Raw genomic sequence first — 60,988 nt, 5'->3', positions numbered from 1 at the left:
TGAGCATTTGCCTAGTGGCAGGTAACTTAAGCTCTATGTACCTTTTCAGAGTAGCAGAGAGCAATACAGGGTTTACCTGGTGACCTGAGATAATCTGTCTTGTAGACTGGAGTCTAATAGGGCATACAGCCTGGAACTGAGAGTCAAGAAGACCTGAATTCAAATCCCACCTCAGATACCATGTGACCCTGGACAAGTCACTTAATTTTTGTCTGACTCATTTTCCTCATGGGTCAAATGAGGATCATTATACTACCTACCTACCTACCAGATTGTGAGGATAAAGTGAAAGATTTTTAAAGTACTTTGTAAACCTTAAAGTGATAGATAAAATTTAGCTACTATTACTCATTATTATACTGGAGACTCTAGCAAATTTGTTGATCCTCAAAGGAGTCTGCATGAAATATTCTTTCAAGGCTGTTCAACCTCATCTGTACACCTTGTCAGAGTCATAATTGAATAACCCAAAGGTTCCTACAGCTTCAGGTCTGAGCAAAATCCTTCAGTATCCTTACACAGTGAAGGAAAACCACAGTCCCTCCATATCTAATTGAACCACACAGACAGAATGAAACATGCCTTAAGGCATGATGGGGCAAGGCCACCCAGGCAGGGCATCTCAGAAGGACCCCCACAGCCTAAACACTTCACTCACACAACTCTATGTGGAGCCAAAGCTACACTTTTAGACTGAGAGAACATAAGGTTTCCCTGTCTTCCAACAACAGCCCATTGAGCAGCCAGACCCCCTACACCTGCTGGACTTTCTCTCCTCCTGTCAGAGTCCTGAAAAAAGGGAAGAGTGGCAAGGATTCTTGGGATGTTCCATCTCTCCTTCTCAGTCAGGTGAGCTCTCACAAAGCTGTTTTTTTCATGGCTTCAGTTTCATCAATTTGATTTCTGAGTAAGATGGGAAAAGCTGAACAGTTTATCAATTGCTGCTTGGCATGTCTGCAGGACCAATGGAGAGTGCTGAGATGACATCATTATTGTTATTGTGAATGAAAGAATGAAAAAGCATCTGCTGAAGACTTACTGGACTCCTCTCAGATCACTCTCTTGAGTGCTTTCCCCTCAAAAGTCTAGGATGCTGACTTGCATTTAGCATATGTTCCTCTCTGAACCTAAGGTCTTTTTCCACCCATAATTAAATTCAACCCAAATTCTTACCATCTTAAATGTGTACTTTTTTCTCTTCTGAAGTATCTTATACAGTCTGTAATCTTTCTTCATTGATCTGACCACTTCTTTAATTTAGTCTCTGACACTGAATTTTACTCATGTCAAAAAAACTAGATACCCCATTGAGCTGATTGACCCCAACCTTAACTTAAGGATTAGACATAAGTTCTACCATCTGGATCATTTATAAAGTCATTAACCAATAATATTGCTTTAGTCAATCCTTTCTAATTAGTACTTATAGCATCTGAAACTGATATTGGAACAAAAAAGCTTGAACTGTTATTCCCTTGGTACTATTCAACTCTTCAATAACTTGACCATTATTTCCCCTAATATGATGACTGTTCGTTTTTATGTACTGCTTTTAGACTTCTAGCTATTGGAAACTATACGCATATTATATGATCATCAAATATAATCTATGTCAAATACACAGCATCACCTTCAAACATATATTAATAAAAAGAAAATACCATTCTCATTTGCCCAAATTTGTTCTTCCTATAGTTTTATATATGATTTATATAGAATGGTGTTTTTCACATTTAAAATTCTTAAAGCATCATTATTACATTTGAGACTCAAGTAGTAATAATTGTCAGACAGACAAATTACAGAACACATTCCCTCCGAAGTCTTTCATAAATATTCTGTGACATATCAGATTTGGAGAGAGATATGAATTTGTAGGATCAAAAGAAGATTCCTAGAACAAGAGAAAATATGAGGAAAGATATGTAACATCTTGAGAAAAATAAAGGAAGAAAAATGTTTGAAAATACACTTCTTATAAGGAAAAAAAACAAAGCAAAAAAAGTGAACCCATTTTGCTCAGGAATTTAGGTCCTTGTAAATAAGGGTAGTGGTAGTGACTGGTAGTGACAGGGTTTTGGCTATGAAATTTTCATTCTTCAGTCAAACTATTATAATCAGTTTTGATGTTGCTCCTCTTGACAATCCCAGCCAACAATGAAATTCTAACACCAAGAGTCACAAGGATCCCAATTCAGGAAAATGTGTGTACATGCCACAAATTTGATGAAGGATGTAGAAGATAGGAAAGGTGAAAGGTGAGGTGGAAGATACTGCTACACTTAAAAATAATGGAATCCTTCAACTTAAAAAGTTTCGTTCATCTTCTGTTCCCTTCACTTCTACTCCAAATGTGATCCCAGAGACTCATAGCCTCTGTTGATGCCCTGTTTCTCTGGCCCCAACATGAAACATGGGGAATATTACCACTATCACTGAGGTCATTCTTCAGGGACTCACAGATGTCTGTGAATTACAGATACTGATCTTTGTGGGACTCCTTCTGACCCACCTTATCACACTACTAGGGAACCTCCTCATCATTGTTGTGACCCTGATGGATCATTGCCTTCATACCCCCACGTACTGCTTCCTCAGAAACTTTGCTGTGCTGGAGATCTGGTTCACTTCTGTCATCTTTCCTAAGATGCTGGACAACATCCTAACAGGGAACAAGACCATCTCCTTTCTGGGATGTTTCCTGCAGTTCTTCTTCTACTTCTTCCTAGGAACAACAGAATTCCTCCTCCTGGCTGTGATGTCCTTTGATCGCTATGTGGCAATCTGTAACCCCTTGCGTTATAGCCACCATCATGAGCAAAGGGCTGTGTGTGCAGCTGGTGCTGTCCTCCTGGATGGGAGGGTTCCTTCTCATCATTGTACCCAGTGGCATCACATTTCAGCAGGCTTTGTGTGGCTCCAATGTCATCAATCACTTTTTTTTGTAACTATTTCCCATTGTTAGAACTCGTGTGTGCAGACACAAGCCTGGTGGAACTGATAGGCTTTGTCATAGCCAATATCAATCTTCTGGGCACCTTATCTGTCACTGCTCCCTGTTATGGCCACATCTTCTACACAATCCTACACATCCCTTCAGCCAAGGAGAGGCAGAAAGCCTTTTCCACTTGTTCCTCCCACATCATTGTGGTATCACTTTTTTATGGCAGCTGTATCTTTATGTATGTCAGGGCAGGTAAGGGCAGTGAGGGAGAGAACATGAACAAGATGGTGGCCCTCCTCAACACTATGGTGATCCCAGTGCTCAACCCTTTCATCTCCACCCTGAGAAACAAACAGGTGAAAGTGGTGATTAGGGAAAAGGTGGGCAAGTGGATCTCCCAGGTCTGAGCTGGAGCTGCATAGTAGCAAGAGTTCCCCACAAGTGGCAAAAAGCTCCTGGAGTTCCTTGAAAAGACTGTTCTTGACATCATCTTGGTTATTCACCCAGATGTTTTTGTTTTGGTATCTTCACCTGGGCCAGCTGCCAGAGTGAGCTATTCTGAATGCAAAACCCCCACCTTTCTCATACAGACCAAACCTCAAAATTCTACTGACCTTCTTACCCTCTGGGAACCTTGTGATTTGTTAGATTAATGTAGGTAAGGAGCTAAAGAGTATGGCAAAGTCAACACCACTACTGTGTCTGGTTCTTCCTGATGCGCAGTTCCCCCATGCCTGCAACCTGATTCAACCTGATTGAATGTTTTTTCCTCATGATTCATTAAAACTGGATTTAAAACTTTTGAAACGGATGTATATCATCACCAAAAGCACCTTTGCTGTAGCTTTCTTAAAAACCTCATCTAAAGCAAGTCAAACTGTTTTTGCCTCCTGTGAGTTTATAACTTAAGATGTACAAAATTGATATAGATTAACATGTAAAGGTCAAATGGACAAAATAAACAAATATTTGAACAAATGTTCTGTTTAAATAATTTATCCACATAAATTAGGCTCAAGAGGGAAATACATTATGGGACAGGTTAGTGATGCTGTCAATTACAGAAAAATTTTCAATGGAAAGGTTCATTGATTTTTAAGATTGATATAAATAAATGTAATTAGTAATGATTCCCCAAACTGTCTTAATTTCCAATGATTCCATCTCTTGCCTCCTTGTACTCACTCAAGGTATCTCCCCCCATACCTGAAACACAGTGATTCCTTCTCTCCTCAAATCCACTGCTTTGAATCTGTAACATCCTTCACATCTCAAAGAATGAAATAGGCTATTACTCAGAACATAAAAAATATAAAATCTGTAGTTCTGTTACATCCATTCCCACCCTTTGCGTTTGGCTCCAGGGTCATGCTTACACACATTCACAGATCTTAGATACTTCACTTACCATGGCCATATTACTTGTCCAACAAAAGTAAGAAGGAGGGAAATTTAAGCACTCCTCCACAGAGCCTTCAGCCTTCAGCCATGACCCAAAGCCTCTTCCTACATACCTAGTTCTTTAGGTGTGGCAGGGAAACTACTAAATCATATGTTTTCAGATGATTTAAAAGGAATAAGGGAGAAATATTTGTTTGGAAACTCAACTCCAGGCTATAATCCATAACAGGGGAGACCAGAAAAGATTTGCAAGAGGAGCCATCTTCCCCACAAGGTGCCAGGTCTTAGGACCGAGGATCTATCTAGATCACCTCTGCAGCACAAGTCTCCAACAAGATTAGTAGATCAAAGCTACCCCATCACCTTGGAGAAGCCTGGAAGATCTTTGGCTGTGGCTTCTCACTTCCCACAGCCCACATGGTTGGCAGTCCAGGGTTTGAATATCAAAGTCAGTTGCTGTTTAGGTACATGACAATCAGCTAGCGCAGCTTCAAGGGAAGTTATTGATCTCCATCATCCTCCTTGGATCTTTGGCTATTAAAAAGTTCAGATCTCATGGGTGAGAGAAGAAAGACACAGGCAGCTTATATTGGATACCAACATCCAGTCAGTAAATCAGGCAATAAGCATTTATTAAGGATCTACTATATGTCAGGCACTGTGTGAAGCATGGGAGATACTAAAAAAAAAAAAGACAATGAACTTGTGATCTCATTGATGTGGGCATGCCCTGTAACCAAATTATATCACATTTTATCCATTTCCATCCATCTAGTGCATTCTTATTGATATCGTCCCATAATTTGAACACAGGAGGTCCCCAACTACCATGCTTGGGGTCTTTGCTGTCCTTGCTTTGTCCTGATGTCATAAGGATATAAATAGCACATACAGACTGTCCAATAGTTGTCCCTTGTTCTTGCCACATGATCCACCTGTCTTTTTTTTTTACTCCTTTTACTGCTTCTTTTCATTTGTGAAATGTTGCAGCCTGATCACATCTACCATATCCCTCTTTTGTGGTCTTTTTGTGATTCTCAGTTTCATTGTGTGGCACATAGTAAGCTCTTTTAAAAAAAAAAGCGGGGGGGATTTTTAATTCACTCATTCATTCATTCCTCAATTTTAATTCTTCAGAGATTGTAGTGTACTGTGACTCACAGGCACACAACCACAATGGCATTACATTGTATTAAAAAGACGGGCCACTGTTTTAGAGAGAAGTTTGGGGACACTAAAAGAACTTCACAAAAGGTAATCCAACCTACTTGTTTTCTCCTCTCTTTACAATGTTTTTCTAACACACTCACACAAACACACACACACGCATGCACAAACACACACTCACAGTCTATGGTCCTACTTTGCCGCATGTTCTGGATGATGGGCATTCTTTATCCTCTTGGTTTTTCCCGTACAGACAATTAGAACAAGCCCTTTTGAGTTATTATAGATCCTATCTAGGAGGGTAGGCAACATTCAAGGACCTCATGTAAATTCAAATGAAAGAATATTTGTAAAGCATTTACCACAGTGCCTAGGACAAGAGTAGGAGGTATATAAATGCTTATTCCCTGTCTTTTGTTTCCTTTTTATTTCTTTCCTGCGCCTTCCCTTCCTCAAACAGCACAATCTCATCTACAAAAAAGGAGCATCTGGAGGACGTCACACATGAAATCCTTCTTTAACTTGGAGTCTGTGCTGGATCTCCTTATTGACAATGCAAACACCTTTGGCAAGGGAAAGGAAGAGAATAAGCATTTATAGAGTGCTTACTACATTTATATAAGCTCCTACTATGTGCCAGGCACTGTGCTAAGTGCTTTACAAATATTATACCATTTGATTTTCTCCCTGTTTTATGCGTCAGCAAACAGATATTAATGATCAGAAGCTCATCATTGATGAGTAACATTAGTAATTACACAAATAACTAACATTATGTTATAATATAATGCACAACATATTATAAATTAATTATAAATATTACAAATTAATATAATATATTATAAATTATATATGTAAATAATAATAATTGCTATCATTCATATAGCATTTTAAGGTTTGAGAAATGCGTTACAAATATTATCTCATTTGATCCTCACAACTCCGTGAGGTAGCTACTATTATCATCCCCATTTTACAGATGAGAAAACCAAGTCTGAGAGAGGTCAGTTATGAAGATGATGTTCATCAAACAAGGCTATTTCTGTTGTATATTTTTCAAGGAATTTTATACATTTTTGATACATACCTCAAGGAGACCTTGTAGGAGAAAAGCATTGTAAGTGGCATTCTGTTCTACTGAATCAACAAAGCAGGGTGGATGAGGTATTTTCTACACCTTTTTCATTAATCGTTTCTTGGTAAAGATGTAACCTGCTATAGAACCGTCGCTTCTGAAAGTCTATGTGTTTCCATCTAATAACTCAATAAGGATGCCCTTGATTCATGTGCTGACTATCCTCATCAGAGTTTTATATAGAGGAGAAAGTGGACATACGGATTATGATCACTGAGCTTCCCTCCCTTGCCTCTCTTGGAATAATAATTGGGGCTGAGATTTTCTTCTCACCTTTGGCATCTTCTACTCCTTGAAAATCAAACATGCTCAAAACTATGTCACCTCCAACATGGAGCTTCCCTGTCTCCCTTTGGGTCTATCCACCTGCTTTGCTCATTTTTGTCCTCTTCAGGGCTATTTCTACCTCCTTTAGAAAGATAACTGAAAAAAAAAAGCACCAAAATAAATAAAAATTGATAAGGATTGGAAGAAAGAAAAAAGGAAAAGAAAGAAAGATACCTGAGGTGATGATATTGGAATCTAAATGTGGTGACTTAACAGTCTTTAATGATGAAAAGATTTTTTAAAAAAATAATATTTTCAGAACTTTTCCATCTTTGTTTTTTAGTTGTTTTTGTTTCCGTTTCATCCTTTGATACCATCATGATGATCTTGCTTAGCTCTGTCTTCTACCAAGCTTTCTTTAAAATGATTTGGCCCTCTATTGCTTCTTTCTGTTTTATGAAATAATTCTGTTCATAACATTCCTTCATCCTTGAAAATTCAACATTTTGCCAAAAAAAAAAAATGTATATTCTAAATTCGTGTTGCCCAGAGGCTGCCATATCTACTTCTCTAGTGAGTAAAATGTTTGCTGGCAAAGGAGGTTTCGTTAGACTCCTTCAATTTCTTCATTATAGAAATTGATTTCTACAGGTTAAACTCCTGTATAAAATTATTACAGTCAGTGTCAATGGTCTCTCTTCTAATCCATTAAAACATGAGCCCCTTAAGCACAAAGACTGTTTTTGCTTTGCTTTGCATCCCTGGCACATAGGACAGTGGCTGGCACATAGTAAGTCCTTAACAAATGCCTTGCATTTATATGGAGCTTTAAGGTTTGCAAAGATATTCGCAAGTGCTTTCCTCTTTTATCCTCCCAACTACCCCAGGAAGTCAAGGCTGTTATTATTCCCTTTTTACAGATAAACTGAAGCAGACAAAGGTTACATGACTTGCCTAGGACCACATAGCAAGTAAATGTAGATTTGAACTCAGGCCTTCTTGGTTCCACATTCAGCTTTCTTGTTTAAATATGTCTGGTTGGAGTTGTTTTCCTCTCATCCCACATCTTTTTTTTTTTGCTTGTTTTTATTCTTTCTTTTACAATAATTCTTTGTATTAATTTCGACCTTTGCTCTGAGAAGTCAATGGTCTGAAAATACACAGAGAGCTAATTCAGGAATGATTGTCACATCAGTAAACAGTTGCTTCCTGTCTGTTTAAATACAATCAGTTTCATTTTTTAAAAATGTTACTCAGCGTTCTCAATACCTTTTGATTCTTTTGTATTCATCGTGCTTAAGCAAGAGGCTTCAGTGCAATCGATGAGTCTTTGGCTCCTCCCATTCCTAACTCCTGAATCATGTTTTCTGATCTATTTCTTGCCATCTTTATCTATTCTCACCTTTGCATTGAAGTTACCGAATATCAACAAATACATTAAAATAATGATGGTCTTATTAAAGAATCTCTCTCACTTGTTCATTAGGGGCAGCTAGGTGTCCTGCTAGATAGAGTGCCAGGCCTGGAGTTCATGAGACTGGCTCTTCCTTAGTTCAAATATAGCCTCCCACACTTATACTAGCTGTGCAACCCTTGGCAAGTCACGTCACCCTATTTGCCTCAGTTTCCTCATCTGTAAAATGAGCTGGAGAAGGAAATGACAAACCACTTCAGTATGTCAGTCAAGAAAATCCCAAATGGGCTTACCACTCATCAGCAACAAACCTGTTCATCCACTGCACATAAACTATATTGACTGTCATCATGCTTTTGTTTTGATTTTGCAAATATTCATCACGAGCAGTGAAATCCAAGTTAACCAGGTTCTGGATGAAACGATGCTTCCTGATACCTTTGGGCATAAGATAAGACCAGACCTGCCAGCTCCTTTCTTGTCCTCTCTAAGGAAAACTTGTGAGCTCTACTTCAATTTAGCTCCAGATTCCTTCTGTCTTGTATATTCCTTTACAGCAAATGTCAGAAGTGATACAATTCAGCTCCTCCTGTAATATATATACTGACTGGCCGATGGACGAAGATTTTACATTTTCTATAAGGAAAAGTGATAAAAGCTCATGTTGACATTTTAAAACTGTGGGGCTCTTCTGTCTCCTGTCCCCTTTCATACTGCTGTCCCTTCAACACTGCAGAATATCTGAGGCATTGGAGGAATTCCTGTCTTTTCTTGCTACTTGTGCCTTAGTCCCCTCCATGTAGATTTGGCATATATACAAGTTTGTTCACTCCCCCTCCTTTTTCACCTTAAAGTTTACAGGACATTTGCACCCATAATTGTCTCTCCTCTCATACCATAAACCACCTAAATTCCAGCCCTGGAAGGTGACCACCCAGGGCCATTTTTTTTCTTTGTTTTATTGGTTACTATGGTCAAAACATTCTTTGCTAAGTGATCAGCCTATTGCTGAGGAGTATTCATACTTGGTCCTCAGAAAACAGATAGAATCCATTGTTGGGACCAAGGTTGAAAGTTTTTTTTGAATGATGAGGATACTTTCCAGAGTTTACGCTCCACTAATACAGCTGTTGAGAAACCAGGGTCCACTCCACACCACAAATGAAAACCCTCCTTTTTAGTTTCTCTGTAAATATTAAATTAAGAAATAAAATTTTTACTAAAGCTCTTTCCAGACTTAGGAAAAGCCCCCTGGAAAGGTTGGGATAAAAGTCAACCAACACACCTTTGTTAAATGCCTGCTACAGGCCAGGCACTAAACCCTAAGGACAGAACGACAGAAAACTGGCCCTGTTTTCTAAGAGTTCAGAGTCTATGGGGGAGACAACATCAGAAGAAACATGGACAAACAAGCTATATACAAGATAAACTGGAAATAATCAACAAAGGGAAGGCAATAGAATTGCGAGAGATCAGAAAGGCCTTCTGTAGAAAAAGATTTTTCTAAGGAAAATGGGTTAAGGGTGATAAACCCAAATTGAACTCCAGTCTTATTTACTTCCCCACCCCAGAAGAGATTAGATTATTGACTCCGCCTAAGAGCCTTTCCTCCTCACTTGTCTCTATGAAGAGATTGGTCCCACCTTTTCCAAAGAGAAAGAATTAAGATTAGCAGTGGAAGGCAGGAAGTGGGGGAGAGGTCCAGGAAAATGGAATAATGGCTCAAATGCTCAGTTCTGGAACGTATTTTTTAAGATATCTTTTCCTTGTTCAAGATTCCTATAAATGTTACCTGAAAATGCCTTGGGGAAGAGTCATGTCAGAGGACATAGGAAAATAGGGCAGTGTGGATATTTCTTTGAACCAGAAATGACTGGGTTATAGATTAATATTAGATTAAATCAAATTGTTTCTGGGAGACTTGAAGCTAAATCACGGAGCACAATATTAATACTTTTTTTCTTCAACAAGGAAGACTCTTGTGTAGATCTCCCCACTTATTACACAGAATTTGCGCATTTGTGAATAAATGTCTGAGATGCTGGTTTTTTTTTTGTTGTTGTTGTTGGCATCTAGGATTTTCTATCTGATCAATTACTAGTCACTCCCCTTCCAGTTTTTTCTGCTGAAGTCCCTTCTCTCAATGGTATCTGGTTTAGCATATAGACAAGTTTTCCCACCACCCCTCCCTTTTCAACTTAAAGCCGGGACAAGATTTGCAGTCATAATCTATTATCCTCTCCTACTACACCCACCCTAGTTCTAGCTCCCCTCACCTCAGGCCTGAATTATTGCAATTCCTTCTAGTTTTGTTTGAAGTCTCTCCCCTCTCCAATCCATTCTAAATATACCTGCCAAGTTAATTAATATTACCGTTCTTAATCAATAGATCTCACCAAGTCATTTTCCTACTCCGGTGGTTCCCAATTGCCTCCAAGGAAAAAAAATAAACTAGTTGGCTTGGCATTAAACGGCCATCATAGTCTGACTCCAGACTTCTGTCCCAGCTTGTTCCACTTAACTTTCCTTTACATGTGCTAAAATCCAAACATCTTGGCCACTTTGTTATTCACATCACACAACATTCCATCTCCCATGCCTGGAATGCCCTCCTCGGCTTCCTCAAACTTAGACCATCCTTCAAGGTTCAGCTTAAGTGCTCCCTCCTACATAAAGTTTATCCTGATGTCCCAGATGGTAATAATAATGCCAATAGCTAACATTTATATAGCGCTTAATATGTGCCAGGAACTGTGCTAAGCCTTTTATAATGACTATTTCATTTGATCCTCACAACAACCCAAGGTAGGTGCCATTGGTATCTCCATTTTACAGTTGAGGAAACTGAGGAAGCAGAGGCAAAATGACTTGCCCAGGGTCACAGTGGCCTCTTACTCTGAATTTATTTATGCATGTACATGTCAATTGTCCTCCCTCCCCCATTGAACACAATAGAATGCAAGCTCCTCAAGGTCCAGGAATGTTTAATTTTTGTTGAGTTTTTTTTTCTGACACCTAGCATAATATCCAACATATAGTACATGCATAGAATACTTATTGAATGAATGAATTAATTAAACTACCTCCACTCCCATGGCATTTGTTGTCTCTGCCATACAGTCTTGTGTTAAACCTGTTTTTTTAAATGTCTTCACTTCCAAACTAGACTGTAAGCTACTTACAGATAAAATACAATAAATGTTTTATGCACGTTGGTATTCCCACTTCATTTGTTACAATATTTTATGGTGTGTGTTTGCATGTGTGCATGCACATATTTCTATATATACATGCATACATATGTGTATGTGTATATATGTGTGTACATATGTGTGGGCACACACACATCCATACACGCATATGCAGTGGATAGAGTTCCAAGTATAGAGCCAGGAATATTCATCTTCCTGAGTTCAAATCTGGCCACAGATACATACTAGCTGTGTGACCCTGGAAAGTCACTTAACCCTATTTGCCTCAATTTTCTCATCTATAAAATGAGCTGGAGAAGGAAATGGCAAATCACTTTTTGCCAAGAAAACCCCAAATGGGATCACAGAGAGTCAGACATGACTGATAAATGACTGATTAACAGAAGCAATCAATACACGTCTGTCAGATGAAAAAATAGCAAAATTCAATCCTTTTAAGTCAAGTGGTGGATGGTCCACTGGAGCAAGGACGATAATGGCAAGGACCAAGCTGTCTGTGTGTGGACAGAGCTGTTGATTGTTGCTCACAGTAGATCATCCTGAGCTGAACGCTGAGTTAGCAAATGGAACTGTTGTACAAAAGGCAAGTGAGGGAGTGGGACCTATCCCAACCAGAATATGCATCATGCTTATGTAACAATAACAACCATGGACAGCTAGGTAGCACAGTGGGTTATTCCCAGAGACATGGTCTTAGGGCTGGGGTCCGAGCCCAAGCACCCCATCAGATGGAGTGCCAGACCTGGAGTCAGAAAGACTCATCTTCCTGAGTTCAAATCTGGCCTCAGGCATTTACTAGCTGTGAAACCCTGGGCAAGTCACTTAACCCTGTTTACCTCAATTTCCTCATTTATAAAATGAACTGGAGAAGGAAATGGAAAATCACTGCAGTATCTTTGCCAAGAAAACCCTAAATGGGGTCATGAAGAGTTGGACCTATCTAAACAACAGCAATGCTGCTTTGTGCCAGTGGGGCTGAGCGTTCCCCTTCTCTTTCTCCATTAAGGAATTGTTCTCATGCACTTCAGTCTTTGGGGAGACTATCACCTTAAAGAGAAAAGTAATCCTCTTTTGCCTCATGTTCTCTTTCTGCCTCCATTTCAAAACCAGGGGGAAATTACTTAAAGCTTAGGTTTGGCTTATGTCTAGGTTCTTACCCCCCAAAAAGGGAGGAGTAGAAAGCTAAGTAAATTTTGTATGAACATCTATTTATTTCCTCCATACAAAAGAAATGCTGAACATACACAAGACCCATAAGCACATGTTGACAGAGAAATTTAAACATCAGTAATTGACCTTGACTATAATAATTGTATGCAGGAATTGTTGCAGACATGTTCTCATAGGATCTCCCCTATTAGACTATGAGCTCCTTGAGACTAGAGATGTCTTTTTTTTTCTATCTCCAGTGTTTAACTCAGTGCCTGACACATAGTAGGCACTTAAAAATGCTCCTTGACTGACATATCATTTGACTATCATTTGGGGAAATACAAGATCCATGCTGTCACAATAGAGGAAGTGTAGTTCCCTCCACTAGCCTCTTATTGGAAGTCCAGGGAAAGAAATTTATTTGCTGCTTTAAGAGCTGAAAAACCAGAAATTCTCTCCTTTTTAACTAATTCAGCACCTCACTCTACCAGTGGTACTGGAACCACCAAACTCTGTTCTCACAGCAACGTGCCAAGTGGCCAGTTCAGAACTCCATGGGGTGACAGAGCAGTCTGGGGAGTCTGCTGTTTACTCTCTAGTATATATAACAATGCCACCAATGTTGCCACTGAATGAGTTAGTGTTGAAGATTGGTTCAGTTTTTACTGATGTCAACCTGAAAGTTTGGTTAGAAAAGGCAAACAGGCTAAATTCATATTGTTTATTCTCTTAAAGCTAGCACATACATGATCATGGAGCCAGAAGGAAACTTCTGACTGTTTGATACAAGAATGACCAGGCTTAAATCTGTTTTAGAAGAATCCAAGGATGTCTGTGTCCCTCAGATTTATGGTCTCTATGTGTTTAACTATACCATGAGCAAAGAATTTTCTTAATTGACTAGGTTGTAAATACAACAAGATAAGAGAGTTGACAAAGTTTCAACTGAAATTATGACCCAGGATATCTGTTTTCTTTACCATTAAAGTGCCATAACATAGTATATGTCCACAAAATATTAAGATACAGGAAAAGTCCCATTATTCAGGATAGTGTCTTGGGTTAAGGGTCTCAAAAAGTATGCCAAGTCATCTGACCTTGTTGACATGTTTTCTCTGAGTTTACTTCAGAGAAGAGACTGTTACATCCAGACTCTTCTGATTGATTGATTGAAGCTCTGGCCCTTATTAAAGTCCAAAAATGATATTAAATGATTATCACATATTAAATGATTATAACCAATGAGCTCTCTTCTATAAAACTGCTCATGTCCTTTGACCCAGTGAGCCCAGTCTTGGGATTGTATTCATAGAATGCTATCAATGGAGGCAGTGGAGGAGAGAATATTTGCATATGAATATTTTACAAACATTATTCCTAATAAAAACTAGGACATAACAAGGAGTTCAGAGATTAGCAATAGGTAAAACAAAGTATAATGTACTATTATTAATTGCTACATTCAAGGTGCTGGAGATAAAAAGGCAAAAATTAAATTATTCCTGCCCTTAAGCATCTTACCTTCTATGTGAGAGGAATAAAATAAATACACGGATAGCTGAGTACAAAGTATATACAAAGTTAAATAGTAATTTCAATAGAAAGAGAATACTAACAAGTGGGAGGCATGAGAAAAGTCCTCCCATATGTGATATCACATGAGCCATGATGATAACATAATGCAATATTATCGTGCCATAAGAAATACTAAAATACTAAATATTTAGTATATTTGGTATTTTGTGAATAATGTAGAGAATGTGGAAATATTTACATAACATGATTTAGAGTTTTAAAAAAGTAAAATTTAAAGAACACTATGCTCATAGGTGACAAATTTAAATAATAACTACAATAAAATCCCAAAAATGTAGTGATGATGCTGAGGTGGCGCTAGGCGGTGCAGTGGATAGAGTTCTAGATAGAGGGCCAGGAATATTCATCTTCCTGAGCTCAAATCTGGCCACAGATACATATTAACTGTGTGACCCTGGACAAGTCACTTAATTCTGTTTACCTCAGTCTTCTCATCTGTAAAATGAGCTCGAGAAGGAAACGGCAAACCACTCTAGTATCTTTGCCAAGAAAACCCCAAATGGGGTCACAAAGAGTCAGACATGAATGAACAATGAGATTGAATGCAGAGAAAAGGGAGGGCATAAACAAATAAGACACATTTAACTGTTACTTTGCTAAAACTAAGCATTTTTATTAATCTGATATAAATTTTTATTTCATGTACGATTTTCTGGGGTCGTTTTGTGACTTGAAAGCTTTTTTTTTTTTAAAGGAAAAACAAGTACAGGAATTAGCTTTTCAATTTTACACGGTTGAAATTGTTTTTATTCTTTTAGGATGACCTAAGTTTCTTGCTTGGTTAAGTCTTCTCTCCCCATTCCCCAACAGACATGAGTGAAAAGTTAATTCTCCAATTATTTTATAAGGCAAACTTTTTGTGTACATTTGGAGCTAATTATAGTGTATATACAGCCATATTTTTGACTCTTTGAAGACTGGGATTGTTCCTTGTATTTTTCAGTAGATTGGTACAGTAGATATAATGCTGGACCCTGCATGAAAGCTTGTTAAATGAATGATAAGTACCAGGTGATTTGCTGGAGGCCACCATTAATGTGGTCAGAGATATTAGGCAGAAATTCAAGAATTTAAAGTTCAAATGATAACTTTGCTATATGTCCTCTGTAAAAATTTTGGCAAGTGACTTATTTTCTTTGACCCTTATTTTTAACATCTACAAAATGAACATAGTAAATCAACACAGGCATGACATGAATACATTCACCATAAAATGCTGCTAATCCTCTTCAATTTCCCTCCAAGCCCATCTCTGTCATGGGGGAACTTGTGCCCCACAGTTGGGAGGATCAGGTTGTGTGTAATTGGAGCTCTGAATGACTCCCTCCATCCCTCCCCTTGCATCCCCACCACACACAACCCAGAGATAGGGTGGAATATCAGTCATATATGCATTACTATAATCCAAAACAACGTCTGGAAGATCTGTGTGTCATGCTGATACTTGGAATAAATGTGTCCATTTACCAAAAGCTTGACTGGAGAGTCAATGGCTTCCAGAAAAACAAACAATGCTACATTTTGTTGAATCTCATCACACTCTACTACCCAGGGCTTAAAGGTTGCAACTACATGAATCCACTTAATGGTAGTGTCTGTGAGAGGCCTTGTAAGTACACAGTTCATCAGTTTGTTCATTCATTCAGTGACTCCTCCCTACCTTCAGCAAACAATTATTAAGTGCCTATCCTACGAAGGTACAGTTTAAGGCATTGGGGATACAGAGATAAGACATAATCTTTTCCCTTAAATAGTTTTCTTTCTCTGGGAGAGAATATACAAACAACTATACAGATAGATGCATACATACATACACATGTGTATATGAGTATGCATATACATATACATGTAAACATCTATCTACATACAAAACCTACATATAGTACCTAACACGAGTGCTTGTTGATTGACATATGTGTGCATGTGTATATGCACATGGATGTATATGAGTATGTATGAGTATACACACATATACAAATAAATGTAAGGAGTGGTATATGTGGTAGTCATGCAGGTTGTATGTGTCCAGATGGATATGTCTAGATGTGACTTGAAAGAACATATGAGTAGAGATATCTCTGGTCTCCTCTGCCCATCCTTCTCCAAGGGAAACCTTTATTTCTGTCAGGAGAGAAAGTAAGAGGTTGAGGCTAGAGGCTGGTTAATCTACTCTCCAGGGAGTACTGGATTTTAATTATATCTACCTGTCCCCCATAAATATTGTTAGTCTAGGGGAAATAATGTCTAGGTTCAGACTGGCCTCCTAATTGTTACTGCTTGGTTGGTTGGTTGGTTGGTTGGTTGGTTGGTTGGTTGGTTGGCTGGCTGTTGTCTTTTGTTCTTGAAGAAGACCAAAATGACACCATGATGCTAGAGTCAAGTTTCAATGTCCTTAACAGTGAAGGAGTATCTCCCAGCTACAAATCTAAGGCTTGACTCCCTTTTCACCAAATGCACAAACATGATGAACAGCAAACAAATCCATTTATCCAAGCCAAGAGCAAACAGACATCAGAGCCGATAGACAGATGAGAATAAACTAGACCATACACAGCGTAAATGAACTTTCATTTTATGTGTCAGATCGACCAAGAGAGAAGTTCCCAGATCTCACCAAGGGGAAATTCCCAGAAATCTATAGTGTAGTAAACTAGGGATATGCACATGATCAAGGTACTAGCTCCTCCACATTTCTACTTCTTCCCAGAGCCTTTCTCTTCCCAGATGTCCTTTCTTCAAACTGGAAGCCAAAAGAACAGAATCTCTCTCTACTTTCAAGTTCTCACTTGAGGGCAGTTGCCCCTTGTGTAGGCATGGGGCATTGAGTAAAAAATCTCCACTAATCAGAAGAGTCCCATGCAAATGGGCTTTGACCTACAGATCACATATACATAAATACATACATACACACATATATATATGGACATATATTTATTCATCACCCATTTGAAAGACTAGGTGGTACAAAGACTGGAGTGCTGACCCTGGAGTTCAAATCTGGCCTCAGATGCTAGCTGTGTGACTGTGGGTAAGTCATTTTACCCTGTTTGCCTCAGTTTTCTCATCTGTAAAATGAGCTGGAGAAAGAAATGGCAAACTACTCCAGTATCCGTGCTAAGAAAACCTCAAATGGGGTCACAGAGAATCAGAAACAGCTCAACAATAACAGCGGAAAAGACACTAGATTTGGATTTGGAGAATGTGGGTTTAAAATCTTGGCTGTGATACTCATCACCTATGAGACCATGGCCCAATCCATTAACTTCTCTGGATCTCAGCTGCTTCATTTTTAGTGTGAAGGGATTGGACTACATGGCCTCTGAAGTTGCTTTTGGCTCCAGAGTTAAGAATTTTACTTTTGCAATTCTAAAGTACATCACATAAATCTTTTCAGATTTCTTTATGTTCTTCATATTTACCACTTCTTACATGTGACTGAAGGAATTTTGCAAATTTCAAGTATTCTCCCTTTCCCTCAGGACTCTGGCTGATGTAAGAAGAGATTACCCTGGAGCCCAAAGATCCTGTACTTACTCTGAGAGAGTGGAGCCATGAAGCAGTCTGTTCTCCATTCTGGCACATACTTTGTGACTTTGGACAAAGTTGCAACTTCACCGAACCTCAGTTTCTTCATTTGTAAAATGGAAGATACTAATATCTGCCCGATCTCTCTCAAAAGTAATAAATGCAAATCTACTCACAGAGTAATGAATGAAAAAAAAAGTCTAAACACAATCTATAAACCGCAAGCATTACATGACTGTTTTGGTTTTGGTTTTGGTTTTTAAATTTATTCATGACTGTTTATCATGACATCTATGGGTCCGTACCATTTGAGTGTATATTATGTGAGACATGAGACATAGGAGCAGAGTGTGTAGAGCTATAACAAATCGATCCAAAAGCAAAAGAAAAGACTCCCAGTTTCTAGGCAGTTTCCAAGAGTGCCAAAAACTCCTACATTCTCACTCTCATTCTCACACATACACACACGCATACACACATTACATAATGTTCAAATTATCTCATTAGCTACTGTACAGAGCCCCAATTACCTTCTCAGATGAGCCTGAGAATACCATTTACAGTTGCTGGAAACATCGGGTTCCTTAAGGATGTGATGTGATCTACAACTCTTGAGCAAGTCAAATTTTTGTTTTTATGTTATGACCACATGTAGATTCCTAATACTAAATCATTATCATTTCTCCAAGAACCCAGTTTCCATAATATGGCTTCTTTTATGAGCTGTAGTTAGCACAGACCCCAGATGTACTTAGAGATAGGGCACCTTTTGTCATTCAACAGAACTGGGTTGACCAAGCTCTGAGCATCTTCCTGTTCCCTTCAATCCTATCATTGCATTGGGGCAGCTAGCTGGTGCTGCGGATAGAGCACCAGTGTAGGAGTCAGGAGGACTTGAGTTCAAATCTCACCTCAGACACTTGACACTCACTAGCTGTGTGACCTTGGGCAAGTCACTTAACCCCAATTGCCTCATTATGGGCCATCTCCAGTCATCCTGATGAATATCTGGTCACTGGATTCAGGTGGCTCTGGAGGAGAAGTGAGGCTGGTGACCTGCATAGCCCTTCCTCGCTCAAAACAAAATCAAGTGCAAGTCATGTCATCATTTCTCTGATGGCGTGGTCTTCTTCAGCAACGAAGGATGAACACACACATCATTGCATTACATTCTGATGCAGGTCACAACTATGACCTATAATTATCTCTCTTACATTTGCAAAGGGTTGGAAGGGTAGAATTTTCAGTAAAAAGGATGATGCACTTAGAATCAAAGACCCTGCGTTCTCATTTTTATTCTGTTACTTATTATTTTTTTGAGTGTGCAAGTCATTTAAATTCTTTCCTGTAAAATGATGAAATTGAACTTAGGCAACCTCGAAGGTTCCTTCCAATTCTAAACCTTTGTTATACTATTGAATGGATTCAGAGACCAAGCACACTTTATCTTTAGGAATAAACAATCCTCCCTTCCCTCCTGGCCAATGGAATGACTTTGGCTGCTGAAGGTTCATCTTGTTCATCCTCAGATCAGCCCTAAGGGCCTGTTGGTAAATGGTTCTTGGCAGCATGCCTACAGAGATATATATGACATCTTTGTGGACTAAAATTAATTGTCTTGCTTTGGAGCAGATAACAGTGCTCCAGCATTTGAGTTGCTGCTTCATTTCTATGGAAATACAGAAGTATGGGACCATTGGAATGAAGCCAGGGTTTTCCTCCCTCTCTGTACTGACAGAGCTGGACTTCCGTAGGGAGTCATTAAAGCTGATAAGAAGACTCCAGCCACTCCAAAAGTCCTTTGGCTCTTCCTACAAGTTGGAACTAAAACTTTTTGTTTGTTCCAGATAGAATTCAATCTTTACCTGTGATAACACTTAGCAAACTTGGCAGTGGAAGAAGATGGGAGGCAATGTATATCAAAGCTATAGTCAAGGCTATTCTGGTCACGGGGCTGGTGTAGAAGGAGTGACTCTATGATTCTGAGTGACTAACAGATTGTGAGCCAAGAACAAAAATCTGCCAATGCCAGCTAAGTATATGTGGGGGTAGGAATTCTCATCTCTGCCCCCTTTATCATGCAATTTTCTGACGTTTCCCCTTCCAGGTAAGTTTAAAAGCAAAGTAGTAGTTTTTTCCAGAGAAATGTTTGCCTGGTAGCAAGGCAATAAAAAAGAGTGGGACACATGAACTTCTTGGGATATTTTGCCCAGGTTTGAGACTAGAAACCCTTTTGGAATGAAGGGTGGGAAGAGAAAGCCATTTTTCACAAGAGTAAAGCATTTAAATAAATTCCTCATCTGAAGTAATTCACTTTTCATTATGGACTTTACTGTCCATGCATATCTTTGCTGTTTCAGTCAGAAGCTAATAGATTAAAAAACAAACCATGGTGACTAGCATTCTCATTTGGAGCTATGAGCACATTTTAACAGTACTGGTTGAGCTTGTCAAAGTGCTCATTGCCATCAGGCATGAGATCCAAGCATACCCAGAAGCAACAGTGGTAGCCAGGACAGGTGGAAGGCATAAATAATGTCTTGGGGGAGAGAAAGGATGTCCCATAAACTGTTTTTGTCTCAATTTTAATTCTGCTAATCTATTCATCAACTTACAGTTAAATGTTAGCATAAGATTTCAGGTGACTCCTTGAGTGAACCTAAGCAATGAGTTACTCTACAGTGTGTTCTGACCATAATCTGGAAATTTTGAAAACTATGCTGACCTGCCATCCATAGCTCTGTGCCTTCAGTGAGCCCTGACCATAGAGCCAAAAAGACAAGGAGAACAAAGGGATAGATGGCATGTGACAAACTTCCAAGTCATTAAAACTTGAATTGAAGTTCTCATGGTCAAAAACATAAACGAGACAGAGAAAGCAAGATGGTGGAACAAGACAGGGAAAGTTTCTCTCAATGCCCAGCTTTGTTTTTGTTCAGCCAAATCAATCATTTCCTACTCTTCATGACTCCATTTGGGGTTTTCTTGGCAAAGATGCTGGAGTGGTTTGCCATGTCCTTCTCCAGCTCATTTTATAGATGCAGAAACTGAGACAAAAAGGGCAGAATGACTTGCCCAGGGTCACACAGCCAGCAAGTATCTGAGGCCAGATTTGAACTCATGAAGAAGATTCTGACTTCAGGCCCAGTGTTCTGTCCACCGTACCACCTAGCCAACCATAATTCTTGGCTGACACTTACCTATGTTCCAACATTCTACTAGCCACAATATTATCTAGCTTTGGTGAGTAGTCAATGTTCCCTGGCAGCAACGGGATATTGAAAGAACAAACACTGGCCACTGGAGTTTTTGTCCTCTCCAAGTCCATATGCTATACCGTGAGGAGGAAAGACTAGAACTAGATTTGCTTAGTCCTTGATCTAGTGATTGTCCCTTCTAGATGCATTAGTTGAGCTTCCATTAATAATGCATTATATTTCCCATACTCCGATTACTCAAAGAAGTAGTAATTGTTGGGGGACTAAACAAACTGAGTTGTATCTTCCCTACACCTTCTGAGTTCAGAGCAATTTACTGATTGGGGGGGTGGGGTACCCTGGATTCAGGAGAAACTGATATATGTTCAACCCTGAAGAAAAGGGTTCATTATGTACTGTTTATGCCTCTACTTATTCCATACAAAAGAGAGAGAGAAAGAGAGAGAGAGAGAGAGAGAGAGAGAGAGATACTTTCTATCATATCTAAGTAAGCCTGTCTATTTTATTGGGGAGCCAAGTGCATTATGGCATGACTAAACATGACTAAACCTCAATTAAATAGAATAAATTCAGGGAAGAGAGGAGGATGTTGCCAGCAGGGGCATCACAGAACTATACTGATTATATAAATCCATCCTAAATACATTGCTTAGACTATTAAGACAAGGCAGTCACTGAGAAAGAGAGGTGAAGCTGAGAAATATGAGGTTGTAGGCACTCTCAGAACTACAGAGAGCTTTGCACTTCCCTCTTGCCTAGTGTGAGTGTGGGACTTCCCAGGTCCTTTCTTGCTGAATAAGATCAGGTTAGCTTTGATGCATTGTGGTTAAATTTGCAATGGTACCAGGCAGTAGAGCCATACCTAAGATTCCATTACTAAAGAACCTTTAAGAGGCTATGAGGAATAATGTTTAGAGAGCTGATTTCTGCATCACGAAGACCTGAGCTCAAGTCCTGTTTCTGATACATCCTGACTATATGACTCTAGTGGTTCAGTTCTTTCAGACTCTTTGTGCTCTCATTTGGGGTATTCTTGACAAAGATACTGGAATAGTTTGCCATTTCCTTCCCCAGTTCATTTTTACACATGAATAAACTGAGGCAAAGAAGGTTAAGTGACTTACTCAAGAGCCCCCAACTAATAAATGTCTGAGGCCAGATTTAAACTCATGAAAATGAGTCTTCCTGACTCTTGGCCTGGTGATATATTCTCTGCCCCATCTCGCTGCCCATATGACCCTGGACAAATCACTGAAGAATGCCCCAGGAAGCTCTTGGATTTGTCATTGGCTTTTGTTGTTTTTCTGGACCTTTGGAAAAGGAGAATGAGCTGCTGTGGGGCCACTGGGAGGGAAGAGGGTTTGGGGTCTCTCTTCCCTCAGAACTAACATAAAGCTGAGAGTGTCTACAGTCCTCCTATGGGTTCTATCCCTCTTGGGTTTATTCTTTCCTTCTTTAAGGTGAACAAGATTGGAAATGAATATAACCTTAGGAGCTCCAAAGGTCAGGAGAGCATGATGTCTGGGAACTGCAGTCCATGCCACTGTAAGAAGCCACGAAGTGAGGACCAACTGTACATGAAGTGGAGGGACCTTTCTGGCTTACCCCAGCAGTAGCAGGAATGGGGATTCATCCATCCATTGGTCAAGTGAAACCAGTGGAGCAAATGTTATATAGAAATTGCATTATGTCTGTCTGAACACATTCTCCCCAGGAACTAAAATGGCATAGGACAGAGTGTGCCTTGACGTGTTGGGAAAATATGTGTACCTCTTTGTCCATACTATATTTTTATACCTCTGTAAAAACCTTTTTTTAAAAGTGCCCCAGGTGAGTTAGTCTAGAAGTTTCAGTACTGATTTCCATTGGTAAAGAAATTTCCTCCCTTCCCCATCCCATCCCCAACATGTGCTCAGGCGGGCACAATACTAGTCTGAACAAGAAAAAAGTATCACAGAATTACACCGAGAAGATAATCTTAGCTCTCACAGCAAACATAATAATCATGTCTATTTTGAAATCAATCGATCAACAAACATATGGAGTCTACTATGTGCCAGGCACTATGCAAAGCTGAGATGAATCTTCTTAGGAATTATAAGATGCTCTGCTATGGAAGGATAGTTGTAATATGCCTTTGGGGAGAAGATATATCTATCATCTAGAGAGCCACTAAGGAACTTTAATATATAGGTTTAAATCATTTTGTCAATTGTTGAATATGTATGATTAAGGATGAAATTGAAAGTTTTGTTAAGACCAGCAAATGGTTATTAAGCACTTCTAATCATTCCCAGCAATAGGGACTACAAAACAATGCAAGACAAACTCCCTGATCTCAAATATTCCATCTTAAATAATGAAGTCTACCAAGTGAGTGAAAATAATTAGAAAACAATTAAACACTAAGTGATCTAATACTGACTATAAATTCAGCTAGAGTTCAGAAAAGGAAGGGGACAGTACTGGCTGAGTCAAATTATGGCAGAGCTGAAAGGAAGCATTCCCCCATACGCCCTTTGGATGCCTCTGAATACCCCTGTTCTAATTAGATAGGTCCAGGTCCAGGCTGGTTTGGGATTTGAGATATGATTTCATTACCATCCCTCCAATGTGGGTGTGGGGGTGCTGCATGTGCTCTGGAACAGCATAAACCTTAGCTACTGATCAAAACATACAGGTGAATACTTTCCCCTAGTCACAGTTGTAACCAGGAATTGCTCCAAGCTTGGAAATAGCACCCTTTTCAGCTTTTAGCTATGCATGACTCAAAGGTGCTAGGCTTACACTTTAAGATGATAAAGTAATGCCCTTATTGGCCAAATCTCTCTCTTTCTTCCCCTCTGTTCCCCTTTCTGATAGAGGGAAATGTTGACTAGGGCATGGCCACTGTGCATGGACCATCAGACCTTGACCTGACTTCTGTCCTGTCACAGGACTTCAATAACTCAGGGAGAATGAGGCTGACGACTTTGTACAGCTCTGCCTCATTTATACTCAACTCTTGAGCAAGTCAGAATATCAACCCATGATGTCCTTGCTCCTTTCAGAAAACAAAGGATGTCAACTTGTTTCCTGGAAGAATTAAAGAAGTAAAGTTTACTCTATGCCTTATCCTGGCTGCCATTGGACCATGCAGCTAAAGCTCATGTCCTACCCAGATGAGCCTGATTCTGGGTTTTTCAGTGCCTCTTCTGTGATCATTTCCCAATTTCAAGCGAATGACCATCAACCCTAAAACTGATATGCCCAGACTTAGATACCACTCTTTGAGTTTGAGACTTGGAGACTTTGGCTGGAGCTGACCAGCAGCTGCAGGAGGAATCTACTACAGATATTTCAGCACTTCTTGGAAAAGGTAATTCCCACCGGTAGAATGAACCCAAAACCTGGCAGAAGACATTCATTGTGAGTAGGACAGCACAGAATTAAGATGGACAATGGAATGCCTATTTGGTAGTTATACACAAGGCATCATTCTCTAGTGTTTATAACTCAACTACCCAGAAGATTGTAATGGTAGTTATGTCACTGATTGCCTAAGTCTTGTCAATAGCTAACTATTGGTCAGTCAAGAATAAACCCAGAACTGAAAAAAGTTTTAGAAAGAAATCTGTTAAGTCATTTGCCAGGGAGAAGAGCCAAAAAGGGGTGGCCACTCCCCCAGAGTCTCTTTAAGTTTTACATTATATAGAGATCAAACAGAGAAACAAGGAAACAACAACTGATTGATCTCAACAGAGACAGTTTCTAGATAAGGCACATAGATTATTGGAGATCCATGGTGGCAGGAAACTCCTTACATTCTTTGCATCAGTCTTTAGCTCCCCTGGAAGATTTTTTTGGGGGTCAGCATAACCTGCAGTCCTGAGCTAAACATTAAACACATCTATTCTCTAAGCAACAAGTCTGGTCTCTCAGACACACAGGGCTAAGTTCAAACAATGCAATAAAGTTTTCCCACAATACCATGACTTTTTTTTTTTTTTTGTCTTTTAGCATTTCACTTATGTTTTGGAAATAATTACCTGTCCTATATCTGATTCATATTGTATACTAAGTACCTTTTTATTCCTCACCTAACTTCTAAGTTTAATGAGATGAAGAATATAAGAAAAGGGAGGTGAACTCCTTTCACTAAATGCCCACATGAACCTGGTCAGAACCACATGTCTGGGTCCAGAGATAACATGGGGAGCTGACAAGTGCCCCAGCTCCCTGGACCTACCATTAGTTGTTATTGTTAGAAAATAAAGGAATGAAAGGAGAGAGACAAAGGCCTCCAACACCCTGAGTGCCACTATTTACTCTTTCCTGGATTGATCAATTGAATTCCAATGGCACCACTCCTTTCTGACTAATGATGATAATTTTTTTAAGACCTGCACAGCACCGTTACATATATTGTCTCATCTGAATTTCACAACAACCCAGTATAATAGATATTGGGCTATGATTACCTTCTTTTTACAGAACAAGGCTCAGAGAGGAGGAAACTCAATCTCAGAGAAGTTAAATGAGCTACCTGTGTTCACACAGCATCTATGGGTCAGAGGCAGGGTTCAAACCCAGTTCTTGCTGACTCCAAATCACTCTGCCATCAGCTGCCTCTTATATGTGATTTTGATGACAGTCTCTACTCAGAAAACATCTGGTGGCTTTCTGTTGTTGGTAGAATAAACTCTAACCTCCATAGCCTGGCTTTCATAATGTACTCCTTTCCTCTATGTTCCCCTAGCTCTTTGTTTGTATGTTCTTTATGGCTGAAATTCTACCCCAAACTCCTCCTTTTAGATCTTACTTATCCTTTAAGATCTAGCTCAAATGCCACCTCTACCATGACTGGAAGGGACAATTATGAAATAGCATGGTATGATAAAAAGAATCTGGATTTGGAGTCAGAGAATCACAATTACATAGAGAGGACAGAAATTTTGGCGGCTAAAGGAGGAGTGGACATAGAAGTATGGCAAATGTCTCCAGATTCACCTGCTCTGCCAGACTCACTGCTGTGATTTGCATGGGATCAAGCTAGTATTATGGTAGTAGGAAAGAATTTTCTCATTCTAAATCAAATAAGAATTTACCATGACATTCTCTCCACCCTTCCAAGTAACAGCATGAGAAATGGAGGAAAAAAGACAAACTGAAATGCCCCTGAGTTTTCTATCCAGTCAATTGGGTTCAATTTGTTGAGATCCAAATAGTAACAAAATTAAAATATTCTGAGGTGATAAGTTTTTGGGAACTGAGACACTAGTAACTTCAGTGGCAGCTCAAAGATGAGGCTCAGTTATGGCTGAATACCAATGGACAGAAGCAGAAAGCGATCCCACATCCCCTTAACAAAGAAGCTAAATCACAACTGAAGACAAGAAGATGACGGCAGATGACAGTTGTTGAGCAAAGAAACTCCACAGAAAGCAAGAGCAAGTCAGCAGAAATGCCAACAGAGAGTAGCTCAGCAGCAATCTACAACACCATGACACCACCAGAGGACACTGATTAGTCTACAGAAACGCCACAGCTTTCCTTAGGTTTGTACGTGACTTTCTTCCACCCTGATGGACCCTCCATGAACATTCCATGTCCATATATCTGCCCCATGAGCTGTGTTCCCTCCACTTAATATTTCCCAGCTATTGCAGCTCTTTTGAGATACAGACCCAGTTCAGCTACACCCAGTTAGTAAGGCCCATAGGCATTGACGTATCTGTTGTGAATTGCCTTAAAGTGAGAATGGTCCTTTCAACCCTTTCCAATTGCATGCAATGCCAGCAATAACTCACACAGGTCACAAAGAGCTGATAGAGCTGGAGAAATTCCCATCCAGAAACCTAAATGACTGTATTCCTGTTCCTGGCTCCATTATTTCTTACAAGAATGACCTCGGTCAAATTTCTTCCAGGGCTAGGGAACCTACAGCACTGAGGCCACATATGGCCTTCTAGGTCCTTGGGTACAACTTTTGATGGAGTTTCAGTTTTATAGGACAAATCCTTTGATTAAGGAGATTTGTTCTGTGAAGTCTGATTTCAGCCCAAGGGCCATACTTCAGGACCTAGAGGGCCACATGTGGCCTTGAGGCTGCAGGTTCCCCACCCCATGGACTTAACTTTTCTCATGTGCAAAAGGAAGGGGTTCAAATTATCAAATTATCACTAAGATCTGTTGCAGTGCTAAGTCCTGCTGGTTGTAAGAAATGAGGTTGAAAGAGAAGCTCATTCAGGATCTTTACAGGAAAAATAAAGGACATGAAAACTGGAATTTCTAACAAGTAGGAACTGTTTCATTTTTGTCTTTGTATGCCCTGATGCCTGGCACACAATAAGTACTTAATAAATACTTGTTAGACATAGAAAGTTTTTTGAAGAAAGTCATTACATAATACAAAAAAAAATGAAGGAAAAATATGGGATTTTAGAAAGATTAATCTGGTGGAGACAGGTAGGGTGAATTGGAAAAGAGCCTAGAAGAAGGGAGAAAAATTAGGAAGTCATTATTCTGTTGCAGCTGTGAGGCGATGAGGTACAGGAGTCAAGTGGTAACAATGAGAACAAAAACAACAGGAAAGATCAGAAAAAGAATAAAATGAAGACGGTACAGAACAAGGTAGCAGCAATGGGTATTATACGTCACGACTGGTATTTTGGTCCCAACTCCTTCTGGTGTAGACATGTTTGAGTCGGCTCCGTCCCCTAAGGATTTAATCCTCAAGAGCACTGAACTGAGGTTTTGTGCTCAGAGACAAGTAAATTGTATCCCTTGAGGCATCTCCTATGATTTGGTCCTGAGCTAACTTTCCCAAGTAAGAATCTTTCTGCTACTCCACAGCACCCTGGTTTCTGTCAAAAATGATTCTGTCAGGTCCTACAACCAAGCCCAAGAGCCATTCTGTGGTCGGCCTTCCAATGTACCATCAGAACAAATGTACATAGGCTGAAGATCTTGAACGTCTTAACATCAGGAGTCTCAATATAGCAGCCTTCTGCAGTAGGAAGAGGTGTTGGAATTCTGAGATCTCAGAGCTCAAAGAGAGCAACATTGCCTCTGGCCAGGTAGTTCTATGGGTGAGGGACTCCTGGAGGCTGGCAGCTCGAGGCTCAGTTAGAATTTCATCAAATTTGTTGACTCTACTGGAGGATGGAAGGAACAGTAGAACCGAGGTTTTCACTTCTCTATCCTAGAGGGGCCGGAGAGGGCCTTGCAATAAATATCCTGCTAGGAAGAGTGGCCTTCTTTCCCATCACCAAACAGGATATGCTATGTAGGGTAAGATTCATTTATTTGTACTTTACAGTAGAACTAGGTGGAGACACTACTGTTAGGACAAGCCAAAGATCACTGCCAGAAAGGCTGACTTTATGATTTTGTGTAATGTTTATCAATGAAGATTCAATTTGATGTTCACTATGATGAGAACCATGATGAATAGTGATGTCCCTTTGACAGGTTTTGTTGTATTTCAGTAACACACATGGTGCCAAATGTTCATGGCCTGTCAGTCTCTGACATGGTGTTCTATGGGTGGGATACAGTGGTTGGAGGAGAGAGAGAAAGGGGAAGTAGGTGATAATTTGGATTCTGTTTGGCAGCTCCTTTATAATCATGAGATCATAGGTTTTAGTATTTAAAAGAAACCTTAGTGATCAGCTGGTCTAACTCCCTGATTTTATTATTACTACCATTTATATAGCACTTCAAGGTTTACAAAGCACTGGACATATATTATCTCATTTGATCCTCACAACAATGCTATGAAGAAGATCCTCTTATTATCCCCATTTTACAGAGGAGGAAACTGAGACTGAGAGAAATTAGGTGACCTGCCCATGGTCACACAACTGGTAAGTGTCTGAGGTGAGATTTGAACTCTCATGTTCCCGATTCCACATCCAGCACTCTCCCCACTGGGTCAGACTGAGGCCTTCAGCAGTTAAATAGGTTGCACAGTCACACAAGAAGAAAACAGTCAAACCAAAGTTGTGACCTAGATCTTTTGCCTCTAAACCCAGGGTTCTGTTCCTCTATATTCTTGTTCTGTGGCCAAGGAGGAATCACAAAGATTGTGTTGCTTAGTTGTGAGCAGCAAGGAAGCTTGAGAGTAGAATGTGGGTTTGGAAATAAATGAACTTTGAACCCTAAAGCCCATGATCTTCAGGTCTCATGGAAGGTGAGGAGAAATGAAAGCAAAGTGGGAAAAAGAGCAGTAAAGCAGCTTCTAACCCAGACTTACTGCTGATCCCACACCACAGTCTGCACAGGAACAGGCAGCAGGGAGGGGTCTAAGTGGTAGATGAATCACAAAGAATTCCTGAGACTGCAGACATTTCTCAGCACCTAGACCTATCACCATCTCATTAACTGAGGGTGAGGCAAGACCTAAAGCCTTGTGTAGACCTCACTGCATTGAAAGAGCTTGTGGGTTCTGCCCCAGTAGAGATCTTACGGGATATAGCCTGGATGGTCACTTGCCAAGCACGTCACAAAAGGGATTCTTGTTTCAGGCATAAATTGAACTGGACAATCTTTGAGGTCCTTCCAGCTCTTAGGTTCTGTGGTTCTGATTCTGTCGGCGGCAGGCATGAGAGGCAAAAAAAAAATCAGAGGCCTTTCTAATGAGTGGCTAAAGTGATACACACATTTGTCGGAGAATTCAGAGCAAAAGCCAAAGTAAGTTCCATGGAATGACTCCAATTGCAAGAACTGAGTTAGAAAAAGTCACTTTGTGTTTACAGATATTGTGTTTATAAATATGCAGATTGCTTTTTTTTCCTAAATGGAGATAATGGCAGAGGTTCTTTTAACCTGCAGTCCATGAACTTAAAAAAAATTGCTAATTATATTTTAGTATAATTAATTGGTTTCCTTTGTAAACATCCACATCTTATTTTAAGCATTTAAAAACGTTATTCTGAAAAGGAGTCTATTGGCTTCACCCATCTAACTGAAAGACACACACAAAAAGTTAAGAACTATTGTGTCAGTGGAAATAATTAGAGGTGGCAGCAAATTCCAATTAGCAGAAACAAGTTTAAGAAGTGGAGATTTAAGGAAGATGTGAAAATGATCCCAAAGGGCAACTGGCCATTTGCCTCAGGGCTTCTTCAGTTTTCCTGAAGTAGGGTTGGTAGAGCCCCAGCCCTGGAGTTAGGAGGATTTCAGCTCAAATCTGGCCTCAGACACTTCACATTTACTAGCTGTGTGACTCCGGGCAAGTCACAACTCCAACTGCCTCACAAAAACAAAACAAAACGACAAAAAAAGATTAGGATTGGTAAAGGCTCATTATCACTCAGGAATGTAGCAAAAAAGATTCTTCATCTTATAATTTTTCAACTCACATGGCCTCTAAGAGTGGTGAATTCCCTGAGTTTACTACTTATTGTTTAAAGTTGTAATTCACTTTTTAAAATTAATTTGTTTTCAGTTTTCAACTATCACTTCCATAAGTTTTCAATTTTCTCCTCCTCTCTCCCCAAGACGGCGAGCAATCTTATACGGGTTCTACACATGCATTCCTATTAAAGACATTTTCATGTCATGTTGGTCATGTTGCATAGAAGAATTAAAATGAATGGGAGAAACCATGAGAAAAAACAAAACAAAACATAACACAAGAGAGAATAGTCTGCTCCATTCTGCATTCCTATTCCATAGCTCTTTCTCTGGATGTGGATGGCATTTTGTATCCAGTCCTTTGGGAATGTATTAGGTCTGTCTGTCACAAACAGTCCTCACACCCTGTGGCTGTTACTGTGTGCAATTTTTTTAATCCAACAATTATTTCCTTCAAAAATTAAGGGGTGTTCCCACATTCTAGTATTCTAGGATTTAGTGAACATGTTCATGTTCACTCTATCTATTGTCCTTCAACATTTTAAAAACTGTTTTTATTCTATTTCAGATCTTTTTTTTTTCTTTTAGACTAAGACAATATTTTAGCTTGCTTTTGCGTTAGAAAAGCTGCAGCCCTGCAACAAAAAGCCCCAAGTGGAGATTCCCTAAAACCATTTCCATTGGTCGTGCTCAGATTCATTGTGGTTTCTCCTCCACAGCCCATGTTCCCATCACTATGACATACCCATGCAGTTCTGCAGTAATTATCTCACAGTATTCTTTGAGGCATATAGCTTAGGAAAAGCAGTTAGGTAGAGAACAAGTGCTTCAGTGTGTGTGTAGAGACTGCAGTGTTCTAACTATATATAGGATAGAAATTACAAGTATCAATTCATTATTTTCTTTATACAGGTTAATATGGAAATAGAGTTTGGAGTAGTCCCACCTAGTTGTATTTCCTAGTTCGCTCTTTTCTTTACCAGCACCACCATCAGGACCCCTCAGTGACAACCAGAGGGCTCGTCAAACTTTAACAAATAAGATCTTTTTTGTATTTATCTATATGTCCACCTCCCAGTCAAAATCCAAATAGTCCCCCTATTTTTCTGTTCACAGACCATCTCTGATCTAGACTCCTTCACCTACAACCCAGGACAAATATCTAACAGAGTCATCTTAGTTCTACCTTAATCCTTTCTCATTTTTCCTGTACTTCTGTTTTTTAATAAATGCTAATTTTTTCACATACTTTGCCCATAACTACCCATCCCAATATCATATCTAAAAACAATTTAAGTGTATTACTTTGGTCTCAGCAAGGCTAAGGTTACCATATGACTCCAGGGAGATGTTTGGAGGCCAACATTCACTTGCTCACTATGGCGCACTATCTATAAGCAATGTGGTATAAATGCAAAACTATAATGTACTTTAGATTCTTAACAAAAATCTCACTTTTTTCATGCTACTGGACTGCAAGGATTGAGATGAGGGAACCAATGGTGCAGAATGAACCATTTAATTTAAGCACACATATATGCACAGATCCTCTGAGCTACTGGTGAGAATTTAGGACCATGTATGAATTATTAGGCAACCGTATCATTTTATACATATCCGTCATAATAAAACAGTAAATACTAATGATGAAGGCATCTCAGGAACAGGAGGAAAAGTAGTTGACTCACTTGGGAGGTTTAATTTCAGATAATCATTTTCATTTTACTTTATTCATAAGCTCTAGGATGGATAAGTTTAAGGATTTACCTTTAAACAAAGGGGAAAATATTCTGATTATAAAGTGGGGCTGGTTGTAATTATTGTTTTAAAAACTATAAGAATATTCCCTAAAAGTTGGTGGAAAAGATCTGTATTCTCTGTTTTCAACCTGGTTTTCTCTGGCTGATCACACACCATTGTCACTGAAAAAAACTAGTTTTTAACTCTGGCATGTTCAGGATTTTTTTTTTATTTCCAATATAACCTTTTCTTCACATAAGCTTTCTTTCTGTGGTTGTCTAGACAGAAGCTGTAGATTTCATCCATTCATTTCCATCTCGTGGAATTCTTTCCCATTGTCCTCGCAGAAACCCAAGATGACCACACCAAAAGAGAATCAGACCACCATAGTGTCTGACTTCATTCTGCTCGGTTTTCCCAGCAGAGAGGTGGGGCTGCTGTTCTTTGTGTTCTTGCTGCCCACGTACCTGATGACACTCCCGGGAAACTTCCTCATTATCTGCCTTGTGGTGTCCCATTCATGCCTCTACACACCCATGTGCTTCTTCCTCTGCAGTATCTCCATCTTGGACATACTCTTCACCTCTGTATTTCCCCAAGGGTTCTGGACAACTTGGTCACTGGGGATAAGACCATCTCCTTTGCTGAATGTATCACCCAGTGCTTTTTCTACTTCTTCCTGGGGATAGTGGAGTTTCTTCTGCTGACATCCATGCCCCATGGTTAGTACCCACTGAGGCATAGCATCATCATGAGTCCTTCTGCATGCATTGGACTGGTTCTTTTCTCATGGGTGGCTGGTATCTTGTCTCTTCTCTACCCCATCACATTTATCTCCAGGTAACCCTTCTGTGAATCCATTATCATTAGCCACTTTCTCTGTGACAGTGGGCCTCTCTTGGCCCTGGCTTGTACAAACACAACATTTATTGAGCTGATGGACTTCCTCCTATTTTCCCTCGTCATCCTCATTGGATACTTCTATGTTTACATCATCATGACCATTTTATACATCCCATCAACCAATGAGAGAAAGAAGTCCTTTAACACCTGTGATTCTCACTTAACCATTGTAGTGTTTGCTAGTGGGATTATAGTCTTTATGTGACTCCCTCCCAGAAAGAAATCCTGGAGATCAACAAAATACCCTTGGTGTTGAGCAGTGTGATGGCATCTTTTCTCAACCCCTTCATCTACACCTTGCTCAGTGACACTGTGCTAGGAATACTCAGGGAGGCAGGTGGGAGTCAGAGCATTTTTATTTTTGTTTTATTTTTTATTATATTATTTTATTTGCTTTCAGTGTTCTACGATCACTTCCATATATCTTAGATTTTTTTCCCCTCCCTCCCTCTCTCTCCCTGAGTTGGTGTACAATCTTATATAGGTTCTACACATACATTCCTATTAAATACATTTTCATCTTTCATACTTAGTCATCTTGTATAGAAGAATTAAAATGAATGGAAGAAACCATGAAACAAAACAAAATAAAACATAACACAAAAGAAAATGGTCTACTCCATTCTGCAATCCAATTCCATAGTTCTTTCTCTGGATGTGGAAGGTGTTTTGCCTCAAGAGTCCATTGGGAATTTTTTAAGTTCTTGCATTGTGATGAAGTACTAAGTCTACCAGAAAAATTCCTCACGCACTGTGATTGTTGCTGTGTACAAAGTTCTCCTGGTTCTGCACCTTTCACTCAGCATCAGTTCATATAAATCTTTCCAGACCTCTCTGAAGTCTTCCTGTGATGTGGTACTTCAGAGTTGTTTTGATTTGCATCACTCTAATCAGTAGCAATTTAGAGCATTTTTTCATATGACTATGCTTTAATTTCTTTCTCTGAAAATTGCCTGTTCATATCCTTTGACCATTTATCAACTGGGGAATGACTTGTATTCTTAAAGCACAATAGTATGACATTACATTCATATACCACAACTTGTTCAGCCATTCCCCAGTTGATGGACATCCCCTTGATTTCCAGTTTTTGGCCACCAGAACGAGAGCTGTTATAAATATTTTTGTACATGTGGGACCCTTTCTCATTTTTATGATCTCTTTGGGATACAGTCCCAGAAACAATATTGCTGAGTCAAAGGGTATGCACATTTTTGTAGCCCCTTGGGCATAGTTACAAATTGCTCTCCAGAATGGTTGGATCAGCTCACAGCTCCACCAACAATGAATTCTACATGTTCTCCAACATTTATCATCTTCCTTTTTTGTCATGTTAGCCAATCTGATAGGTGTGATGTGGTACCTCAGAGTTGGTTTGCTTCTCTCTAATCAATAGTGATTTAGAGCATTTTTTCATATGACTATAGATAGCTTTAACTTCTTCCTCTGAAAACTGCCTGTTCATATCCTTTGATTATTTATCAATTGGGGAATGATTTGTATTCTTGTACATTTGACTCAGCTCTCTATATATTTTAGAAATGAGGCCTTTATCACAGACACTAGTTGCAAAAATTCTTTCTCAGTTTTCTGGTTCCCTCCTAATCTTGGTTGCATTGGGTTTTTTTATGCAAAAACTTTTCAATTTCATGTAATCAAGATTATCCATTTTGCACCTCATAATGTTGTCTGTCTCTTGTCAAAAATTTCTCCATTCTCCATAAATCTGACAAATACATTATTCCTTGCTCCCCTAATTTGTTTATAGTATCAATCTTTATACCTAGATTCAGAACATTTTTAGTGGGAAGGGGGAGAGAATTGTTGAGTAGAGTATCTAAAAAAGATCGCTGACATGAATTGAAACTTCTTTCTCTTTATCTGAATAAGGATTATTTTCTTCAATTATATGAATATGTTGAAAATATAGTATTCAATATGTAATAATATGTTTGGTATAATAACATCTTTAAGAAAATATAATATAACTCAAAATTTTATGGAAATGAATGTTGAAAACTTAAATAAATAAACAAATTTTAAAAATATAATATAATAGTTAATATTATATAATCATATAAATATATAATCAAGCCTTTTAATATCTACATCACAGTCATTCCAACATATATCAACCTCCTTCCTTCTCTGAATTTAATATTCCCTAAAGGGTAAAAAAATTAAGCAAAAACAATACAGTAACTGTATCTGGCAGTCTGGCTATAAATGATATTCTTTCTTGGTAGCTCCCCACATATTTTCCATAATTAGAACAGAATTTTTTCATTGTCTTTTCCCCAAATTCTAGCCAGTTTTCAATTTGCTCCAGCTTCCTATTAAAGGAGGGAGGAGGGAAGGGAATAAGCATTTGTGAAGCACCTACTAGTTACCAAGAATTGTGTTTAGTGCTTTACAAATATTATCTCATTTTATCCTCACAATAAAATGGGTGGTAGGTACTATAGTTATCATTATTTTACAAGTGAGAAAACTGAAGCAGACAGGGGTTGACTAATTTGCCCAGGATCAAAGAACTATTACATGTCTGAGGTAGGGTTTGAAATGACTTCTTGACTTCGGACCTTAAGATTTATCCACTGTGCCACCAAGTTGCCTTATAATGGTCTTTCCATTTACACAGTCGTTGCATATTCTATATATTCTCTTGTTTCTAATTATTTTGCCCTACATCATTTCAAACAAATCTTCTAATGTTTCTCTAAATTCTTCATAGTCATTATTTCTTTCTTCACAAAAATACTCAATTATATTCCTGCAACATAATTTTTTCACTCATTTTACAATCAATGGGCTTGATTTCTAGTTCTTTGCTACCACAGAGTACTTCTATGACAAACAACTTTTCCTTTAAAACTTTGATCAATGAATGGACCCACCATGATTTAGAGCATTCATGAGGAAATGAGCTACCTACTTTCTTCTGCCTCCTGCTTCCTGAAAGGTGATAGACTCAGTATGCAAAATAAGACATTTTTTTGGACACGAATGATAAGGGAATTTTTTTCACTTGAATATATGTGTGTATGCATACATATGAGGAATATTGGAGAAAGAAGTGAGAATGATGCAAGAAAATTATGAAAAGAGAATTAACAACTTGGTAAAAGAGGCAAAAAAATACAGAAGAAAATACCTCAGAAATAGAATTGGCCAAAATGGTAAAAGAAGCACAAAAACCCACTGAAAGAAAGAACTCTTGAAAAAGCAGAATAGGACAAATGGAAAAATTCACTGAATAAAATAACTTCTAAAGAAGCAAGAATTGATCAAATGGAAAAAGAGATACAAAAGTTCACTGAAGAAAATAATTCCTTAAAAATTAGAATTGAGCAAGTGGAAGCTAAGACTCCACGAGACATCAAGAAACAATAAAACAAAGTCAAAAGAATGAAAAAACAGAAAAAATGTGAAATATCTCATTGGAAAAACAACTATTATATTGATCTAGAAAATAGATCAAGAAATAATTTAAGAATTAGTGTACTACCTGAAAGTCATGATCAAAAAAAAGAGCCTAAGACATCATATTTCAAGAAATTATCAAGGAAAACTGCTGTGATATCTTAGATCCAAAGAGTAAAATAGAAATGGAAAGAATTCACCAATCATTTCCTCAAAGACATCCCAAAATAAAAACTGCCAGGAAAGATCTAGCCAAATTCCAAAGGTCCCAAAGAGAAAATACTTCAAACAATCAGAGAGAAAGAATTCAAATATCATGGGGCTACAGTTAGGATCACATAACATTTAGCAGCTTCCACATTAAAGGACCAGAGGACTTAGAATATGATATTCCAGAAGGCAAAAATACAACCACGAATAATCTACCCAGCAAAACTGAGTATATTTCTTTGCAGGGCAGCAGTGGGGGTGAGGAGATTTATATTTAATGAAAAAGTGGACTTTCAAGCATTCCTGATGAAAAGAGTCATTCCCCAATTGGTCAAAGGAAATAAACAGGCAGTTTTCAGAAGAATATATCAAAGTCCTCTATAGTCATATGAAAAGATGTTCTAAATCACTATTGATTAGAGAAATGCAAATTAAAACAATTCTGAAGTATCACCTCACACCTATCAGAAATCATAAATACTGAAGGGTAAAATAAGGACACTAATGAACTGCTGGTAGAGAAGTGAACTAGTCCAACCATTCTACAAAACAATTAGAAACTATGCCTAAAAGGCTATAAAACTATGCATACACTTTGACCTAGCAATACCACTACTAGGTCTATATCTCAGTAAGATCAACAAAATAGAAAAACATATTTGTACAAAAAGTATGAATAATAGCTCTTTCAGTCTTAAAAAGAACTGGAAATTGAGGGGGATGCTCACCAAATGAGGAACCATTCTGCTAACAGAAAAGATGAGGGGGGTGGTTTCAGAAAACCACGGTTACATCTATACGAACTGATGCAAAATGAATTGAGAAAAACTGGGAGGTCACTATGCACATTAATAGCAATGTTGTAATGATGACCAGCTGGGAAAGACTTGGCTTCTCTGATCAGTACAATGATCCAAGACAATTCCAAAGGAATCAGGATGAAAAGTGCTACCCACTTCCAGAGAGAGAATTTATGAACTCTGAGTGCAAATTGAAATATAATTTTTTCACTCCTTATTTTTCTTGCTTTTAAAAAAATATGACTAATATGGAATGTGTTTGGCGTGATTTCACATGTGTAGTTGATAGCATATTGCCATCTCAGGGGCTGAAGCAGGGGGTGGGAAGGAGAAAGGGAGAAAATTTGGAACTCAAAATTTAAAAAGAAAAGAATATGGAAAATAAATAATAGTAAAATTTAAAATACAAAGTAAATGAATCATGGTGGAAAAGCCAGCCTCAGGGCCCGAAAGACCTTTGCTCAAGTCTAGTCTTTGGCGATGTGACTCTGCTTAAGTCATTCAATTTCATAGCGCCTCCAGACTAAGACTATGAGTCACATAAATTGGCCTGTCGGCATTGGTTGAGGAACTTTCTTCACCAGGAGTTCCCCACACCAATGAAATGACAGGTACAAATCAAATCAACAAATAATCTTATTTTAAGAACTAAAAATGTTTAAAAGTGTAATTTTATCACAATATCATCCTGTGGATTCTTTAAAACACCTATAAGCCTTCCCAGATTTCCATTTCATCATTTCTTATGGTACAGTAATATTCCACTATATTCATATAGAGAATGCTTTCCAAAATGCCCTCACGTATATTTTTGGCCATCCACTGAATAAGGAAAGCTCTAAGGAATCTGTCTCATGAGTTCCAACCTTAGTCCCCAAACAGACCTGAGAAGGATCTCAATCTGTCTGTGGATCACGCAGTTATTGTTGGAGGTGCTGGTGGTAGTACTTATTCTCAAAGAGGACCAAGGCCATTATGAGGGTGATGACTTGCAAGTGGTTCGGATTTAAATGACACAGAGCTGCACAAAGTCATCAGCCTCACTCTCTCCTCCAGGTTTGTTCATGTGGAAAAATAAATTCCTCTGTGGTTAGTAATCTTTAAGATAGTGGAAGTCTTCTCAAAGATAAAATCAGCCTTGCTCTTTTTGTAAATGTCCTTGAGAAGGGAAATAGAAGATAGTCTGAGGATCTCTTTTGTTATTGCCCTATTTCTGTGACCTTGAAGGTTTCTTCATCTAGGAACAAGATGTTTTCCCAAAATCCACAGTGCTCAGGTTCATTCTTCTCCTCCACAACCCTTTCAGCTATAATATTTCATGAGTCTGTGAAGGTGACTGGGAACAAGTACAAGTGTGTGCTGCCTTGAGAACATGTCAAATGCAAAATCCCAATTTACAAAACAAATAAATCAGAGTGGGGAGATTGTGAAAAGTTACACTGGACAACACAGATGTTCAGTCATTCAATTAACAAGAACAACTGAGGGCCTACTAAAAGTGTCAGTTGCTAGATGATGGTGTTACAAATACAGACATGAAGCACTGCTGATTCTCTCAAGGCGTTTCTGATCTGTCAGGAACACCACATATGCATAATGTACACACCTAAGTAGATAGAGCTTATACACAAAGTAAGAAGGAGGCCATTTGGCAAGATGGGGGGGTGGGGGAGGTACTAACAACTAGTGGGAAGGGCATTCAGGAAAGTCCTCATGTAAGAGATAACATTTGGGCTGAACGCTGATGAAAACTAAGGGATCCTAAAAGGTGGTCAGGGGCGAGCCTCTGACACAAGTCTGACCTGCATGGACTACATCTGGCAGCATGGGAGGGGAAAGTAATTTTTCTCATTCTAGGTAAGAGTTTAGAATTTAACATGAGATATACAGTAGACTTTTTTAAAAAAGCTCAAAAGACAGACAAATGCTTTGGGAATTTTCTAGCTAGCCACCAGAAGAAGCTGGCTGAAATCTAAATCTCCAAGCCCAAAATAGCCTCAGGATAGGAATACTTTAGAGATGAGATCTAATAGCCTCAACAGCAACTCAGCAGAAAAGGAACTGGATAGCCAGCTGAAGGCCACTGGATAGTCCCAGAACAGGGTAACAGAGAAGCAGACATTCCTGACAGAGAACAGACATGCCCAAGAGAGAGCATCTCACTGCAGAGGAGTAGTAGCAGAGTGGGACCCTCACCAGAGAGTCCTGGGGACTCCTCAACATCAGAGGCCTGAGCTGCCCCAACTACAAACTTTCCTGAACCAGGCATGTTCGCTCTGTGTGTGACACTCCATGCATTTTCCTGGGCCACCAAGGTTTCCTGAATATTTTACAATCAACTTTAAATCTCTGTTTAGAGTTTTTTTAATCTCTTTTTATCTTTCCTCTTTCTGAGGTAAAATATGTAGAGGTATCTCTCAGCAGAATGCAAAGATTCCTTTCTCCAGCAACAGTTCTGCTTGGTTTCCTCTTGAAGGAACATCATGCTCCCCTCCACAGCAAGATAAGCTGATCGCCTGAAATCTCATCCCTGTGAAGAACGACTCAGGTTTAGATACCTTCAGTTGCCTCTCTACTCTGATTGGAGGGCTGAAGGGGAGAACACTGAACTCCTCCCCAAACCTTCCTTTATAGAGGGCTCCCAGCATTCTGGATGACTCCATGTTCCACCAGCAGCTCTGCTTGGGGCCTACTCTAGAGAAAAGCATGCCCCAGCACCAGATGACCCCCTTTAATCATCCCCTCAGTTTTCAGTTTCCTTCTGTGTTGTCTTCCTTCATTAGACTATAGCTCCCTGAGGACAAGAACCCTCTATTTGTCTTACTTGTATCCCCAGAGTTTCTGGCTAAGTACAAAGGCCTGGAATGGAACAAAGCCCTGTGCTTGGAGGAGGTGCAGATCAAACTAGACTTAAGTCTGGAGGAAATGTTGCTACTAGTGGAAGAAGTCTTCCATTCAGAACCTTATAGCCAAGAGGAAGTCTGCAATTACCTAGACATTAGCCTGGAGGAACTCAAAACCCAAATCCTTTGCAAGAACACTCAAGATGGTAAGTCCTAAGAACTGCCAATCAAAGATAAGTTGCTTCCTTTTCTTCACCTCCAGTACGTGGTTAAAGCCCAAGTTCCCAAATGACATGTATCAGTTTTGAAGAATTCTGGAATGAAAATCTGGGTATGTAACCCCCTGGTCTCTACACTTATCCACCCTTCAGCCACTTTGTTACAAAACAGTAGGTGCTTTCAGTGAGAAAAGTACCTCCCAAGTGAGGTGTTATTATAGCGAATGGGATCATGAAGACTCTACTGACTTGTGACAGGCTGGATGGTTTCCACCATAGCCTGTGGTTCATTTTCTCTTATCTCTTTGTTGAGTTTGTTAAATCTATTTTAATTTCTTTAGGTATCTTGTCTGGCAGCATCAGAAACTGGAGATGGAGGTAGGAGGCGTGGGCTTATGAAGCAGCTCCCTTGGTAGTGCTTGGCCTCGAAGCTGAGGATGGTCCACGTGATGGAGGACAGAACTACTGAGACATCTCTGAGCCAGGACCTTGTAGACCTTCAGTGGGGTCTGACTATAGTCATGCCTTAAATGCAGCTCTTCTGACACACTGGGGCTTTTTACTCACTATGCCATGATCCCTCTCTTGCATCCTCTCCTCACAACAACCTGTGGGTAGACCCAGCTCACTGAATGGGGACCTAGCTAGCTAGGTAACCCAGCTCCTCCTCTCTTGTCTCCCCCTCCCCTTCCTTCTCCTATCCAAAGGAAGGTAAATTCAGATGGCCAGAGGATGCCCAGTTAACTTGGTGTTTACTGGCTACATCCTTTCCTTCCTTCCCCTTCCCTTTCCTCCTTTCCTTTCCTTTCCTTTCCCAAAACCTTAAACCTGCTGCACTCTGAAGCTCGTAGATTATACCACACTAGACTCTTGCTCAAGCTCCACTTAAGAGCTGTTTTCTGGACCCTCCTGGCTTAAAAGAGACGATCAATAGTAACTATTGCTATTTTCCTCCCAGTCTGACTTAGTTCTTTTTCTTTGCCTCATTAAAGGGGCCATCCCTTGACTACTTCTTAAACAGCCTTATTCATAGAATGGACATTACCTTCCCTTAAGAGAGTACCTGAATAGACCTTGACCTAAAGGGGCCAAAGTCTCCCATTGCATCCTGGGTCATCTCCAGTCATCCTGATGAATATCTGGTCACTGGATCCAGCTGGCTTAGGAGGAGAAGTGAGGCTGGTGACCTGCACAGTTCTCCCTCACTCAAAACAAAGTCAAGGACAAGTCTTGTCATCATGTCTCTGATGGCATGGTCTTCTTTGGCAATGAAGGACGAACACAACCTCAACAATCCCCAGTGCCTATCATACTGCCAGGCGTATAGTAGGCACTTAATGCTTATTGAATTGAATTGAATTTCATTCCCATGATGCCAATCACAACCCTGGTAAATAGGGTCTGGGCAGCACTAGTAAAGCAGCAAATCTTTACCAAACCCCTAAACCCCGGTAACCAAACTCGCTATGCTCCCATTGTTAAGATCCTAGCTATACTGCAAGTATTAACCTATATGACTTTGGGCATGTCACTGAACCTTCTTTGTATTCAGTAATTTTGCGTGTAAAGTGAGAGTTGGAGGTGATCTCTAAGGCCTCTTTCAATACTGAATTCTAGGAATTGTCCTTAAGGGACAAGATTGTAGAGGATCTCAAATGGTAGGTTAAGGAGTTTAGAATTTAGAGGTCCTTGGGAGCAGGAATTGTTAGTCTTTTTAATCCCAGCACCTTCCACAAAGCTTGGCACGTGGCAAGAATTTAATAAAGGCTTGTTGAGTTGAACTTACCCTATAGGTAATAACTGGACAATAATTTTTTTTGGAGTACACTTGCTGTGTACTCAAGAGGGAAAGGCAAGGGATAGGTTTATTCACTTCTGTAGTGCAGATAAAGGGTGTGGCTTTAGAGTGGAATGTGGGTTTTAAACTTTCAACTGTGAAGCCTGTGCTCCTGAGATCTGATGAACTTATAAAAGGAGACAGGAAGAAAGAACCATATTACAGCTGGAAACATGGACTTCACCTCCTAGGCTAGAGAAAAACAGTCAGTAGGGAGGGCCCCACACTGTAGCTGGGCTGCAAGGAGTTCCAGGGGTTTCAGGCAGTTCTGAGCATTTACATCTAGACTTATTACCATACCACCTTCTCGTTAAGAATTAGGTAGGCCCAACAAAGACTTTGAAGACATGACTCAGTAGGAATTAGTTGTGTGTTCTCCCTCATTAGAGACCTCCAAACAAGGGCTGGATGACTACTTTAGGGAAGTGGAGTGTGAAGGAGGAGATTGTAGAAGGAAACCTTATTTCAGGGACAGGTTAGACTCAATATCTTCAAGATTCTGGAATTGTTCTGTGGGTGACAGAAAGCAAACTCATGGGGGGTGCAAGAATCAAACAGAATAGTCCTTTCTAACATGCCACCCATCATATACATGTACATATTATGAGGGTGGAAATTCACAGCTAGAATTTAAAAATAATTCTATGGAATGGCAAGAATTGAGATAAGCTAAGGTAATTTGTGCTGATAAAATATTCTTACAGTAAATGTGTAGCTTACTCTTTGGAGGGGGGAGGGAAGTGGTCGCATAGAGGAGGCTGTGAGGGCTACTCTAGTTAAAAGTATCCCCAGAATGCAACTGGACGTTTGCCTGGTGGCTCGTAGGCTCATCTATACCTCTGACAATTTTTCCAAGATAAGAATCATGAAGGCCCAACTCATTACCATCTCCATCCATCACTTCAGAAACTTTGATTTTACTCTGTGTCAGCCTTTGTCTTTTGAGACTTGAGAAGTCCAATATTTGTAGCCTCTCTTCATACGGAAATGACACAACCCTGGGACAAAGGGCCTCTAGAGGAAGTTTCCCCAGCCGCTGGCTAATTTCCCACTATTCCTAGCCAGATGCATTGAGATTTCTCCTCCATTTTCCAGCCAATATTGCAGACAATATTGGGGGTACTGCAAGAGAATTGAGGGGGAAAGCCATAGTGACAGTAGTGGTTCATCATTCCCTCTACATTGGCAAAGGTTAATACAAAAATTTTAGCATGCATTTCTACTTTTATTTTCCAGCTCACTCTTACTTCCATCTACCATCTCACTAGAATTTTCTTCCTATCACCAAAGAAGCAAAGTTCCATTTGCAATGATGCGCGGTCTAATCTTTGGTATCAGATTCAAAGCTACAGCCCTCTGGTTTCTGCTCACAGACTATCCCTGGTCTAGACATCTCAGCATCAGCCTGAGACCAGCATTCAAGAAAGACTTCGATCTCCCTTAAGCCTTCCTTACCTTCCCTAAAACTATCCTCCTTCAACACTCCCTTCTTCTAAGGACTAGTTTTTTCTACTTCACTCACACATATCTATCACCACCACCACCAACACCCCCAACATATCTTAAAACTATTTTACGTTTTGATTAGTCAGGTACTAGTTGGGTAGAATTGCCTTATGATGTGGCAGGAGGTAGTTAGAAGCCACCAACTTCTTCCTTGAGTTGGACATGCCTGTAATGTATGGCCAAGGTGCAAAAAGGCCACCTAGGGTATCACAACAAGAACTTCCTAGCCTGATCCCTCCCAGGAAGAGATGTGACACAGTGGATAGAGACTGAGATGGAGTCAGGAAGACCGGAATTGAAATCCAGCTTCAGATACTTATTAGCTGAGTGACCCCTGGGCTTAACTTAACCTCTGTTTACCTGTTTTCTCATCTGTAACATAGAGATAACAATAGTACCTATCACCTGGGGTTGTTATGAGCATTAAATGAGATGACATTTGGAAAACACATAATGTTTGCCCGGTGCACAGTAGGCACTTAATAAATACTTGTTCTCTTCCCTTCCCACTCTACACTCATATTATTCTACAAAGAAAAAAGCTACATTTAAACTAAACAAGGTGACCCAGGTTGTTCCTTCAGCAACTATAAAATTGAAAAACAAGATGTCCCTAGATAAAGATTACAGATATAGATTTTGCATCATCAGGAAAACTCCAAGGATTCATAAGAGAGTGAATTTCTGTTTCACATTCAGGTGGGCTCTCAAAAAATTATTCCTTCATGGCTTTGGTTTTGTGAATCTGTTTCCTGAGGAACACGGGAGAAAATAGTGGCCCTTGCCTATGTGCTTGGGCCCATGCTATATAAATATGAGACCCTATTGTTGTCACATAAGGCTCTTGGCATGGGCCACTATTGTACTTGCCTTTTCCAACAGAATTCTATTATACTGACTTGTTTTCAGTTTATGCTCCATTAATTACTCAAAAGGCAGGTCTTTGCCATCATATTCTAGTCTGTCTTCCTAGAGTATCCCACCCAAAATTTAATCTGAATAACTTCAGCATTTCTAGATGTCAGTTAGGTGGCACAGTGTATAGAGTGCTAGCTAGGCCTGGAGTCAAAAGACCTGAGTAGCAAATCTGGCCTTAGACACTTGTTAGCTATGTGACCATGGGTAAGTCTCTTCAGCTCTGTCTGCCTCAGTTTCTCCCACATGTGGAATGGGAATAATAATAGCACCTAGCTCCCAGGGTCATGAGGATCAAAGGAGATAATAATTGTAAAGCACTTAGCACAGAGTCTGGTACGCAGAAAGTGTTTAATAAATGCTTGTTTCCTTCCTTCCACAGTTTATACAGTCACTCTGAACTGCTCCAGTTGAAAAGCCAGATCACCTTCCCAGCCACTTAGCCACATCCTTTAATGATTAAGGCTGCCTGAAGTCTCCTTTCTATGGTTCTTCTGTCTAAATATGTCCACCCTACTGTAAATCTGGACTCTCCCTCTGGCTCCCCTCTCTCTGACAGGTGAGATTTTTGTCTTATACTGCCAGTGTCCAGGCCTTTGTGCAATTTCCTGAATTCTCCTCAGCATGTCCTCTTCCATATACCCCCCATTGCCCCTTTCCAAAACCCTAGGCTGCCTCCCCCATTGGTGTTGGAGTTGATGTTTCTTCTGGATGGCAGGGAACGTCTTGTTTGCTTGTCTATGAATCTCCAACACTTTACACGATGTCTGGCACAAAATAGGTGATTAATAAGTGCTCCAACCATAGATGTATCACATCACGTTCACCATCCAGGTCACTTGTGACACATTAACCAAAACTGGTCCGTAAACAAATTCTTGAGAACTAGCATTTACTTATATCTTCTGAAACTGACATTGAACAATTTTAGGTATCATGCCCTTGGTGTTAATAATGTTCATTATTTGTACAATGTTTAAGAGGTACTATGCATAATATTCAAAATACATAATGTCTGCTCTAATTATATTATCATATTAAATTATATTATTAAATTATATAATTTCTGCTGACTAAACATGTCAGACACATACTCTTGAATCACTCAATCAGGCATCAACTATAATATCTATCATTTGCTTTTGCCAAATATTTTTCTTCCTTGGTTTTATTAATTCCTCACAAAAATTACATATTTTTTGCTTCATTTTTTAATTTCCTTCTTTAAAAAATTAATATAGGCCCCAAGTAGAGCAAATAGAGGCCATATTCCTTCCCAGGTTCTAGGTCAATATTCTACAGATATGAATTTGGAGGGTAAAAAATTGTTTTGTGAAATAAGAAGATAGTCCTTAGGGTAAGAGGGAAAATGGAAAAAAATGAGCAAAAGAGATGCAGAAAGAATGGACCTGATTTGATTAAGAAGTTAGAATAGGCAAGGTGACTGATAAAGAAGAGGGCTTGCCCGTACAGTCATCAGACAAAGAGTGCTGTTAAACTTTATGGGACTCTACCGAACAGTCCCTTGTGACTTTTAAACTGTAATCCCAAGGTCTACAGAGTTCCTAATACATCCATAGCCAATGTTAAATATAGACTGTAGAAACCTTTTTCTACCCTGACTCTTTCATCCAGCAGGTTACTTATCCCACCTAGCTTTTTGTCATTTGTAAATCTGTTGTCTGTTATCTATATCGTTAATTAAATCATTGAATAAAATGTTAACACAAAGTCAAGGACAGATTCCCCAAGGACATTGCTCTAGAAATCTGCCTGCACATTAATATTATACTAATTAATTCTAATATACTAATACTAGTATGCAGCAGGAGGACAATGGACTCAAGAGGGTGAGGAGCTCCTCTCACTTTCAAGTTTCATTTTTCCAAAGGGAAGGATTACTTTACATCTAGTCTGTGGAAGGAGGGGAATAGAGTGGGACACCCCAGGAACAACTTCTTAACAAAGTTTGTCTTTGGTATACATCTGCTCCCCCTTCAGCATCCCTCTTCTGTTTTCTCTCACCCTCCCACTGCCCCTTCAGCACTTTGTTTCCAATTTTTTTCAATTGTTTTATTTGTTTTCAGTGTTCTACAATCATTTCCCCCTTCATCCTCCTTCTTCCTCCTTCCCTCCCTCCCTTCCAACTCCCTCCCCAAGATGGTGTGTCATCTGATATAGGTTCTACACATATGCTCCTATTAAATACATTTTGACCTTAGTCATGTTGAATAGAAGAATTAAAATGAATGGGAGAAACCACAAAACAAAACATAATACAAAAGTAAATAGTCTCCTTCATTCTGCGATCCAGTTCCACAGTTCTTTCTCTGGATGGGGAAGGTGTTTTGCCTCAAAAGTCCGTTGGGAATTTTTTAAGTCCTTGCTTTGCTACGAAGGACTAAGTCTGCCAGAAAAATTCCTCACACACTGTGGTCGTCACTGGGTACAAAGTTCTCCAGGTTCTGCTCCTTTAGCTCAGCACCAGTTCATGTAAGTCTTTCCAGGCCTCTCTGAAGTCTTCCTGTTCATCATTTCTTATAGCACAACAGTATTCTATTACATTCATATACCATAATTTATTCAACCATTCCCCAATTGATGGGCATCCCCTTGGTTTCCAGTTTTTGGCCACCACAAAGAGAGCTGCTATAAATATTTTTGTGCATGTGGGAATATTTTTGTACATGTGGGCAGCACTTTGTTAAGAAAGGTTTTGATAAGGTGATTTAAATACATCAATTTATTTTGTGTATTAATAAAACATAAAGCATGTTATCTTTGGAGTCAAATGATGTTGATCCCAATCCTGGCTCTGCCACCTTTACCCATGTGAAACTGAAGAAGCTCTTTTACTTTTCTAGATTTCAGGTTCTTCTTTATATCAGCTGGGCTTTATATCAGTTGATCCTTCTAACTCTAATTTTATGATACTATCAATTTTGATCAAATCTTGGTCACATGTCCCTATTATAGGAAAAACCCTAGTTTTCCATAGTTTCATCATTTTAGCTACAGAGTGGGAAGTGATTTTCAATATAAGTTCCAATTCAGCTGTAGATGTCATTTAGAGTATGTATGTAGACATATACATTTAGATCTATGTATGTATCCCAAAGGGCATTTGATTCTGACATAAAATTTTAGTGTTCATTTTAAGCCTTCTATTCAAATTTATTCCTTCCAACTTTACCATTCTATGAGTCCTGTTTTAAGAAAAACTAGTTTACAAAAATCGAAACAAAAAATAAAAGTAGATTGTTTACACACTAGGAAATGTGCTTGGAAAGAGAGAAAAAGTGAAATCAGCCTACATTTCCCTGCAAAACAGGGCAGTTAGTATGAATAGACTCTTAGACCCTAGCCAGTGCTAGCTTTCATCATGCCCTTAGTTCCTCCAAACCAACCACTATCATACCCTTCCATGGCTACATTAGTCAGACCACTGAACATAATTTTGTCTACTCCTCTTCCTCCTCCAAGTGCCTCAAAGTATTATAAAAAATAAGTCATTCTTGGAACAATTAAAGTTTATCAAAAGTAAGTCTATTTCTTGGCAAGAGTAAAGGAAACTTTCAGTCCCAGTGCTGGAGAAAGTAACAACCAGTTGGGTTGTGATGAGGCTGAGTCCTTATTACAACAGTGTTATAATGAATCTCTAGGGAACTCAGCCCCATTAACTCAGAGGAAGGAGCAGATCCCTGAGTGGGTCCATACTTTGGGGTTGTGTTCATCTCTAGCTCTATGAAAACAAAACAGCATCCCAAATACTGCAGGTCTTGTTCCTGTTCTATAGAGACACTCATAGTCTATTTCACCAAAGTCTAATGTACATTGTCCTCTCTGGGCATATTATCCTGAGACATGAAAGAACCATTTAACAAGAGACCCCTTGAGCACACCTGGGGATAACCTAAGGGAGCCACCACCAGCAAAAGTTACCCTTTTGGTCTAGGACAGGAGGATGATTGGCAAGCAGTGATTAACATAGCTTGCTTCTTTATCCATTTGCATTGGAAGCTGCTTCTCACCAAGAGAGTAGAGAGATGTAGATCAGAGCAAAGTTCATTGTCAACTTATGATGCCATGATGCTAGGGCAAGAGGCTCCAAAAGGGAAGCAAAGGGGTGTATGAGAACAGTGTGATGCTATACTGAGCCTGGCTGAGGAGAATGGTCCAGAGAAAGTGTCTTCTCTTCTCATTAAGAGGGAGGTGAGGACCTTTAGATAGTGAGTTGTGCAGGGAGCCAAGAAAAGGGCATTGCTGGGAAACACTGAACTTCCTGAGAAACATGGCAGCCCAGTGCAAGAAAGGGGAGGGCACCTGATTATTTCAGATCTGCAGACCACGTTCTGTCTCCTGCAGCCTGTGGGGAGAATCAGAAGGACCCTGCCACCCTGTGAGTAGCACCATCTTTATTACCAGGAGTGCAATTGACCCAGAAGGGAATTTGAATATTTGCCCAGTGATTTGTGGCATAATTTACATAGTAGACCCTTTTGTAAGGAGATAATGACTGGGGCAGCAGTTGCATGGGAACCCCTGGTAGGTGCCTTGTAGTCACCATTTTTTTTTTTAGCAATTTACACACAAAGTCTAATATGACATAGATTAGGGATTCCAGAAAAAGTGACAGACAAAAGGAAGGAAAACACATCACTGAAATATTCGTCTTGCCTGGCTTGTCAGGGCTGTCTGACCCCATGGACGATGATATTGTTTTAAGTGAAGAAAATGTCAAAGGGGCTGATTGCCTCAAGTTAGGGTTTGGATGAAATCCTTTCATGTCCTTACACAGGATAAATATCACATACTCTCCTTAGGTAACACTATCACAGAATCTGGGTTGAAAGGGTCCTCAGAGGCTGCCTAGTCCAACCTTTACCTGACCAAGAATTCCCTCTGCAACATACCAATAAAGAAGTATACCATCTTTGCTTGAGGGGAATCCACTACCTCTAAGGCAGCCATTCTATTTTTGGACATCTCTGATCATTATAGGGGCAGCTAAGTGGCTCAGTGGATAGAGCGCTGGGCTTGAAATCTGGAGGACCCATCTTCCTGAGTTCAAGTCTTGTCTCAGAAACTTACTAGCTGTGTGATCAGGGCAAATCACTTAACCCTGTTTGCTTCAGTTTCCTCATCTGTAAAATGATTTGGAGAATGAAATGGCAAACCACTCCAGTATCTTTGCAAAGAAAACCCCAAATGGGGCCACAGAGAGTCAGACACGACAGAACAACAACAATTGCTAGGAAGCCTCACTTTATAAATCTGTCTTCATGCAGTTTCAACCCATTACACCTAGATCTGTCTCTGGGGCCAGACAGAACAAGTCTAGTCCTTCCTTTGGCTGACAGTCCTTCAAATACTTGGAGGTCGCTATTATGTCCTCACTGTCTCCTCAGCTGTGAGATAAACATCCCTAATTCCTTCGACCTCTCTTTACATGGCAAGACCTCAAGGTCCTCAAGTTCAACAACATCCTTAAAAGGTGTTACCCATAACTGAACACAATACTGCAGATGTGGTCTGAATGGGAGAGGATACAGAAAAAACTATAACATCCCCATTCTAGACACTATGCCCAGGTTTGGGGAAAGGGGTGCTCTCTCATGACTCATATTAAGCTTGCAGTCCACTAAAACCCCAAGATGACTTTCAGGCAAATTGCTGCCTAGCCAAGCCTCCCTCATCTTCTACTTATAGCATCAATTTGTTGAACCCAAATATAAGATTTTACATTTATCGCTATTGAATATCACTTTCCCTTTTTTGACGTTCAGACCAAACCATAAAGACTACTGCTTGAGTCTAACTATTAAACCAGTTCTGACCTAGTAGCAAATGCGTTTCCATCTTGTCCACAAGAAGAGCCCAACAGATTCTATCCAGTGCTTTGCTAAAATCTAGGTAGACTCCATCTATAGGATTTCCTTAACCTGCTAGTTTATTAACTCTTTGGAATAGTACCAGATAAGCCCAGGAGAGAACACAGCCTGAGGCATCATGAGGCAAGACCACCTAGGCCAGCACAGGAGTGATTTTCACCTGCCATTCCACTCTCACAAACCATACAAAGAAAAAGAACCACTCTCACAAGGAGGAAGATGTTATTTTCCTCTTCTCCAGCAACTACACAATAAGAACTCAGACTCTCTCCCCTCTAAAGGAGGGGCAAATAGCAAGAATTCATAGGAAGGTAAATCTCTGCTTCCTACCTAGGGGCTGTGCCATAAATTATTTCATTCTTATATATTATATATTCAATTCCTGAGAAATAAAGGAAGGATTGTTCTGATTATCAATTGGTACTTGGCATACTTTGTGGAATAATGTGCTTTATATTAGTCCTGGAATGCATCACACTTTCACTTGTCTTTTTCACAACATAGTATAGTTGATTTCTTTCCAACTTATGCTCTATCACAAACCCTATTTTTTTCCTGCCTGAATCACATAAAACCAGCTTTTCCCTGTCTTAGATCTGAGCATCTCTTGAATTGTCCTATCCAACTCTTAATCCTGTTGCATCTGGTTCTGTTAACTTACAACTCCACTCTGATTCCTGCTCCTGTCCTATAGAAAGATCTACAAAGCTCATCACTGTGCTTGGTGTTAAAGCCATATAGTGCATTGTGACTTCAACATTCAATTCGATAAACATTTATTAAGTGCCTCCTGTGTGCAAGGCACTGTACTAGATACTGGGAACATAAAGACAAGAATGAAACAGTCCTTAATCCCAAGAAACTTAACCTCTACTGAAAGACATAACAGGTATCAAAATAAGCTCAATACAAGAAAAATTAGGGAAGGAAAGTGAATAAACTAAGGGATCTGGGAAGGTTTCCTAAAGGAGGTAGCTCCTGAATTGAACTTTAAATTGAAAGTGACCTTGAAAAGCAAATGAAGCCAAAATGCCATCCACATCCAAAGAAAGAACTATGGAATCAGAACATATAACAAAGCAGACTATTTTCTCTTGTATAATAATGTTTTGCTCTGTTTTGGTCTTTCTTATTGTTTCTCCCATTTGTTCTAATTCTTCTATGCAGCATGACTAATGTGGAAATGTGTTTAACAAGAAAGTATGTGTAGAACCCATATAAGATTGCATGCCATCTCAGGCAAGGAAGGAGAAAGGAGGAGAAAATTTAAAACTTATAGAAGTGATTGTTGAAAACTAAAAACAAATAAATTAATTTTTAAAAAAAGTAAATGAAGTCAGGAGGACCTGAGATAAAATCCAGACTCAGATACTTATTAAATGTGTGACTGTGGGCAAGTCACTTAACCCCAATTGCCTGAAAGGAAAAAGTAAATGAGAGTTCTGATAAGTAAAACTGATGAGCAAGTTCATTCTGGAAATGAGGATTAACTTGAGAGAGTTCACAGAGGTAGGAGATGGGTATCAAGATGAAGGAATGGTTATTTTTCCAATTTGATTGGAATGTAATGAATGGCAGGGAGCAGTATGAAGTAAGGGCAAAAAGGCAGGTAAGAGCTGGGTTACAGAGGACTTTCATGGCTCAGCTATGGGCATTTTATTCTATAGGTGATGAAGATCTATTGAATATATAAAGCAAAGGAGTAACATGGCCAACTTGTGCCTTAGAAAGACAACTTTAGTAAATGTTTAGAGTATGAATTGGAAAAGGTAGATAATAGGAAGAAAGCAAATTAAGAGTCTACTACGGTAATCTCTAGGACAGAGGTGACAAAGGTCTGAACTGCGATGGTAGCATTTAAGTAGAGAGAAGGGAATGGATGTGTAAAATCCAGATGAATTGGAAACTGATGAGATATGGTGGATGAGGAATATACAATAGTCAATGATACCTTCAGCACTAGTGATTGAGACAATTAAAGTACCTTCATTGGAATTAGTGATGCTTAAGAGTCGTGGCAGGTTCAAGGAGATAGATAAAAAGTTTTATTTTTAACAGACTAAGTTTGAAATGATCATCAGCTATCTGGCAGTTGGTGGTATGTGACTAGAATTGAGAAGAAAAGTTACAGGTGGATAGTTCAATGGATCTTTGGGCTCATTAATGTGGGTACTTCCTCCAAACGGTAGAGATTGAAATATATTCATTCTGCTTCAGTGATTATACTTATAGGTATTTTTCGTAAATACCCCACAGAGGCTATTAACTAGAATTCAGCTCAGAACATGTCTTTTGAGCACTAACAGTCTTCCAAAGTTGAAACTGAACAATACTTTCAATATTATTCTTTTCTTACTATTAATCAAGTGATAATACTCATTGAGTACAAGATAGTGAACATCATGCATAAAGTATATGATTTCTGATCTCTATAATATATTGGGCACTTAGCATATGTATTCCTCAGAAATGTGTTACATAAAATATCATTTTCTTTAATCCAGTTTCATACTTGCTTTTGTTTTAATCACTTCATAATCGGGCTGCTATTTTTTGCTTCTTGTTCATTTCCTTTTTTCATTTTTCTTACAGTGTTAGCAAAATATAAAAAGTAGAATTTTTTAAATGATTAAGGTTTTAAAATAAGTTTTTTATAAATGCTTATTATCTCTCCTTCCCACTGCTCCCTCATTAATCAATTTTTTAAATTAAAATTCCATTTAACACATATATATAGTTCAGACAAAGCAAATTCCCCCATTGGTTATGCCCATCAATGTATGTCTCATTCTGCACTTTAAATGCATTACCTCTCTGAAATGAGGTAAGTGGCATATTGCATTTTTATTCCTCTGGAAGCATGTTTTATCATTGCATTGACCAGAGTTCTAAAGTCTTGTAAAGCTGTTATTCTCTATAATTGTCCTGGTATAAATTGTTCTCCTAGTTCTGCTTATGCCATTCTGAATCAGTTCATAGAAATCTGCTTAGTTTCCTCTAAAACTGCTCATTTTGTCATTCTTTATGGCACAATATTTCATTACATTCATATACCTGTAATGGTAATTTAAATGGGAAGATCCTTCCCACTCATTAATAGGTCCATGTGACTTGCTTAAATCACATAGAAGCCTAAGTCACATGTGGTGGGAGGAATGGGTGGAACAGGAAGGGTGCAGCAGAACTGAGAGAACGTTATTGAGAGCACTTAGGGTGGAGGGAGAGAGAGAGGACACAGGCAAGCAACACCTAGGCTCCTAAGTGTTTGTTTGTGGGAAAGCCCCAGCAGCGGGGAGGAGGCTTGGGAATGGCTTTCTCCACTATGTTGCTAATGTGTATCAACTTCTTGGCTACTATGATGGATTTGGCTTTCTGGTTTTGGAATTTGGCTTTCTGGTGTTTGAATAAATGTTTTTCTTCTGCCTTCTATATGGAGAGTCTGTTATACTTTGTGATTGAGAACTATACTGGCATATTCATAGTCATCACCAGTGCTGTGAATATTGCCTTGGTGATACAATTCCACAACTTATTTAACCATTCCCAATTAGAAGACACTGCCTTACCTTCAAGTTTTAGGGTACTACAAAAAGGGCTGCTTTTATACACACACACACACACACACACACACACACACACACACACACACACGTAAATTTTTCTTCTCTGTTGTTTCTTTGGGGTATAAGTCTAGTTTGTTATTGTTGTTATTGTGTTTGTCCTTTGTTTTCAAAGAGGACCGTGACATCAGAGAAATGTTGTATGCCTGGATTAAATGCACAAATTAGATAAATTTGGGGGCATAGTTCCAAATTGTTTTCCAGTATGACTGGACCAATTCCACCACTTCCTCCAATAGTTCATTGATGTGCCTGTTTTCCTGCAGCCCCTTCAAAATTTATCTTTTGCTTCTTTTGCCACCTTTGCCAAGCTGGCAGGTATGAGGAAGAATCTCAGAATTGTTTTAATTTACATTCCTGTATTTATTAGTGATTTGGAGTATTTTTAAATAAGGCAATTTTTTAAGCAATTCCCATAAGAACTCATATTGGACTACTATAATAGACTCCTAATTTGCCCCCTCATACACACATAAGTATATAGAAATATAAGGAGATATATATATGTATACATATATATATAAAGATAGAGATAAGTATAGATGTAGATATAGATATGACTACTATTCAGTCTTCCAAGTACTACCTGAATACCTTATCATAAGGTATGAGCACATCATAAGTATGAGCACAGATTTTGATAAATCCTTCTAATGTAGAAAGACTACAATTGTGGATTTGGTTTTATAGTACATATCTGATGTCTGAGAACATTCTAATGAAATTGAAAGAGATCTATCATTACGAAGGTAGTCAGGCAAGACAACAAATTTTTTAACTCCAGCAGCTTTCAAAAAAAAAACACCTTCCACTAAATAATGGCAGAGTTTCAATCTCTATCGGTATGAATAGTGCCCACACTGGTGAAACTATAGGTCCTTGAAGTCTTGAGGCAAGGATTCAATACTGGAAGCACAAGGAAGGAACATCTGGGTAAACAAGCTAGATTGCATGCTTACGTTCAATGTCACCACTGTGAGTGACCTGAAGGATATGAGATTGTGGGAGGGGAAATGTTTAGTGAAACAATGAAATGATTTCTAGTGTCAAACAATATTAAACAAGGTGATCCATAATCTGGGATAAAAGAAAGAAGAGGAAGTGTTGAGAACAGGTTTTCTTATTAGGTACAGAGTAAGTGCAGAAAGAATGGACCTGGCTTGGTAGGGAAACTAAAGTAGATAACAGTTTAGTCCACACACTCTTCAGTCAACTATCTGAGTTATTATTCAGCTTTACACTGATAAGCCCACTTAGTTCCCAATCCAAGACTAATTCTATATAGGTTATTCACTGCCCAAGAAGATGGATGTGGATTTGGCAGTTAAAGATGTTGCTGTACATAAAAATAAAGGACTTGTTCTGCTGGAAATGCTTCCTTCATCTCCTATTCCCTCTACCTTTAGATCAATTGGGATTGAGATCTTAAGCATCACAGTTTCTTCTGATAATACTCTCATCTCTTTCTCCCCAACAAGGAACATGGGGAATATCACCACTATCACTGAGATCATTCTCCAGGGACTCACAGATGCCTGCGAATTACAAATGCTGATCTTTGTGGGACTCTTTCTGACCTACCTTATCACACTACTAGGGAACCTCCTCATCATTGTTGTGACCCTGATGGATCATCGCCTTCATACCGCCATGTACTACTTCCTCAGAAACTTTGCTGTTCTGGAGATCTGGTTCACTTCTGTTATTTTTCCTAAGACACTGGACAACATCCGAACAGGGAACAAGACCATCTCCTTTCTGGGATGCTTACTGCAAAGTTTTCTCTACTTCTTCCTAGGTACTACAGAATTCCTCCTCCTGGCTGTGATGTCCTTTGATCGCTATGTGGCAATCTGTAATCCCTTGCGTTATACCACCATCATGAGCAAAAGGTTCTGTGTGCAGCTGGTGCTGTCCTCCTGGATGGGAGGGTTCCTTCTCATCATTGTCCAAAGTTACATCACGATTCAGCAGCCTTTCTGCGGCCCCAATGTCATTAATCACTTTTTCTGTGACAATTTCCCATTGTTAGAGCTTATATGTGCAGACACAAGCCTGGTGGAACTGATAGGCTTTGTCATAGCCAATATCAGTCTTCTGGGCACCTTATCTGTCACTGCCTCTTGTTATGGCCACATCCTCTACACAATCCTGCACATCCCTTCAGCCAAGGAGAGGCAGAAAGCCTTTTCCACTTGTTCTTCCCACATCATTGTGGTATCACTTTTTTATGGCAGCTGTATCTTTATGTATGTCAGGGCAGGTAAGGGCAGTGAAGGAGAGAACTTGAACAAGGTTGTAGCCATCCTCAACACTGTGGTGACCCCAATGCTCAACCCTTTCATCTACACCCTTAGGAACAAACAGGTGAAACTGGTGATTAGGGAAAAGGTGGGCAAGTGGATCTCCCAGGCCTGAGCTGGAGCTGTGGAGCAGGTAAAGTTCCCCATAGGAGACAAATGTTCTTGAAGTTCCATGGAAAGATTGTTCTAGAAGTCTTCCTCACTATTCACTCAGATTTTTTCCCTGCTTCTCCTCCTTTTTGCCAACAAAGCCCTTGACCTCTTCTCAATACAGTATCCCAAGCCTTCCCAATGGAACTAAAACCATAGTGCTCCATTGCCCTTCTCACCTCATGGGAACCTATTGATTGCTCAGTTCTCCTAGTTAAGAAGGCAGAGAACACAAGGAGGTCAACTCCACTCTGGTGGCAGGTCTTCTCTGGTATCTAGCTCCTGACCCATGCCTGAATGCAAGAGTTAGTTTCTATCACTCAAAGTTCATCATTCATTTACAACAAATCCAGGTGCTATTCCTGATGAGATAATATCTGCTTAAAATGTTAAAAATTATCATCCCTCTAAGCCCCTTTATTGTACCTTTCTGGAAAATGTTACATAAAGCTATTCAAAAATATATAACACTTGCTCTCTGGGAATGTATTATCTAAAATATGAAAATTTAGGATGTCAAGATCATAGCATTTAAAAATCCAGATTAAATGATGCATCTATATAAGATGCCTATATATGTATAATATATATAATATATATACATATCTATATATCTATATCTATATATTGAAGCCAGTAGGTAGGATATACAAGTTCAGGTCATTTGGAAACAGGCTGGCTCACAACCTCGTTTGAACCTGGGGAATGTCTCACTGGAAAGGAACCTTATCCAGAGTCGTTTGAATGAAGGAACAACACATGGTGACCCAAGCCTAAAGGTAATTGTGATATTATTTTGTTGACATAGGAAAGTTTAGAAGAAGATGGCACAGTGGATAGAAGACTCATCTTCCTGAGTTCAATTCTGGCCTCAGATACTTACTGGCTATGTGATCAAGTCGCTTAACCCTGTTTGCTTCAGTTTCCTCATGCGCAAAATGAGCTAGAGAAGGAAATGACAAATTGCTTCAATATCTTTGCCAAGAAAACTCCAAATGAGCTTGCAAAGGGTCGGATAGGACTGAAACCACTGAACAACAAGAAAACACTTAATAACTATATACATACATATATATGTATATATGTATAAGACATTATGCTAAATACTAGGGATATAAAAAAAGGCAAAAAGCAATCCCTACCGTCAAGGAGCTCACAATCTAATGGGGGAGACTATAAGGAAAGAAACAAGTATAAGGAGCTAATAAATAGGAAATAATCAAGAGTGAAGTTTCAAGAATTAAGAGGGGTTAAGAAAGGCTTCCTCTTGATTGGGAGGTTTTGGTTGGACCTTAAAAGAAGCCAGGAAAAATGGAAGGCAAAGGTGAGAAGGGAAAGCAGTTCAGGCCTGCAGGATATCCCTGGGCAGAGAAAATGTATGGGAGGGACTAGTTATAGCATCTTGTTCTAAGTACTGCAAGGAGGCTAGTGCCACCGAATCAGATTATGTGGGTAAGGTTGGAAAGGTAGGAGGGGGCTAGGTAAGAAAAGGATCTGAGTGCCAAAATATTTTGAGTTTTATCCTGGAGACAATTGGAAACCACTGGAATGGGGTGGTTGACTTGGTCAGACCTGCACTTTAGGAAAACTACTTTGGTAACTGAATTGGGGATGGTTGGGAGTGGGGAGAAATTTGAGGCAGAGAAACTAACCAGTGGACTATTGCAATAATCCAGGTATGAGGTGATGGGGCAGCTAGGTGGCATAGTGGATAGAGTGGTGGGTCTGGAGTCAGGAAGACTCAATTTCCTAAGTTCAAATTTGGTTTCAGACACTTACTAGCTGTGTGACCCTGAACAAGTCACTTAACCCTGTTTGCCTCAGTTTCTTCATCTGTAAAATGAGCTGGAGAAGGAAATGGAATATCCCTTCAGTGTCTTTGCCAAGAAAACCTCAAAAGGGGTCACAAAGGGTTGGACACAACTAAAAACAACTGAATAACAAATGAATTGATAAGGGCTTTTAACAGAGAAGAGGGAGGGATATACCAGAAATATTATGATGGTAGAAATGAGAGGATCTGGCAAATGTTTAGATGTGTAGGTGGGGAAATAGTCAAGAGTTGAGAATGACACCTACGTTATTGGCCTGAAGGACTGGGAGGCTAGTGCTGTCCTCTAGAAAAAAAATTAGGCCCTCAGTTTCTGTTGTCTAAGCCCAGTGGAGGAAGCTCCACTCAGAAATTCAACGTCTATTTTCAAGATCCAGGCAAGAGAGATCTTCAGCTCTCATGGAAACCCCACTGTTGAGGCTGATCTCTAACTGAAAATGGTCTCTTCTGAGCTGCAGTCCCCAGTGGTGCTCCTACCAGCTTCCATAAAGACAATAATGAAACCAGATATACAGAGAAAGGTGTCCCCAAAACAGTTGAACACATCAATAAAACTGTTGCATCGATCCTGATTAGCAAAAAACTGAATGTCATGGAGCAAAAGAAGACTGGCAAATTGATGATAGAGATGGATGACTTCTAGAATAAGTCTAACTTTGGTGCAAATGCCCTATTGAGAGTGTCTCTGGCTGTTCGTAAGGCTGGAGCAGGTAAGAAAGGTGTCTCCTTGTACTACCATATTGCTGACCTTGCAGGTAATGATGAAGCCATCCTGCCCCTTCCAACCTTCAATGTGATCAATGGTGGTTCCCATGGCGATAACAAGCTAGGCATGCAGGAGTTCATCATCCTCTCTGTTGGAGCAGCAAATTTCAACAAGACCATGTGCATTGGGTCTGAGGTCAACCACAACCTGATGAACATGATTAAGCACTACTATGGACAGGACACCACCAATGTAGGGGATACAGGTGGCTTTGCTCTTAAAATCCTGGAGAGTAAAGACTTCTGGAGCTGCTAAAGAATGCTATTGGTAAGGCTGGCTATACTAATAAGGTCGTAATTGTCATGGATAGTTGCTGCCTCAGAATTCTTCTGATTTGGTAAATATGACTTGAACTTCAAGTTTCATGATTCCAGAAGATACATCTCCCTTTTTGAGCTTGGGATCCTCTATAAGACCTTCATCAAGGACTATCCAGTGGTGCCTATTGAAGATTCCTTTGACTGCATGATTGGGAAGCTTAGAAGAATTTCAGTGCTACTGCAGGCACCCAGGTGGTAGGGGATGATTTCACAGTGATCGATCCCAAGCTCTTTGAAATGAGAGAGCCTGCAACTTCATGCTACTCAAAGTGAACCAGATTGACTCTGTGACTGAATTCCTCTAGGTATGCAAGCTGACCCAGTCCATTGGGTGGGGTATCATGGTTTCCCATTGTTCTGGGAGGTCTGAAGATACTTCATTGCAGACTTGGTGGTGGATCTCTGCACTGGACAGATCGACTGGTTCCCCTTACCGATCTGAGCCTCTAGCCAAATATTACTAGCTTCTCAACATTGTACACAGCACTGTGCGATGATCAACTTTGATAGATTTAGCTCTTCTCAGCAATACAATGACCTAAGACAATTCCAAAAGACTCATGATGGAAAACACTATCCATATCCAGGGAAAGAACTATGGAGTCTGAATGCAGATCAGTATACTATTTTCACCTCTTTTGTTTGTTTTTCTTTCTCTTAGTTTTTCCCTTTAGTTCTGATTCTTCTTTCACAATATGACTAATGTGGAAATAAGTTTAATATGATTATACATAAATAACCTACATCAAATTGCTTACTGTCTTAGAGAGGAGGGAGAAAGTGGCTCGGAACTCAAAATCTTATAAAAGTGAATGTTGGAAACTTTATTTACTATAATTGGGGAAAAAATAAAATGCTTAAAAATTTTTTAAGTAACCAGAATTGAGGAAGAGCCAGGCAGCAAAGCTAAATTTGCTAGAAGAAACTTCAGAAACTTTTAGGCCAAGTAAGCTCTGTGGCCAGGAGGCCTCAGACCTAGCAGGCACCTCCATAGAAGTCTACTCCTGTTCTAAGAGTGGACAGCACCAAGTACTAGACCAGTTTTGTTCTGAGAGCAGGGGCCTCTGTGGTTTAACTTCCCTTTCCCTTCCACCTTTCTGTGATATTCTCACTGCTTTGTCAGAACTATCTTATCAGAGAGTGTGCGAGATCATCTGGCTGTCTGTCAGAAGACCCTTATCATCTTGAGACTGTATGGATAGTTCTTACCCCATACCCCCTACCCTTCATACCTCCTCTCCTGGGTTCATGTGTGGAGCCACATACTAGTGATGAAGCCCCAATGAGCCCACAGGCTAAATCCTTAGTGGCTTCTCTGTGCAGAATAAAAGTATTCAATACC

The 60,988-nt window shown here is 39.5% G+C and overlaps 1 protein-coding gene and 3 pseudogenes across 1 annotated transcript; all 4 read left to right on the top strand.

Annotated features, from left to right (window-relative positions):
* Positions 1–2,413: 2,413 nt before the first annotated feature.
* Positions 2,414–3,351, top strand: LOC140514532 (olfactory receptor 6E1-like; annotated as a pseudogene).
* Positions 3,352–32,466: 29,115 nt separating this feature from the next.
* On the top strand, positions 32,467–40,923 carry LOC140513993 (olfactory receptor 6J1-like; annotated as a pseudogene).
* A 33-nt stretch (positions 40,924–40,956) lies between these two features.
* Positions 40,957–60,110, top strand: LOC140513991 (alpha-enolase-like; annotated as a pseudogene).
* LOC140514507 (olfactory receptor 6E1-like) lies at positions 55,759–56,694 on the top strand. The gene has a single exon (XM_072624937.1). It carries the CDS (start codon positions 55,759–55,761, stop codon positions 56,692–56,694), a length of 936 nt encoding a protein of 311 aa, XP_072481038.1.
* Positions 60,111–60,988: the final 878 nt, after the last annotated feature.

This window comes from Notamacropus eugenii, chromosome 7 (assembly GCF_028372415.1).
Source record: "Notamacropus eugenii isolate mMacEug1 chromosome 7, mMacEug1.pri_v2, whole genome shotgun sequence".
Classification (NCBI taxonomy): Eukaryota; Metazoa; Chordata; class Mammalia; order Diprotodontia; family Macropodidae; genus Notamacropus; species Notamacropus eugenii.
This window is presented reverse-complemented; position numbering and strand designations above follow the sequence as displayed.

Coding starts and splice junctions, on each gene's coding strand:
- LOC140514507 (XM_072624937.1), top strand. CDS start 55,759: ATGGGGAATATCACCACTATCACTGAGATCATTCTCCAGGGACTCACA.